The 70,000-nt window shown below is 39.5% G+C and overlaps 9 protein-coding genes and 2 pseudogenes across 9 annotated transcripts; 4 read left to right on the forward strand and 7 right to left on the reverse strand.

The window, feature by feature from the left end:
• The first annotated feature begins 6,699 nt into the window (after positions 1–6,699).
• On the forward strand, positions 6,700–12,974 carry LOC110047642 (uncharacterized). Its single transcript, XM_089298112.1, has 2 exons — positions 6,700–6,858; positions 11,458–12,974. Exon 2 carries the CDS (start codon positions 11,534–11,536, stop codon positions 11,978–11,980), a length of 447 nt encoding a protein of 148 aa, XP_089154238.1. The 5' UTR covers positions 6,700–6,858; positions 11,458–11,533; the 3' UTR covers positions 11,981–12,974.
• Positions 12,975–23,145: 10,171 nt separating this feature from the next.
• On the reverse strand, positions 23,146–27,912 carry LOC110047643 (uncharacterized; annotated as a pseudogene).
• On the forward strand, positions 24,124–25,438 carry LOC110047640 (uncharacterized). Its single transcript, XM_020753395.2, has one exon. The coding sequence runs from the start codon at positions 24,124–24,126 to the stop codon at positions 24,643–24,645; it is 522 nt and encodes a 173-aa protein (XP_020609054.1). The 3' UTR covers positions 24,646–25,438.
• A 517-nt stretch (positions 27,913–28,429) lies between the features above and the next one.
• Positions 28,430–33,098, forward strand: LOC149106503 (uncharacterized). Its single transcript, XM_089298001.1, has 2 exons — positions 28,430–28,635; positions 31,877–33,098. The coding sequence occupies exon 2, from the start codon at positions 31,950–31,952 to the stop codon at positions 32,466–32,468; it is 519 nt and encodes a 172-aa protein (XP_089154127.1). The 5' UTR covers positions 28,430–28,635; positions 31,877–31,949; the 3' UTR covers positions 32,469–33,098.
• Positions 33,099–35,412: 2,314 nt separating this feature from the next.
• On the reverse strand, positions 35,413–39,384 carry LOC149106504 (uncharacterized). Its single transcript, XM_089298096.1, has one exon. The coding sequence runs from the start codon at positions 38,907–38,909 to the stop codon at positions 38,397–38,399; it is 513 nt and encodes a 170-aa protein (XP_089154222.1). The 5' UTR covers positions 38,910–39,384; the 3' UTR covers positions 35,413–38,396.
• Positions 39,385–41,850: 2,466 nt separating this feature from the next.
• On the reverse strand, positions 41,851–44,689 carry LOC149106505 (uncharacterized). Its single transcript, XM_089298094.1, has one exon. The coding sequence runs from the start codon at positions 43,352–43,354 to the stop codon at positions 42,833–42,835; it is 522 nt and encodes a 173-aa protein (XP_089154220.1). The 5' UTR covers positions 43,355–44,689; the 3' UTR covers positions 41,851–42,832.
• An 879-nt stretch (positions 44,690–45,568) lies between these two features.
• LOC149106506 (uncharacterized) lies at positions 45,569–48,144 on the reverse strand. The gene has a single exon (XM_089298095.1). The coding sequence runs from the start codon at positions 47,893–47,895 to the stop codon at positions 47,380–47,382; it is 516 nt and encodes a 171-aa protein (XP_089154221.1). The 5' UTR covers positions 47,896–48,144; the 3' UTR covers positions 45,569–47,379.
• Positions 48,145–50,649: 2,505 nt separating this feature from the next.
• Positions 50,650–52,091, reverse strand: LOC149106507 (uncharacterized). The gene has a single exon (XM_089298320.1). It carries the CDS (start codon positions 51,661–51,663, stop codon positions 51,166–51,168), a length of 498 nt encoding a protein of 165 aa, XP_089154446.1. The 5' UTR covers positions 51,664–52,091; the 3' UTR covers positions 50,650–51,165.
• Positions 52,092–54,965: 2,874 nt separating this feature from the next.
• Positions 54,966–57,403, reverse strand: LOC149106508 (uncharacterized; annotated as a pseudogene).
• A 2,195-nt stretch (positions 57,404–59,598) lies between these two features.
• On the reverse strand, positions 59,599–62,290 carry LOC110047671 (uncharacterized). The gene is made up of 2 exons (XM_089298268.1): positions 62,107–62,290; positions 59,599–60,644 (listed from the first exon to the last, which is right to left on the reverse strand). Exon 2 carries the CDS (start codon positions 60,581–60,583, stop codon positions 60,068–60,070), a length of 516 nt encoding a protein of 171 aa, XP_089154394.1. The 5' UTR covers positions 60,584–60,644; positions 62,107–62,290; the 3' UTR covers positions 59,599–60,067.
• Positions 62,291–67,012: 4,722 nt separating this feature from the next.
• LOC149106509 (uncharacterized) lies at positions 67,013–68,646 on the forward strand. Its single transcript, XM_089298844.1, has one exon. It carries the CDS (start codon positions 67,253–67,255, stop codon positions 67,838–67,840), a length of 588 nt encoding a protein of 195 aa, XP_089154970.1. The 5' UTR covers positions 67,013–67,252; the 3' UTR covers positions 67,841–68,646.
• The last annotated feature ends 1,354 nt before the right edge of the window (positions 68,647–70,000 follow it).

The following is a 70,000-nucleotide window of genomic DNA, read 5'->3' on the forward strand; positions in this document are numbered from 1 at the left end:
GAATTGCTCTGTCTAAAAGCTTTGGTCGGGATAGAGATAATTATCACAATAAATGCAGCATAGCGACCTAGACGAACTCGATTTGGACTTAGCAAAATCCTGAACTTCGAAATTCTGCAGATTTTTCAGAGTTGAAAGTAGCCCAAGAAGGAATTTCGGCCGATGAATAAGCTATTTTGCAAAGACCTTTTACGACACCTTGCTATCGACGTGTTGCTAATTTGGTTAAACAACTGTTAATAATATGACGCAACATTCACTGACTTGTTTATAATAGATTTTATGAATACATAAAGGTTGTCACGTGAGCTTTTACCTCTCGTTGGACGGATTTTATTCAGAATACGCAAAATTTAAAACATGTTACAAGAAGATCGTCTTGCAAGAAATTTAAAAATTAATAGTTTTACCATCATTGTGTTTTCTTCTCAAACAGGGTACAAAGTTTTTAGTTAATAACTAGTCACGTGACCAAGCAATAGAACGAAAAATCTATTGGTGTTGCTCAACAATGTAAAACTATTACGGGTGGAACTTTTTAGGTTAAGTGATCATATATTTGTCACCTTATTTGTTACCATGTTCTGGCACCCAGCATCTTTGGCCTTTTTATCTTTTTTTCCTTCAAATATGTTGTTAAACTAATAAACCATCTTATAGTTGTCTGTTCAGTGACCTGGCCTTTGAAAGGCACCGAAGCTGCAGGTGACAACTGAATGTTTTGATAACGACCTCACTGTTTCTGTTGTTTAAATGAAGTTGTTCTTATTCTAACTAGTTTGCAATTACATGAGAAAAGCAGAGAGGTTTCTATCAAAGCAAGGTCACCTCCAGTCTTGCTTGCATTCATGGCCAGGTTACTAAGCACACAACTGTAAAATGGTCTATTGGTTTAATTTTATTTGTCGTTTTTTCTTTTTTCTTTTCGGGAGGGGGAGATTTGGAAGCTTTATACCCTGACCTCAGCTAACTAAAATCCTTATTTATCTGCTCTCCTTTTTTAAAGTGAGGGTAGAAGGCATGATTCAGGCATATGCTAGCTGATTCTGGTCTACTTCGCGATCTGGAGGAGCATTAGAACCAATGGCCTTGTACGGTGACCCCGCCTATCCCCCTACTTGTCCACCTCCAGGTCCCTTATATAGGTGCGGGAATAACACCGCAAATATATGGAGTTGTACAACAAAGCCATGAGCGTCGTTTGTATGTCTGTAGAGTGGCTTTTCGGGGATATCGTCAATTATTCTAAATTTCTCGATTTTAAAAACCCTTAGTGCAGTTGGAAAAATGTACATTGTGTGTTATTCTACCAGACCTGTCTGTGGACGTTCGCACCATTGAATTTTATTTTCCTTCAACATTTACTTCCATTCATCTGCAAAACTTAAACCTTTTCAAAAAAAAAATTTTTTTTAATTATTTGTATACCAAATTTTGGCAACTTGATAAAGTTGAAGTGTAGTTAAGGAGAGTTAAGGTCATTCCACTGAAATAGAACCTGCTCTGAGATTTTTGTGAATCTTTGCCTATTGATTGCTTATATCATAGGAACTTAAACTTTGAAATAAAAATGAGGGGTCCCCATGTTCGTCTAGGAGCAACAGCACCTTGTTTATACCCAATAAATCCTTATAATAGTACCATGATTGTAGTCACGATTGCTTGCTAAATTCACGTTTCCGACGATTGTTTTTTGTTCTACACTGAGAATTGGTCCATATTTATTTTACACAGAGACATTTGTTACTCAATTCAAAACAACAGAAAAAAATGATAGGTCACCATACTCGTTTGCGAGAAAATGACGATTTACCTCTATGGCGAGGTCCAGCCGTAAAGAAAAAGCGCCATTTTTTAATGCGCGCGCGCTAATCACGCGTGAAATTATGCGCAGTAGGGATGCGCAATGCAATACTGGGAAATGACCTTAAGTTGATAATAAAGTGATCAAAATATCTATAACCTATGTATCTAAGGCCCGGTTCAAACGTCGCGCTATCGTCTTGTCGAACTCAATTAAATAAAGTTCCACTTCAGCGCGATTGCTGCGCGACAGTTGATTCAAACGTTGTACTTAATAGCTGCTGACTCGTCCCAAGTCGTCTCTATGTAACACATGTTTCTGGCGCGGGTGTCTCTGAAGATAACATTGATCCTCAGATATTTACTGGAAGAAATCATGTCCACCATATCAGTTATGACTTTTTCCCCCCATACGGCCTTCCTTCCCACCTTTTGCGAAGAGCTAGAATTCGATTTTGCTGTCGATAGACTTGAACATTCCGATAAATCCGAGTCTAGACTGATTTTGAGTTTCTTCGGATGATAGGCTTTCATCTTCGTACTCTGAATCCACGCTTTTGTCGTCATTCACATTGACATCCCCGTGAGATACATATCTACGCATGCGTTTCATGTAATCCCGCTGTGAAAGAGTTCGGGGCGACATTATCAAAATGTATGCATTTAGGTTTCGCTTCAATTGTACTTGACGTTTGAATCAAACGTCGTGCCAACGTCAAACTTAATATTCTATTAGTTCGACAAATAGTGCGACTGTAGCTCGACGTTTGAATCAACGTCACGCCAGAGTCGGGTAGTGCGACTCAGCTTGTCGCGCTACCCGACGCTGGCGCCACGTTGGATTTAAACGTCGAGCTACAGTGAGTGAGAATGTGAGTGAGAACTTTATTAAAGTGTCAAAAACCTTATAGCCTGGAAATAATACACCATACTAATTAGGGGACACTGCTAAAAAACTATACTGATACTAATATTAATACAATAAAAAATAAATGACTTGAAGGGCATTATGTGCAGCATAGGATGCAGCCCTTACAGCCGGTGTCCAGTCGCGCTATTTGTCGAGCTTAATTGATTAATCGAGTTCGACACGACGATAGCCTGAAGTTTGAACCGGGCCTAAGAGCAGAATGTCAATTAAGATCACTGAGTAGTTTTACCTTTTGCTGATGTTTTGATCGTTAATGTTAACGTGTATCGTTGATTAGTTCCGTCTAGCAGTCAGACATAAGAGATGATCGTCGATATTGGGTAGGTAATTACACATGAACAGTTTTAAAACTTGAAACACAGTTATGGCTTTATGTTGCTTCAGGCACGAAATAAGATATAAACTATCAGACACCTTGTACTGTTTTGTCGTTGTCTAGAATGAATGGGGTCAGTATTTCACACTCTGTCTTCATCGCGTTCAACATAAAGACGCAAAACAATTCAAACTCGCTACGCTCGCCTATTGACGTCAATTAATAACTTAATTAGAAAGCTGCAAAATTGCTGGTCCTATGGCTGCAGCTGTGGATGGATTGTTATTACTTTTCATCTAAACCACCAAACAATACAACAGCAGTGTTTGGGATCAAGGCAACCTTAATTAATATTAATTAGCTGATAATTAACTTCATACAAAAATACCACTGAGAAACCTAATATATAAAATAGTAATAACAAACACTCCGTAACATAGTAAAGACAATATCAAGAAACACATACAAACACATACATTAATTAAGTGGCTGCCCACAAATAGAATACAAATAAAACTAAGCAAACAAAAGACACATTAAAAGGAGATATACCCCCAGGATAGGGAGGGAGGAGAAAAAAAACTGCTAACTGCCAACTACACGAACAGCGAGGTGCTAGTCCTAGAAAGCGATATTGCAGCTGATGGGAAGACAAGATATGTTATGCTTTATGTGTTGCCTAATGTATTTTTACTGGCAAGTAGAAAAGTACCTATATAGAAGGTTCAAACTGTGAACGTTATTTTACTGTACAGTGACGCAAGTTAGCGTGATACTAGTATGAAACAGTTTAAAGGTTACCTGGTACCCAGTGCCTATAATTTGTGGTTTGGAAACGCATCACTCAAAGACTGATGCTATTCCACAGTCTGGAGTTCACGCCAAGACAAGCTCGTTGAGAGCACAATTTGTGAAGAGGCTGTGATCGTAGCAGAACACTACGTATAGGCCAATAGAACTGCCTTGAGCGATGGCTCTAACGATCAGCTGGGACCGATTCATCAACTTCGAAGTTAAAACACCGTCGGAATCGTCTTGGAAAGAAATGGTACCTCCTTCATACGAAGAAGCTGTTGGCAATAATAGCGGTATAGGAAATTCGCAGCCTAACACTAATGCATCAGTCAATTCCAGCAGTGCCCATCCCCCCCCCCCGGGCAACCGCGGGGCATTTGCTCACGTTGTCAGTCCCGGGGGTGGGGCATCCGCAATTTTATCGCGGCCCGGGGGCTGGGCATTTGCGTACTCCGGGGCGACCCCCGGGCATTCGACACACGTGTCTTGGAAAGCGCCATGGATGAGTTCATCGGGAAAGACGAGGCGTTTGTCGAACAATGTTTTCTCAATTTTAGATATTTCTTCACTACTTGTAAGCATATAAATATAAGCGACAAGGTGAACTATATTTTGTTTATCACAAAACAATCACTGACACGAACATGACTATTTCGCATTTCGCATTCAAAACTAGCCTAGCATTTTTTAAATTCATGAAAGTGGAGTTAAAATACTTAAGGTTTGCGAATTCAAATGATGCGGTCTTCAAGACAGATCTTGCGAGCTTAAAATGCAATGCATCATCATTTAAAATGTCTTGATTCTTTACAGAAAAAGTAGCCTGCGAATACAGGCGCCTATCATTGCTCGCGGCTGGGGACACGTCCGCCGCAATCCCAGCTATCCTCTAGCAAACTGTTTATACAAACAAATATAAGGAAATAAATATAATCAGAATCAACTAACACGTACTGTTGTCCTTGAAGTCTTACCGTTGCATTAAAATACTGAACAGTTGACCGTTTTATTCACTGATTGATTAAAAAACTGTGGAGGTGTTAAAAGGCGACGATTCCGGGGGCGGGGCATTTGCCCTCTTTCTTCGTCCCCACCCCGGGGCATTTAGACAACTTATGTGTCCCCACCCCGGGGAATTTGCCAATTTTTTTTTAAAAAATGCTAATGCCCGGGTTTTAGCCCGGGGGGGGGGGGGGATGGGCACTGCTGGAGTTGACTGATGCATAAAGTTGTACCAAGTGATGCGAATGAATCGAATTTGGACAACACGTCGACTTCTGCACCACCGTCTTATGAAGAAAGTCATGAAAATACGAAGACTCTGAATTGCGGAAGTATTGCTGTTTAAATCATAAGAAAATGCGACGCACAAACCTGCAAGCCAGTGGTCATTAGAAGAGGGTTTTGATGAGGGTGCTGGAATTAGCAGTTAATTTTCGGCAATTTCTCAGATATCAGCTAACATTTCAGCCCATTTCAAAGCCATCAGAAACTTTCTCAAATCTCGGATTATAACTGACAGTTGAACTTTTGACCAATTCAAAAAGCCCCATGTAGATTAAATTTCCTCCCAAGCGTGGGATGCCCAGCCCGTGTAGTTAGGTGGAATTTAAAGAGAGGACAAATTGTACAAAAGAGTACAAATTAAACTTTATATAAACACTGTCGCGTGTTCTTTAGGTAGCATTTTACGCTTCACTTGTTTAACGTTCTTAGAGCAACACTTTCATACGATGGTGGAGAAGGATTCGTATCCGTCTCCTGTTCTTCATCTGTGTAACATGGAGGAGCTACACATTGCGTCTGCGTAGTTGCGTCATTATTGTCGTCATTCCTGGTTACTTCTTCGTAAGACGGTGGATGGCCAATCATTCTCGTCAAGAGAAAGTTGATTTCTCTTCTTGATGACGATAAGTTATCAGTCTGTGACTCATCGTTGTTGCTCTGTCGTTCTCGCAGTATTAATAGGGAGCTTAAGCTAACTACGACGACGACGGCAACGAGAACGTCACTAAACAATAGGTTTAATGAGCAGTACAATGGCTGTGTACGTGCGTTATAAATCTTTGTTCATTTCTTTGCCGTCCTCTGCAAAACAATTAACGTGAAATGACCAAGTTCTGCGTCGTCTACGGAACGTGGACGACGACGGCTAATTTTTCGTATTTCCATTAGGAATTGAACGCCGTCGTTGCATATTAAGCTTAAGCACGTTTGTAGAACCATTGACGCACCGAACAGATCTAGACAATCGCGAATTTCGCTTGTAAAATGTAAATTCATTTTTTACTAGGCGTCGTCCTCGGCGTCGTCGTCGTTGCTTAAGCTCCCTATTAACTCGATCACTGAATTCAACGCTATGAGTTGTAGAAATTTGAACTTCGCCGGTTCAAGTTATTCGCATTGCACCTTCTGACGCGTGTGCTGTCCTTTTGAAATAACGCCACCGGAAATAAACAGATTGCTGAGCCATCAATCAGAAAGTACACATTGTAAGAGCTGTGTGTAATAGGCCGTCTATACCAAACTTCGCTTAATTCGTCCATTTTAAGCCTATTGTAATGCCACAACTATTAGAGTTATTATAAGAATTTCGTTGAGAATTAAGAATTTTAGGTTTAGCTTTTCAAGTTGTAATTCAGTTATCTGCAAGGATACTAGTACTGTGACAAACGAAAAGAACACCTCATGTACTAAAAATAGTCCGCTAAAAAGCGTTTTGAAGACGTTGCTGTCGTTTGTTAATACGGATTGCTCGTAGATAAACTTTCTCTCTCTGACAACTGTGAAGCTTGCACTTGTCACACTGAATAAATGATGAATTTGTTTGTCAGAAAAATAGCCTTCGGCGGTCCGCTGATGCGTTTAAATAAGATAGATGTCTCTCAACATGCTGGGTAATAATCATTTTTTAACGTGGGTCACGCGATCTTGTTGTCGAGGGAAGAAAATAAGCGAGAACTACAAAAGACGTATTAACCTTTCCGAAGAACTCACATAGGCGACTCTTGAGGTATTGATTAGCTACAGAATTAGGATTAAGTGTTACAATTTACCGACAGAGGTAGTCTAGTTGTCGAGTACACTTCATAGATTCTAGGATTTAGAAATTCGGCAGCGTCTCTGCAGGTGCATGGCAGCTAAATTTCAAAATGTCAAAGGCATTTGGATACAACGGAGATCTATTAAGTGGTCCGTTGCAATTCCATTGTATCATGTAGTTCCATGTCGCCAGGGGTATAAAAACACTGTCGATGGTTGATAACAAGAAGATCTGTTAGATCTTATAACCGCGCTTTTAAAATTTAACTGTTTGCTTAGCACTACCGTCGGAACGCAGTGCACATTCCAAAGCAGTTATTGATGATTCTTTTCTTACTGTAGACATCACATCACTTGATCAACACAAATTGTATTATTGCACCATCAGTGGTAGCCGTTGACAAATCTCCGATGACGTAATGGTCTTAATCTTTGTAGAACTTTCTTCGGGATATGTATGGGCATGAACGATATAAATGACACGATAATAACACTATTAACAACAGCTTTCTTTCTTAAAAGTCATGAGTAAATTTAATTGGTGTTTTCCACGAGTAAAGGGCTAGCAAAGTAGTCACACAAGTCATATAATTTAATAATAAAACTCTATCCCGACCGATGTATCGATTTTGGTCACTCCAGTGACCACAGATTGAAAACGTGACAGAAAATTGGCGTTACTTTCGATGATCTCATCATTAGCCAATTATAGGCCATCTTTCAGCTCTTTTCGTCATATCCCCCCCACGGGAGAATTTTGTCAAGTTAGCTAATTTAGTATGCAAGCCACCGTAATGGCGGCCACCGTAATGGCGGTCACCGTCGACGAAATGTTTATTTGCTCAAAATTGGGGCAAAATCTTTCGGAGATGGAAATCAGGACATTTGTAAGGATACAGAAAGTAATTTGGGGCCGGTTGCTGGCTTCTAAGGCTGAATTTATCCAGAAGTAAGCTGTATTTTCGTTTTCGTGCCGAAAGCCGTGCGATGAAATGTTATCGGCTTGTTCTGCTGTCTTGTTCTGTTTTTCTCTTGGTCTTTGTTGTAGCCCGCCGAGGCCAGTCTTTCGTCTAAATCAGTTGAAAAAAGTTCGAAAAAGATGTTCCCATTCAAGTTTAAGCTCTCAGGCGATAATTCTGGAGATTTTTGGCCGAAACGTTCGGCTTTGTTATGTTGGTGTTTTTCGGTTGCTATGGGTGACCGTTGCTTCCTTTGTTAGGTCAAGTCCGGGGAGTGAGGTCACAAAAAAATTCTAAATAATTCTGGTTTTGTTCGATTTCGCTGAAATTTTAACACGATAAGGCTGGATTGTTAAGGAATAGATTTACCGCCTGCCGATGTGTGGTAGCTATTAACGCTGAAGTGTTATATCGCTTCGAAGTCAGGGTTTTGAAGAGATTTTTTTGCAACGTGTGGGTTCGGCGTGATTTTGTAATCTGAGGTTTCGGTTGACCCCGAAGGAAAAAATATCCGGAAAAGGTCATTTCATCGACGATTCAAAGGAATATAAATATGTATATGTTCCGAGCTAAATTTCTGGTGAAAAAATATAATTTTTGACGAACGCTGGGTTTTTAATTTTTTCCCGCGAAAGTCAGTATCGGAGATGAGATTTATTAATGTTTCAACAGCTTTTGGCGAGTAAACATCACAGGTTGCGTGACTAAAAATTTGGCCGAGTGGAAGCGTGGGTCTGGTCGCAGACAAAACTGCGAAAAAAAAAAAACCACGGGTAAACCATGAACCGCGCTCAGCCCATGGCCGCGCGGTTAAAAAACGCTGTAGACGGTTAATACCGACTTCAAACAGGATGAATATCAACCTATTGATCCTTCCTCTCCCATTTCCACAAGTACATCAATTTGTGAAAGGTGAATGAATAGAGTATAAAAGTAGAGCAAAAGTCAGATCAGGTTAATACCAACCAAGAAGAATGCATTTGTTGAAACCGCAAAATATTTTGTAAGTATTGAGCGTCTCGACGGATTGAAATTAGTGCGGTCGGTGGGCGGACATATTGGACCAGGCCACATGAATTGAATGAATGCATTACAGCTATCTCTGGGGGCGGTTATTGTCAGGTCTTATGTCAGAGCATAGTCTTTAGTGCCCCCATATACAGAAGACGTGACCTCCGCAGTACTATTGCCATTACTACTGTCACCGACACAACAGTAAAGATTGTTTTCACACTACACTTCACGGTAATTCAACATGCACAACTTCACGAGGCGCAAACGAAGTTTCAGTGCCATTACTACTTTCACCAACACAACACTTCACACTACACTTCACCGTAATTTGACATGCACCACGAGGTGCATTTTTGTGTACCACGTCAACAACCTTATGCGATTTCGGGGGCACCCATGCAATACAGTGCAACGGATATTGAATATACCGGCACCTTGTTGTTTTCGATCAGACCGATTTGAATAGACTGTAGAATAACTAACCGTGAAAACCGTTCAAGCTTTCCTGAGTGTTTCCTTCGAACGTCAAGTACATCAGTCGTACACCTTTTACTGTCGAATCAGTTTTTTATAGTGGAACCCCGCCTTACAGCCATGCCGTTAATGCCGCCATCTCCGTCGTTATTACGACCACTTTATTCTTGCCCGCGAGCAAAACTCAGTCAGTCAATATTAAAGAACCCTTTTAATATAGTCACCCCGTTAATACAGCTAGATTTGATAAAAAAAAAGGGTTGTGATTGTTCGAACTTTCTTTGTGAAACTTTTTTGACCAAACTTTTCCTCATTTTTCGGCTCGCAAATGAGGCGATACTTGAGGCTATAGTTCGTCAGTTAACTTATGCTTTCTAACGCACGGCACGCAAACCAATATTAACTGATGTGAGGCAAAACTGAAACTGAGAAGAGGGTGAGAAAGTCTGCCAAGGGTAGAGTAGTCTTTGACCTACATTCATGGCGAAAACAACTAAAAAGTACTGTCAAATCTACGACCTTGGACCTTTGAAGCTAGCGACAAGAGCGGAAGTCATTCAAACGAAAGCATGATTCCGGTAGCTCCTGTTAAGTTCCTGTGTCTCAGTCGTGTTATTGTTGTTGTTTCAATTCATTGCTTCGTCTGACGTAGCTCAGGTGCGGCTATTAAATATTAGATACGCGGAAAATAACATAGAAAATGAGACTACCAAAAGCTGAACACGGCTCGCAAATTATTTGTTTTTATTTCGAATATTTGACCCTGTAGCGAGCAAACACAGTCGCAGTAGTAAGTAAAACAGTCAGTTTAACATCGCGCCCAGGGTCTTCATGGCCCAGTTAGTAGCTACAGCATCGAACTCGTGTAACGGTTTTCACGGCTGAGTTATTTGGAGCAAAGATCATCAGGTGTGATTAGCGTTTTATGCGGTTTGCGCGGACTGACAAGACGAACATGGTGAAGAAGAAGGGAAGAATTAGCTTTTTGTGAATTGACTCAGCACGTTAGTATACGGCTCATGCATTCAGTTAGCTCCTGTAGGCACGCAGCGTATGCAATTGTAAAATTCGATCGCGAGTCTGACAGATTCTCCCACTGTTTTCTTGATTTAACCATTGGACGACGAGTTCGAGGTTGCTATCTTAGTTGGCGAGTAGTGAAGCCCCAGGCCTACTATATTAACTGAATAGACACCGAGAGCAAGCCTTCCAATTGTTCTAGCACAATCCACTTATCAATCGTTCAAATAGAACTCCATTAGTTTAGGAACTTCAAGAAAAACCGAAGTCGAACATGCTGCAGTCTATCGATCGTTGAACAGCGCCAGCGCAGCCAATTAGATAGCACGTTTAATTGATAGCTACAGTTAGTAGGTTATGCTGTCCATTGATAGAAGACCCATAAAACACGATTGCTTCGGCGTCTTTGTCAAAGGGAAATATGTTCTTGAATTTAAACTCAAAATGATCCACAAAATAATGGGTTTTGGACTGCGATCTCTGGTGTTCAAAGTTACCCATGAAATTTTTCAGCACCCCACCCCCACCAGGTTCGTTCCTTCCTCCCATGATCACCTCCTTTACTTGAACTTTCTCAGACAGTTATTTCAGTTCGCTCATTATCTAGTTACAAGTTTGGGAAGGGTGTATAGGAATTGTAGAAAACAATATGCTAAAATTTGACCTTGACAACTGATGCATGAGTAAATTTGTCCACAGGCTGAGATTTGACACTGCCTAATTAATTGACGTCAAAAACGACATCGTAACGAGTTTGAAGTTTGTTCTTCAGTACGTTGTGCCACCGGTGGGTACGTGATCAAAGCAAAGTGAATACGAAGTATGCGTTCCAGCCTTTCTAGACAACGACAAAACAGTCAAGGTGTTTATAGTCTCTTCCTCAATTTCTGCCGGAAACAACATAAAAACCATAACCGCGTTTCAAGTCTTTAAACTGTTTATGTATCTTATGTACCTATCAAATATATATGATGATCTCTTACTTACGCATCAAAACAAGATGGAACAACTCAACCATAGTCGTCAACAATAACGATAAAAACATCAATAAACGGAAAAGCTACCCTAAACTTAATTGTCATTCTGTTCTTATTCTCTCCAAGGAACACGACAAATAATCGATTCCTTCTCTACATCGAGTAACTTCATTTTAACCCGGCCATTACAAAGTAACCAGAGATGCACAGGTTAATCAGCAAAGACAATCTCAGCCGGCTGCTTCGCTTAACTCCTCTTATCTTAGTCATAGCTGGTTTTGTTTTAATACTAGTGGGTACCACTGCTTCGTCAAAAAGCTGCAAGATGACTGGTTCTGTGGTTGTAGCTGTCGGTGGATTGTTATTTCTTTTCTTGGCAGCCTGGAGTTCACGCCCAGACAAGTTTGTTGAAAACACAAAATGCGAAGAAGTTGGGATCGCATCAGAACTCTACGCCAATAGAACTGCCTTGAGCGCTGGCTCTAACGATCAGCTGGGACCGACTCATCACTTCGAAGTCAAAACACCGTCGGAATCTCAGTCTTGGAAAGGAATAATACCTCCTTCATACGAAGAAGCTGTTGACAATAATAGCGGTATAGGAAATTCGCAAACTAGCGCTGAAGTTGTACCAAGTGATGCGAAGTAATGGAGTGTGGACAACACGATTCCTGCACCGCCGTCTTACGAAGAAAGTCATGAAAATGCGAAGATATTTTCATAATTCTCCTTAATGGTTCTTATAAATTTACTGTAAATAAAGACGTCCTCCTTGGATATGAAAAACGTCTGGGAGTTCTACTAGGAGTTCAAAGAGATGACAATCTCAACTTTACTGAGCACATTAGCAAACTATGTACTAAGGCAACCAGAGTGTGGAGTACGCTCTCCTCTTCGAAACTTAATACCCTGCAAGGCTAAGCTACTACTGTATAAACCTTTTATACTGCCTTATTTAACTTACTGCCACCTAACCGGGCATTTTTGCAAGTCATCAGACAAAAGGAAGCTAGAACGAAGACAAGAACGAGCCCTAAGGGTGATATATAAATCCCACTCCGATACATATGAAGAACTTCTAAGACGTGCTGATATACCTTCTTTATATAATAGACGGCTTCAAGATATCACAGAACTTATGTACAAAGTCAAATGTGGTCTTGTACCTGATTGCATGCGTTTCCGATCTATTTGTTTGCAAAGGCTCTACACACTCGCTGCGGAATAGTGACTTCGTATTACCACATTTTAGAACTATACGCCATGGCAAACACTCCGTTAGATATTTCGGGCCATACTTACGGTCTAAACTTACCGAAAATCAAAGAGATTCGCCTAGTTTACCTGTTTTTATAAAAAATAGGAAACTGAACCTTGCCGACATTTTAACTAAGAACAGCAATTGCTGTAATCTTTGTAGCCAATAGAATTATTTTAATTTTTACAATTTTATCTTGTACATAAACTAACATAGGATCTCTCATACTCGTTCAGTTTTTATCACTTTCCTGTAAATATTGAAATTTTATAAGTACGGTATATATATATGTCAATTAGTGTTGCTATTTTACTAATGTCCACAATTAGTCTATCTGGGCCAAACACATGGACACTGTGAAATAAAGGTTTTACTTACTCACTTACTTACTTTACGTTTACTCTGGGCGAGGACCGAAAAGGAGAGAAAACGTTGTGTGTATTACGGAAGTATCGCTGTTTATATCACAAGAAATTGCAACAAACTTGCTGATAAAGTAAATTATCAGAAACTCCTTAGCAGAACATTGTCATGAAGTTGGCAGATTCGGAAACTGGTCATAAAAAAGATATTTTTAGAGGGATTTTGGCTTGTTGACGGCTAAATAAGTTTAACGCTAGTGTAGAGAATCTGGTCTAGATTAGAATGTAACTGATTCAAACGGAAAGAAATATTCACAGAAAAATAATAAGCCATGTCGTCTGGCTAAGCTAGTATCATTTTGTAGTAACACGTATGCCCTTTTATACTCTATTGGTGTATTAAAAGCGGTCTTCAATGTTATATGCTGAATCTTTATAAAACATACAGTATAGTTAATTGCAATAATTATTGACTTATGTTCAGCCGGTTGACTTCATCGCAAATAGTGTTTCAGGGTTAAAAAATGTGCAGAGAATTCAATTATGTCACAGAAAAACTGAAATTGCGTCGGTTAGCGCTTCATGCAAATTTTATTTGTGTTTTCAATTCTTCAGTCAAAAATAGCGTTTTAATTAAGACTATGTATATCGTAACCTAATAGCAGCCCGATTGTTCCCACTATAAAATTAGCTGAACAAGTTATTAGATGGAGTTTTTTTTAGAAGGGAATATATTTGTCCTTATTCATCACTATATTTAGGTGGCTGGGACCCTTATATGGGCTATATAGGTATGTACGGCCCCAAAGGGTATGGTTTTTCGGTCGTTTTGGTGGTAAATAGGGTGTGGTTTTTACACTGTAGTCTTGAATGGGGAATGTTTTTTAGAAGAATAATTTACGAAGCTACTTTTTTTTATCATTATCGATAAGACCGATCAACAATAGCCCTTCACGATGCTTTTGACATCGGTCTCAACCATGGAACAAAGTATATGGCAGTTCCAGGAGGGACTCCTGAGCAGTTCTGAAACGGGGCATTGATTTAGGGTCAGGTCATAAATAGGGTGTCAAAGTTTTGGTCAGGTCATTACTGATAGCGTAGGATAACTCGCAGATTTTGGTCGTAAATAAACTACTGACCACGGAAAAGTTCGTAGTTCAAAGAAGCCGAAGGGCGCCGCCAAGTATGATCTACACCACACGTGAGAACACACTTGACCTATGGGAATGGAAGCCAACTGAAAGCGATATGCAGCGTTGCTACAATTCTGATGAACGGGCCTATAAACAACTTGCTTGAATTTTATTTTCATAGACAGCCTAAACAACAGCTTTTCATATCATCCGACACCAAATGCTCTTCTGCAAATTACAAACCAGCTGCTGTTTCAAGTTTCAACCAGGTCATTTCTTTGCATCCGTAAACAAAAACCGATAATGTCATTCGTTTCTCAGAAACCCGTGATATCAGTGAAAGTTAAATTTATGTAGGAAGGATATCTTTTAGCAGTTTCTGCCCAAGTGACTTGAACATGTTTGACACGGGCTTGGTATAGTCAATTAGACGGTGCCTGGTTCATAAACCAATGGAGGAAAACTCTCGTAGTCTGACTATTCGTTAATAAGATCAGTTTTATCACATCGTGATCGTAATCGGCTCACCTCAAAATATGTCGGTTACCTCCCGCCCCCCCCCCCCGGGCCTCCCACCACGAGCACCACCACCACCAATATTTCAGCCCTGTCATTGTATTGCCATAGAGTTTGTTAAGATCGTATAGGCATTACAGAACAAATTTGCTAAATCCTTACCTTGCAGTTGATGAATGACTAGTCTTGTCTTCATGCCGAGCTTACACTGCTTAAGTTCTTCATTGACTTGAGCGAGTTTGAATTTTCTGTGTCACTATATGTTTGGGCACGCGCTGAAGACAGAGTGTCAAATACTGATCCCACTAATTCTAGACAACGACAAAACAGTGCAAGTGTCTATAGTTTGTAGCTTGTCTCTAGCCGCAAGCAACATAGAAACCATAACCGCGTTTCAAGTTTTAAAACTGTTTATGTATAATTCAGACCTATCCAAGAAACTATAATCATCTCTTATGCATGACAGCTAGACGCAACTAATCAACGATACACGTCACTATTACTCTTAATTTGATTGATATTATTTTGCTCTTATTCTCTCGAAGGAACAAGACAAATAGTCTCCTCTCTGCATCGAGCAATAACTTCATTTTAACCCGGCCATCACTGAGCAACCAAAGATGCACAGGTCAACCAGCAAAGACAAACTCAGCCGACTGCTCCTCTTAACTCCTCTTAACTCCTCTTATCTTAGTCATAGGTGGTTCTGTTTTAATATTAGTGGGTAACACTGTTTCCTTAAAAAGCTGCAAAATTGCTGGTCCTGTGGCTGTAGCTAACGGTGGATTGTTACTACTTTTCATCACAGTCTTAGAGAGTTTACGCCAAGACAAGCTCGTTATCACAGGTTTGAACACCTCGTCACCCGTTGAAAGGTCTCTGACCGCTGCCACGTCGCATATCTCGCCTGCGTCAGTAGTGCTCGAGTATTGACAAAATTTGTCAAAATTGACCAATCAAAGAAACAGACCATGACTGGGAGAAACTTTTGCACATCTCTGATCATAGCTGACAGTTGAAATTGAGTTTGACCAATTCTCCAAATCACATGTAGATTAAATTTCCTTGCGGGGGTGGGGCGCCCAGCCGTTGTTCTGAACTTCGTTGGGTAGAATTCAAAGAGAGGACAAATTGTACGAAGATTTAAAATTAAACTACATGTAAACACTGTCGCGTGTTCTTTAGGTAGGATTTTACGCTTCACTTGTTTAACGTTCCGAGAGCGACACTTTCATACGATGGAGGAGAAAGATTCGTATCCGTCTCTTGTTCTTCATTTATGTAACATGGAGGAGCTACCCATTGCGTCTGCGTAGTAATAATAATAATAAACGAATCTTTAGACAGGATTGACCCATCAGTACTATAAAGTATTGTTATCAAAGGGGTCCTGTAAGATTTAAAAATTTAAAAATTTAAAAAAGGTAAAAAGTTAAAAAGGCAAAACTAATACATTGGGAAACATATAAAAACTCACGATTAAAAATTACAAATAAAAATGTTCGTTGGCCTTTTGCCTAAATAAAAGCCTAGAGTTCAGAGTTCTTATGTCCGCCGGTAAACTGTTAAAAATTGAAGCCCCTAAAAACGAAAAACTCCGACAGCCAAACTCCAAGTTCATTTTCGGCCGTTCGATCGAGGAAAATCTATTTCTTGTGTTGACATTGTGACTTACCCTTGTAAAATAGTTCTTAAAAGGCGTGCAGACATTTCCAGTTAGACAATCAAAAACATACAGACAGACTTTTCTTTTCAAATAACTCTTAACTGATGGAATACGAATGTCAGTCTTGTGACTCGTCGTCGTTGTTCTGTCGTTCTCACAGTATTAACTCGATCAACTCAACACTTTGAGTCGTTGAACTTTGAAGTTAATTTATTCGCATTGCACCTTCCGACGCGTGTGCTGTCCTTTTAAAATAACGCCATCAAAATAAACAGATTGCAGCCATCAATCCGAAAGAACACATTGTCTATCCTCCTGTTTTCATTTGCAATCTGTCCGCATAGAATTAACACTGTGATAGCGATGGCCGCCTTCAGCTGACATGAGCTGTCTGTAATAGGCCGTCTGTGATAACCACTGTAGACGTTACTGCTTTTGTTGATAGAGATTGCTCTTAGATAACTTTCTCTCTGATAACTGTGAAGCTTAAGTGGTCTACACTTGTCACGCTGAATGGCATGAATTTTTTTGTCAGAAAAATAGCCTTCAGAGGTCCACTGATATGTTTAAATAAGATACATTTCTCTTAGCATGCAGGGTAATAATCATTATATTTTCTTTAACGAGGGTCAGGAGATTTTGTTTTCGAGGGAAGATAATAAGGGAGATCGTTGTGAAACTACCAAAGACTACAGTTCAAACTACACATCATGAAGGACACAGTGCCGAGCATATTAAGCTTTCTGAGGAGCTCACGCAGACGATTTCTGAGGTATTGATTAGCTAAGGAATTAGGATTCAATGTTAAAATTAACTGAGAGAACTCAGAGTCTATATGTCGAGTAGACTTCATAGATTTTAAGTTTTATAATTTTCCGGCGTCTCAAGTTAAGAATACTGACTAATAGCTGGTATAAGAGTATTCGTGTTAAACGCCTGTGAGGTGAAGGTAGCATTATTTCAAAATATGCATTGAGCCGTGCCAAAGTTCCCCGAACATTCTAGTTAATTCGCAAAACAACTACTGAAAAATGTATATTACGCATCAAAAATGGAGACGAAACGAGCTCAATTTCAAAGTATCAAATTAAGGAATTTAGTGTCTTTTTTTCATGCAAAATGAGGTTCTAACGGTATAACAGAGATCTATGAAGTGGTCCATTGCGAAACTATTGTGACATGTAGTTCCATGTCGGCAGGAGTTTAAAAACAGCTGTGGATGGTTGATACCGACCTTAAACAGGCGGAATATCAACCTATTGATCCTCTCCAATTTCCACAAGCACATTAATTTGTGAAAGGTGAATGAATAGACTATAAAGGTAGAGCAAAAGTCAAATGAGGGGAACACCAACCAAGAAGAACGGATTTGTTGAAACCTCAGAATATTTTTTATTCGTCCAGCGTCTTGGGGACTAAAAGTTAGTGGTCAGGGGACGGAAATGTTGGGCTGTTGATAGTAGCCAAGACCAGGTCACATGCTTTGGCTTTTAATCGTTATTTACCCCCAAAAAAGTAACAAGAAGATCTGTTAGATCTTATAACCGCGCTTTTAAAATTTAACTGTTCGCTTAGCACTACCGTCGGAACGCAGTGCACATTCCAAAGCAGTCATTGATGATTCTTTTCTTACTGTAGACATCACATCACTTGATCAACACAAACTGTATTATTGCACCATCAGTGGTAGCCGTTGACAAATCTCCGATGACTTAATGGTCTTAATCTAGAACTTTCTTCGGGATATGTATGGGCATGAACGATATCAACGACACAATAATAACACTATTAACAACAGCTTTCTTTCTTAAAAGTCATGAGTAAATTTAATTGGTGTTTTCCACGAGTAAAGGGCTAGCAAAGTAGTCACACAAGTCATAAAAAAACCCTATCCCGACCGATGTATCGATTTTGGTCACTCCAGTGACCACAGATTGAAAACGTGACAGAAAATTGGCGTTACTTTTGATTCTCACCAAATTTGTCGTATCCCCCCCCTCGGGAGAATTTTGTTAAGTTAGCTAATTTAGTATGCAAGCCATCGTAATGGCGGTCGCCGCCGGCGAAATGTTTATTTGCTCAAAATTGGGGCAAAATCTTTCGAAGATGGAAATCAGGACATTTGTAAGGATACAGAAAGTAATTTGGGACCGGTTGCTGGCTTCTAAGGCTGAATTTATCCAGAAGTAAGCTGTATTTTCGTTTTCGTGTCGAAAGCCACGCGATGAAATTATATCGTCTTGTTCTGCTGTCTTGTTCTGTTTTTTCTCTTTGTCGTTTTTGTAGCCCGCCGAGGCCAGTCTTTCGTCTAAATCAGTTGAAAAAGGTTCGAAAAAGATGTTCCCATTCACGTTTAAACTCTCAGGCGATAATTGTGGAGTTTTTTGGCCGAAACGTCGGCTTTGTTATGTTCGTGTCTTTCGGTTGCTATGGGCGACCGTTGCTTCCTTTGTTAGGACAAGTCTGGGAACTGAGGTCACAAAAAAATTCTAATTAATTCTGGTTTTGTTCGATTTCGCTGAAATTTTAACACGATAAAGCTGGATTGTTAAGGAATAGATTTACCGCCTGCCGATGTGTGGTAGCTATTAACGCTGAAGTGTTATATCGCTTCGAAGTCAGGGTTTTGAAGAGATTTTTTTGCAACATGTGGGTTCGGCGTGATTTTGTAATCTGAGGTTTCGGTTGACCCCGAAGGAAAAAATATCCGGAAAAGGTCATTTCATCGACGATTCAAACAAATATAAATATGTATATGTTCCGAGCTAAATTTCTGGTGAAAAAATATAATTTTTGACGAGCGCTGGGTTTTTAATTTATTCCCGCGAAAGATGAGATTTATTGTTTCAACAGCTTTTGGCGAGTAAACATCACAGGTTGCGTGACTCCAAATTTGGCCGAGTGGAAGCTTGGGTCTGCTCGCACCGAAGTCGAAAAAAACAAGAAGATCTGTTAGATCTTATAACCGCGCTTTTAAAATTTAACTGTTCGCTTAGCACTACCGTCGGAACGCAGTGCACATTCCAAAGCAGTCATTGATGATTCTTTTCTTACTGTAGACATCACATCACTTGATCAACACAAACTGTATTATTGCACCATCAGTGGTAGCCGTTGACAAATCTCCGATGACTTAATGGTCTTAATCTAGAACTTTCTTCGGGATATGTATGGGCATGAACGATATCAACGACACAATAATAACACTATTAACGACAGCTTTCTTTCTTAAAAGTCATGATTAAATTTAATTGGTGTTTTCCACGAGTAAAGGGCTAGCAAAGTAGTCACACAAGTCATAAAAAAACCCTATCCCGACCGATGTATCGATTTTGGTCACTCCAGTGACCACAGATTGAAAACGTGACAGAAAATTGGCGTTACTTTTGATTCTCACCAAATTTGTCGTATCCCCCCCCCCTCGGGAGAATTTTGTTAAGTTAGCTAATTTAGTATGCAAGCCACCGTAATGGCGGTCGCCGCCGGCGAAATGTTTATTTGCTCAAAATTGGGTCAAAATCTTTCGGAGATGGAAATCAGGACATTTGTAAGGATACAGAAAGTAATTTGGGACCGGTTGCTGGCTTCTAAGGCTGAATTTATTCAGAAGTAAGCTGTATTTTCGTTTTCGTGCCGAAAGCCACGCGATGAAATATTATCGGCTTGTTCTGCTGTCTTGTTCTGTTTTTTCTCTTTATCGTTTTTGTAGCCCGCCGAGGCCAGTCTTTCGTCTAAATCAGTTGAAAAAGGTTCGAAAAAGATGTTCCCATTCAAGTTTAAACTCTCAGGCGATAATTGTGGAGTTTTTTGGCCGAAACGTCGGCTTTGTTATGTTCGTGTCTTTCGGTTGCTATGGGCGACCGTTGCTTCCTTTGTTAGGACAAGTCTGGGAACTGAGGTCACAAAAAAATTCTAATTAATTCTGGTTTTGTTCGATTTCGCTGAAATTTTAACACGATAAAGCTGGATTGTTAAGGAATAGATTTACCGCCTGCCGATGTGTGGTAGCTATTAACGCTGAAGTGTTATATCGCTTCGAAGTCAGGGTTTTGAAGAGATTTTTTTGCAACATGTGGGTTCGGCGTGATTTTGTAATCTGAGGTTTCGGTTGACCCCGAAGGAAAAAATATCCGGAAAAGGTCATTTCATCGACGATTCAAACAAATATAAATATGTATATGTTCCGAGCTAAATTTCTGGTGAAAAAATATAATTTTTGACGAGCGCTGGGTTTTTAATTTATTCCCGCGAAAGATGAGATTTATTGTTTCAACAGCTCTTGGCGAGTAAACATCACAGGTTGCGTGACTCAAAATTTGGCCGAGTGGAAGCTTGGGTCTGCTCGCACCGAAGTCGAAAAAAACAAGAAGATCTGTTAGATCTTATAACCGCGCTTTTAAAATTTAACTGTTTGCTTAGCACTACCGTCGGAACGCAGTGCACATTCCAAAGCAGTCATTGATGATTCTTTTCTTACTGTAGACATCACATCACTTGATCAACACAAACTGTATTATTGCACCATCAGTGGTAGCCGTTGACAAATCTCCGATGACTTAATGGTCTTAATCTAGAACTTTCTTCGGGATATGTATGGGCATGAACGATATCAACGACACAATAATAACACTATTAACAACAGCTTTCTTTCTTAAAAGTCATGATTAAATTTAATTGGTGTTTTCCACGAGTAAAGGGCTAACAAAGTAGTCACACAAGTCATAAAAAAACCCTATCCCGACCGATGTATCGATTTTGGTCACTCCAGTGACCGCAGATTGAAAACGTGACAGAAAATTGGCGTTACTTTTGATTCTCACTAAATTTGTCGTGACCCCCCCCCCCCCCTCGGGAGAATTTTGTTAAGTTAGCTAATTTAGTATGCAAGCCACCGTAATGGCGGTCGCCGCCGGCGAAATGTTTATTTGCTCAAAATTGGGGCAAAATCTTTCGGAGATGGAAATCAGGACATTTGTAAGGATACAGAAAGTAATTTGGGACCGGTTGCTGGCTTCTAAGGCTGAATTTATCCAGAAGTAAGCTGTATTTTCGTTTTCGTGTCGAAAGCCACGCGATGAAATATTATCGGCTTGTTCTGCTGTCTTGTTCTGTTTTTTCTCTTTGTCGTTTTTGTAGCCCGCCGAGGCCAGTCTTTCGTCTAAATCAGTTGAAAAAGGTTCAAAAAAGATGTTCCCATTCAAGTTTAAACTCTCAGGCGATAATTGTGGAGTTTTTTGGCCGAAACGTCGGCTTTGTTATGTTGGTGTTTTTCGGTTGCTATGGGCGACCGTTGCTTCCTTTGTTAGGACAAGTCTGGGAAGTGAGGTCACAAAACAATTCGAATTAATTCTGGTTTTGTTCGATTTCGCTGAAATTTTAACACGATAAAGCTGGATTTTTAAGGAATAGATTTACCGCCTGCCGATGTGTGGTAGCTATTAACGCTGAAGTGTTATATCGCTTCGAAGTCAGGGTTTTGAAGAGATTTTTTTGCAACATGTGGGTTCGGCGTGATTTTGTAATCTGAGGTTTCGGTTGACCCCGAAGGAAAAAATATCCGGAAAAGGTCATTTCATCGACGATTCAAACAAATATAAATATGTATATGTTCCGAGCTAAATTTCTGGTGAAAAAATATAATTTTTGACGAGCGCTGGGTTTTTAATTTATTCCCGCGAAAGATGAGATTTATTGTTTCAACAGCTCTTGGCGAGTAAACATCACAGGTTGCGTGACTCAAAATTTGGCCGAGTGGAAGCTTGGGTCTGCTCGCACCGAAGTCGAAAAAAAAAAAACCACGGGTAAACCATGAACCGCGCTCGGCCCATGGCCGCGCGGTTAAAAAAACCACGGGTAAACCATGAACCGCGCTCGGCCCATGGCTGCGCGGTTAAAAAAACCACGGGTAAACCATGAACCGCGCTCGGCCCATGGCCGCGCGGTTAAATAGAGATATATAACTGCAAGGCGCCGAGTAAATAAACAAATGGTTTACAGAATGAATTACAGCTATCTCTGGGGGAGGTCATTTTCAGGTTTTACGTCAGAGCATAGCTTTTAATGCCCCCACATACAGAAGACGTGACCTCCGTTTTACAAATATTCATATCAGCCAAGTAACGTTGTGTCAAAGCAGTTCCAGTGCCCTTGCTACTCTCACCGACACAACAGTCAAGATTGTTTTCACACTGCACTTCACAGTAATTCAACATACACCCGGTGCACCAGGTGCATTTGTGTGTACCACGTGAACAACCTTACGAAATCAGGGGCGCCCATGCAATATGCAACGGATATTGAACTTTCGTCATGTGAAAATTTACTGCCGTGTTGCTTTCGTTCAGATCGACTTGAATAGACCGTAGAATAACTAACCGTGAAAACCACTCGAACTTTCCTGATTGTTTCCTACAAACGTCAAGCACACTGATTCGTACACTTTTTTTACCGTCGAATTCTTTGCAGTGGAACCCCGTCTTACAACCATCACGTAAATACCGCACGGAGCGGGAACCAATCAACTGACGTGAGAAAAACTGAAACTGAAATGAACATGAGGTAGAGCCAAATTCAACGTGATAAATGTTCAATCACTGAGAAGAGGGAGAGAAAGTCTTGCATGGGTAGAGTAGTCTTTGATATACATTCATGGCTAAAACAGCTAAAAAGTACTGCCAAATCTACGACCTTGGAGGGCGGAAATTAGGGTTACATCATTCAAACGAAAGCATGCATTCCGGTGGCGTCTGTTAAGTTCCTTTGTCTCAATCGTGTTATTGTTATCGTTTCAATTCATTGCTTTGTTTGACGTAGCCACCCATTTGCGGCTTATAAATACGCGGAAAATAATGTGAAGAAAATGAAACTACCAGAAGCTGAACACGGCTTGCTACCTATTTGATTTTATTTCGAATATTTGAATCTTTAGCGAGCAAAGACAGTTGCAGTAGGTAAGTAAAACAGTCAGTTTAACATCGCGCCCAGCGCCTTTATGGCCCAGTTAATCGCTACAGCATCGAACTCGCGTAACGGTGAACATGGTGAAGAAGAAGGGAAGAATTAACTTTGTGTGAATTGACTCAGCACGTTAGTATAGGGCCCATGTAATAGCTCCTGTAGGCACACTCAGCGTATGCAATTGTAAAATTCTATCGCGAGTCTGACTGATTCTCCCATTGTTTTCTTGATTTAACCATTGGACGACGAGTTCGAGGTTTCTATGGACTGCGATCTCTGGAGTTCAAAGCTACTCATCAAATTTGCCAGTTCCCCATGCCACTTCCACCAAGTTCCTCCCTTCCTCCCATGATCACCTCTTATACTTGAACTTTCTCAGACATAGTTATTTCAGTTCTTTCATTATTCTACCTAATTAATTGACGTCAACAAACGAGAGCGTAACGGGGAGTTTGAATTTTGTGCTTCAGTACGTTGTGCCACCGGGGGGCGTGATCAAAGCAACTGAGGTGAAGTAGGAATTATGCGTCCCAGTCTTTCTAGACAACAACAAAACGGTCAAGGTGTCGATCTATAGTCTCTTCCTCAATTTCTGCCGGAAACAACCTAAAAACGATAACAACGTTTCAAGTCTTTAAACTGTTTATGTATCTTATGTACCTATCCAATATATGTGACCGTCTCTTAATTATGCATCAAAACAAGATGGAGCAACTCAACCATAGACGTCAACAATATATTAATAATGATGAAAACATCAATAAACGGAAAAGCTACCTTAAACTTAATTGTCATTCTGTTCTTATTCTCTCGAAGGAACAAGACAAATAGTCTCCTCTCTACCTCTCCTCTCTACTTGTACTTCATTTTAACCCTGCCATCACAGAGCAACCAGAGATGCACAGGTTAATCAGCAAAGAGAAACTCAGCCGGCTGCTTCGCTTAACTCCTCTTATCTTAGTCATAGCTGGTTCTGTTTTAATACTACTGGGTAACACTGCTTCGGTAAAAAGCTGCAAGCTGGCTGGTCCCGTGGCTGTAGCTGTCGGTGGATTGTTACTACTTTTCATCGCAGTCTGGAGTTCACGCCAAGACAAGATCGTTGAAAACACAAATTGCGAAGAGGCTGTGATCGCGGCAGAACACAACGCCAATAGAACTGCCTTGAGCGCTGGCTCTAACGATCAGCTGGGACCGATTCATCACTTCGAAGTCAAAACATCATCGGAATCTCAGTCTTGGGAAGAAATGGTACCTCCTTCATACGAAGAAGCTGTTGACAATAATGACGGCGTGGGAACTTCGCAAACTAGCGCTGAAGTTGTACCAAGTGATGCGAAGGAATCGAATTTGGACAACACGACTTCTGCACTACCGTCTTACGAAGAAATTCAAGCAAATGCGAAGACAGCTTCATAATTCTCTCATTGGTTCTTATAAATTTACTGTAAATGAAGACCTCCTTCTTGGAAACGAAAAACGTGCGGACCAGGACTGTAAAGGAGAGAAAACGTTGTATTGATGAATTGCGGAAGTTAAGAAGTACTGCTTTTTATATCACAAGAAAATTGAGACTAACTTGCCGACAAAGTAAATTATCAGAACCTCCTTAGCAAAGCATTGTCATGAATTTGGCAGATTCGGGAATTGGTGAAAGAGATATTTTTAGAAGGATTTTTGATTGTTGACGGCTAAATAAGTTTAACGCTGGTGTAGAGGATCTGGTGTAGATTAGAATCTATCTTATTCCGAACGGAAAGAAATAGTCACTAGGAAAATAATAAACGATGTCGTCTGGCTAAGCCAATATCATTTTTTAGCAACACGTATGCCCTTTTATAGTGATTGGTGTATTCAAAGCGGTCTTCGATTTTATATGCAGAATCGTTATAAAACATACAATATAGTTAATCATTGCACTATAATTAATGACTTACTTTCAGCCGGCTTAGCATATTTCAAATAGTGGGTAAGGGTTAGAAAACGTGCAGGGAATTCAATTATGTCACAGAAAAACCAAGAGACATTCTCTTGAAAGAACTGAAATTTCGTCGGTTAACGCTTCAGGGAAATTTTATTTGTGTTTTCAATTCTTCAGTCAAAATTAGCGAATTAAGACTAGGTCGATATAATCGTAACATGATAGCAGCCCGATTGTTCCCACTATAAAACTAGCTGAACAAGGTATTAAATGGAGTTTTTTAGAAGGGAATATGTTTGTCCTTATTCATCACTATATTTAATCGGCTGAGAACCGGGGGTACTCTCTTATATAGGCTGTATAGGTGTGTGCGGCCCTAAAAGGTATGGTTTTTCAGCCGTTTTTTTCGTAAATAGGGTATTGATTTTAGCCCAGCGTAATTGGTCATGTTTGTTTTCAATTCTTGAGTCAAAATTAGCGAATTAAGACTATGTAATCGTAACATGATAGCAGCACGATTGTTCCCACTAGCTAAAAACTAGCTGAACAAGTTATTAGACGGGAATATATTTGTCCTTATTCATCACTATATTTAGATGGCTGGACCCGGGGGTACTTCCTTATAAGGGCTACATAGGAATGCGCGGCCCCAAAGGGTATGGTTTTTCAGCCGTTTTGGTCATAAACAGGGTATTTATTTTAGCCATTTTGCTCATAAATAGGGTATGGGTTTTACACTGTGTTCTCGAATGGGAAATGTTTTTGAGAAGAAGCTACTTTTTCATCATTATCAATAAGACCGATCAACAAAAGCCCTTCACGATGCCTTTAACATCGGTCTGAAACGGGGCATTGATTTAGGGTCAGGTCATAAATAGGGTATCAAATGTTTGGGCAGGTCATTACTGATAGGGTTGGGAAACTTGCAGATTTTGGTCATAAATAGGGTAACGGGAAGCGGGCCGCACAACCCCACCCAATTTTTCTCGGAGTACCATCCCCCGGGGAGGCTGAGTCATAGCTAAGAATTGCTGAGTTTTTTGAGCTGACAGTTCAACGAGATCTGAATTCGGCAGAAGTTACACTGGAAGCTGAGATGAGCTGAGAAATCACTGAAAAACTGATAACTCGGAAGATTCCGGCACAACAAATGCTCTATATAGATGAAGCCGTGAAATGTAGGAAAGGTCAAAACAAGTTCTGTATACACAGACACAGTTTAAGCACTTACTCGATGAACATTGAGGAAGTAAAGGACGAATTATCCATGGAGGAGTAGAAATACTCCTAGTCGCTTCATGCTACAGAAACGTACGCTGCGGCCTGATGGACCACTCGGCTCGTATGCAGACTTAACCCTTTTACCATATTTCATGGTAAAGAAACGCCAGTTTATATTGGTCTCTCCTTAAGCCTAATTATTGTTCTCCACACAGCTTAATACAAGAAGCTGTATTCTCACTCAATCTCATCTCAAATTAGGCTAAGCGATGCTTTACACTAGAGCTTGTAAATATAATCTAAGTGCGCTTGGAACCTACTTTGAGTGTGAAGGGGTGAAATGTCTTAGACTTACTCGAACTTTACTTAGTGACCATGGAAACGTTCGTGGATCAACGAAGCCGAAGGGCGCCGGCAAGTGTGGTCTACGCCACACGTGAGAACACATTTGACCGATAGGAGATGGAAGCCAACTGAAAGCGATGTGCAGCCGGTTGCTACAATTCTGACGAGGGGACCGATAAACAACTTGCTTGAATTTCAGGACAGCCTCACCACTGCTTTTCACATGCTCCGACACCAAATGCGTATAGGGTTATGGTTAGGGTTAGCCCCCCGCCCCGGCCTCCCACCACCGCCACCATCACCTCGGTGCTTCCTTCCTCCATATATCATGTCCTGTACCGAAACTGTTTTTCAGACAGTGTTTCAGCTCTGTCACGGTATTGCCATAGAGTTTGTTAAGTTCGCATAGGCATTACAGAACAAATTTGCTAAATCCTCACCTTGCAGTTGACTGTGCATGAGTTAAAATTAAACTACATGTAAACACTGTCGCGTGTTCTTTAGGTAGGATTTTACGCTTCACTCGTTTGACGTTCCGAGAGCAACACTTTCATACGATGGTGGAGAGGGATTCGTATCCGTCTCCTGTTCTCACCTGTATAACATGGAGGAGCTACACATTGCGTCTGCGTAGCTGTGTCAATAGTGTCGTCATTCGTGGTTACTTCTTCGTAAGACGGTGGATGGCCAATCATTCTCTTCAAGAGAAAGTTGATTTCTCTTCTTGATGACGATAAGTTACCATTGTGTGACTCGTCGTTGTTGCTCTGTTGTTCTCGCAGTATTAACTCGATCAATTGAACACTTTGAGTCGTAGAACTTTGAAGTTCGTTTATTCCCATTGCACCGGCTTCCGAGGCGTGTGCTGTCCTTTTAATATAACGCCACCAAAATAAACAGATTGCAGCCATCAATCCGAAAGAACACATTGTATACCCTCCCGTTTTCATTTGCAAACTGTCAGCTGTGACTCTAATAACCACCAAAGAAAGTCCGCATAGAATTAAGACCGTGATAGCGATGGCCGCCTTCAGCTGACATGAGCTGTGTGTAATAAGCCGTCTGTGATAACCACTGTACGAAACTTCGCTTAATTCGTCCATTTAAGGCTATTATACTAAATTACATATATACCACAACTATTACAGTTATTATAATAATTTTAGGTTTGATTTAGCTTTTAAAGTTGTAATTTACATATCTGCAAGGATACTAGTATCGTGCAAACGAAAAAAACATCTCATGTACTGAAAGTGTGGTACAAGGCGTTTAAAAGACGTTACTGTACACATTTTCGCGTTTAGTTCAAAACTCGATTTAACGGGTAGAAGATCTTCTTTTAACCGTTGAAGGAACAACATTGAATTATAATTGCAACATGGCTAAACAAACTGTTATGATATATCTATAGTTGAAAAAAAGAATTGGGACTTTTGAGCGAATATTATTTTTTTTAGAGCGCCGGCAATATGTGCTATTTTTCCAGTTTCGGCGGGCATGAAACTTGTGTCGAGCGGACCGAACTTCAATCAATCCTAGAAAACTTCAGTTGGAATTTTTAATGAAATAAAACTCATTTTAGTGATTGACTATTAAAATCAGTGGTCGGTTCTTACAGAGACAGCCTCTTAAATGGCTCCACACTTAATTGTCACACTGAATAAATCATGAATTTGTTTGTCAGAAAAATAGCCTTCGGCGGTCCGCTGATGCGTTTAAATAAGATAGATCAGTGTCTCTCAGCATGCAGGGTAATATAATCATTTTCTTTAACGAGGGCCAGGCGATCTTGTAGTCGAGGGAAGGACATCAGCGAGATCGCTGTGAAACTACCAAAGACAACAGTTCAAATTGCACATCACGAAGGACGCAGTGCTAGGCGTATTAAGATTTCTGAGGAGCTCACGCAGACGATTTCTGAGGTATTGATTAGCTACGGAATTAGGACTCAGCGTTTAGCTTGACTGAGAGATCTAGTCTAGTTGTCGAGTATACTTCGTAGATTTTAAGTTTTATAATTTGCCGGCGTCTCTGTAGGAACATACTGACAGCTTCGTATTAAACGCCTGTCGTGTGTAGGCAGTATTATTTAAAAATATGTACTGAGTCATCGAAAGTTCCGTGACCTTACTCTAGTTACTTCCCAAATGTTCTGCTCATGACCTTGCAAGTAAAGGTGTCAGTGCATTTTACGCATCAAAAAATGGAGACAAAACGGGCTAAATTTCAAAATGTGAAAGACATTTGATGTTCTTTTCATCATGCACAATGAGGGTTTTTTATCGATATAACAGAGATCTATGAAGCGGTTCATTGCAATCCCATTGTGACATGTAGTTCCATGTCGCCAGGAGTTTAAAAACACTGTGGATGGTTGATGCCGACCTGCAGAAACAGACGGAATAAAAACCTATTGATCCTCTCCTATTTCCACAAGCACATCAATTTGTGAAAGGTGAATTAATGAATAGACAATAAAGGTAGAACACCGACCAAACGCCGCATTTGTTGAAACCGCAAAATATTGGTCGGTGGGCGGAAATATTGGACCAGGCCACGAAGCTTTTAATCGTTGTTTACCAACGAGGCAGTACTTATAAGATGTATAACCGCAAGGTGCCTTGTAAATAAACAAACGGATTACAGCAGAATGAATTACAGCTAAATCAAGGGGCGGTCATTTTCAGACTTTACGTCAATGCATATAGCTTTCACCTCCGTTTCATAAATAATTATACAAGCCAAGTAAAGTTGTGTCAAAGAAGTTTCAGTGCCTTTACTACTTTCACTAACACAACACTTAAGATGGTCTTCACACTACACCTCACGGTAATTTAAAATGCAACACGAGGTGCATTTTTGTTTACCACTTGAACAACCTTACGATTTCAGAGGCACCCACGCAATATGCAACGGATATTGAACCTTCGTGTTATTTACCGCGATGAGACCGATTTTAACAGACCGTAGCATAACTAACCGTTAAAACCGGTCAGGCTTTCCAGAGTCTACTTCAAACGTCACGTAGATTCGTTCACTTTTTTGCCATCGAAGTGGAACCCCGTCTTACGGCCATCACGATAATACGGCCATCTCGTTATTTACGACCACTTTATTCAATTCTTGGCGTGTTCTTGCCCGCGAGCGAAAGTTCAATCAGTCATTTTCTTTACTTAAACAGTCCCTTTAATACGGCCCGTTATTACAGCCAGATTTAAAAGAAGGGTTGTGATCATTTGAACTTTCTTTGCCAAACTTTTTGACCGAACTTTCGCGCATTTTTCGGCTCGCAAATGCTATTGTTACCTGAGGCTATATTTCGCTAGTTGAATTCTTCTTACTACCGCCCGGCGCGTGAACCAATCAACTGACGCGAGGCAACTGAACTGAAACTGAGATAAGCACGAGGTACAGACAAATGCCAAGTGTTGAATGTTCAATCACTCTGACGAGGGTGTGAAAATCTTGGGTGGTAAGATTAGTGTTTGACATAGATATTTCACGAAGTAAAGCAGCTAAAAAGTACTGCCGAATCTATGATCTTACAAGTTTGAACTGCCAGCGACAACAGCGGAAGTCAGAGTTGCATCATTCAAGCGAAAGCACGATTCCGATGGCGTCTGTAGAGCTCATTTGTCTTAATCGTGTTATTGTTATTATTTCAATTCATTGCTTTGTTTGACGTAGCCGCTCGTTTGCGCGGCTACTGTTAATACGCGGAAAATAACGAAGAAAATGAAAATTCTAGAAGCTGAACAGGGCTTGCCACTTATTTGTTTTCATTTCGAATATTTGACTCTGTAGCGAGAAAACACAGTTACAGTTGGCAAGTAAAATAGTCAGTTTAACAATGCTCCCAGGGTCTTCATGGCCCAGTTAGTAGCTACGGTATGGAACTTGTGCCTGAGCGGGTTTTCATGGCTGAATTAGGTGATTCAAAGATCCCACACTAGCTTTAATTAGCGTTTTATCCGGTTCTGTTTGCGCGGACCGAGGAGACGAACATGGTGGGAAAATCGGTTTTCTATATACTACGGCTCGTGTATTAGCTCTTACGGATACGCAGCGTATGCAATTGTAAAATTCGCGAGTCTGACTGATTCTCCCGTGAACGTTCCTACTTAACAACTGGACGACGAATTCGAAGTTTCTATCGGCTGTTAGTTGGCGAGTGCTGAAGCCTTGAGCCTAATATTTCAACGTGGATAGACACCGAGAGCGAAACCGTCTGATAATTGTTCCAGCCGAACCCGCTAATCAATCTTTTAAATAAAACTTAGTTTTCGTTTAGAAACTTCACGAAAAAGCGAAGTTGATGTCAAGTCGGACTTGCTGCAGTCTATCGATCGTAGAACAGCGCCAGCGCAGCCAATCAGATAGCACGTTTACCTGATAGTTACAGTCAGTGGGTTATGCTGTCCGCTTAGTAGAAGACCCATAAAACACCATTGCTTCGACGTTTTGTCAAAAGGGAAAATTTTTCTTGATTTTAAACTTAAAATAATCCATAAAATGATGGATTTTGGACTGCGATCGCGATCTCCAATGTTCAAACTTACCCCTCAAATTTGTCAGTTCTCCACCCCACCAAGTTCCTTCCTTCCTTCCTCCATCACCTGCTTCACTTGAACTTTCTCAGACATAGTTATTTCAGTTCTGTCATTATCTAGTTATAAGTTTGTGAAGTGTGTATAGAATTGTAGAAAAATAATATGCTGAAATCTGACCTTGACAGTTGATGTATGAGTAAATTTGTCCTCAGGCTGAGATTCCATAGTGCCTAATTAAGTCCTTAGATAACGTCAACAAACGAGAGTGTATCGAGGTTAAACATTGTTCTTCAGTAGGTTGTGCCACCGGGGGGTACGTGATCAAAGCGAAGTGAAATACAGCCATTCTATTATAAACATCGACAAAACAGTACAAGCTGTCTATATAAGTCGCTGCTTCAATTTCTGCCGGAAGCAACATAAAAACCATAATCGCGTTTCAAGTTATAAGAATTCATGTATAATTACTTATGGAGTATCTACGATCATCTTTTTATGCATGAGAGCTAAACGGAACTAATCAACCATAGACGTCAGCATTAACAATCAAAACATTAACAAAAGGAAAAACTACTCTTAACCTTATTGACATTCTGCTCTTATTCTCTCGAAGGAACACGAGAAATAATCTCTTCTCTACATCGAGCTGACTTCATTTTCACCCGGCCATCACAGAGCAACCAAAGATGCACAGGCTAACTAGCAAAGACAAACTCAGCCGGCTGCTCCGCTTAACTCCTCTTATCTTAGTCATAGCTGGGTCTGTTTTAATACTAGTGGGTAACAAGGCTTCCTTAAAGAGCTGTAAAATTGCTGGTCCTGTGGTCGTAGCTGTCGGCGGATTGTCATTACTTTTCATTACAATCTGGAGTACACGCCAAGACAAGCTTGTTGAGAACGCAGTTTGTGAAGAGGCTGTGATCGCAGCAGAACACTTCAATAGAACTGCCTTGAACACTGGCTCTAACGATCCGCAGGGACCGATTCATCACTTCGAAGTAAAAGCACCGTCGGAATCGTCTTGGAAAGAAATGGTACCTCCTTCATACGAAGAAGCTGTTGACAATAATAACGGTATAGGAAATTCGCAAACTAGCGCTGAAGTTGTATCATGTGATGATGACAAAGAAGCGAGTTTGGAGAACACGACTTCTGCACCCCCGTCTTACGAAGAAAGACATGAAAATGCGACGACAGCTTCATAATCATCCTTACTGGTCCTCGTGAATTTAGTGCAAACAAATAACTCCTTCTTGGAAATAAAAAAAACCCTGTGGGCCGAGAATGAAAAGGAGGAAAACGTTGTACGACATGCGGAAGTTTAATATCACTGCAAGAAATTGCGACAAAATAAACTTGGTGACGAAGTAAATTGAAAGTAACTCATTGGTAGAACGTTTGCAAATTCGGGAATTTGTTATAAAGGAGATATCATAGCTCTCGAAAAATTTCTGTTTGTTGACGGCTAAACAGGTTTTAGGCCGGTGTAGCTGCATACTCTACATCCTAGATTTTAGAATCTAACTGATTCAAACGAAACAAGAAATATTCACAGGAAGATAGCAAACGATGCATGGCGTCTGGCTAAGCCAATATCATTTTTTAAGAACACGTTCGCCCGTTTACAGTGATTGGTGTACAAAAGAAGTATCCACATTTTGTATAAAACACAAAATAAAGTAAATTGTAATCAGTATTGACTTACTGATCTTCAACTGAATTCGCCGCAAAACTAGTTAAAAGAAGAGTCGTACATGGAATTCAGTCAATTATGACACGGATGAACAGAAATTTCGTCGGTAAACGCGTCAGGGAAATTATATTTGCTTTTTTAATTCTTGAGTCAAATTTAGTAAAGTTACGTATGTAACGATAGCAGCTCGATTGCTCCCACTAACTTGCTGAACACCGAGGTTATTACATGGGAATATTTTTGTCCTTATTCATCACTATATACAGAAGGCTGAGATCAGTAATAGCTAAGAATTTCTCAGTTGTTTTAACTGACAGCTCAGCGAGATCTGAATTCGGCCCGGAAAGTTACAGGAAGTTGAGAAATGAGCTAAAATGTTAAGTGAAAATGTAACTGGCAAAGCCAGAAACCAGCATCAGACGCTCCATGTAGCTGAAGCCGTGAAATGTGGAGAAAAGGTTAAAATACGTTCTGTATATACAACACAAGTTAAGCACAGACACTACAAAAATCGAGGAAGTAAAGAACTTCAAATTGCTTTTTTTTACGGTAAGGCAACGCCCGTTGATATTTGTTTTGTCTTAAGAACGGCGCCTACTTTTGTTAGTGCGCACACGTTCTGCGCATCACGCAAGGCATGGTTTAAGCGCCATGCGCGCGCTGGGTTGACATTGACGCAATCAACTACGCTACCAAGTGCACGACTAAAATGAAAGCGAAACTTTACTACTGTGACCAAATCAAGTTTATGAACCTGTACTTAAACCAGGAACACTAGAATAGCAGCATATCACTAACCACTAACTGTTAACGTCTTCCAGCTGAAAAACTAGCTGTTTTCTGTCGAAAACTATACTGAAATCCAACTGTAAACATACACCAGCAGATGGCGTAGTGCGCGCGCAAAACAAGTGCGAGATACGCAAATGTTTTACTTACTGGGGAGGTGACAGGAAAAAATGTTACGGGCACCGTAAAAGTTTTCAAAAAAAGATCAATAACTTTAAAAAACGCGTGATTACCCCCACATTTTATGTTATGAAAAAGAAGTGGTAAGCCTATTCAACACGTGATTAGTTTCTGGTTGTGAGCAAAAGGTATTTAGACTGTATTTAAGCTGAACCAGAGGAAGTCTGTCAGAGACGCCAAAAGCGCTTTTGCAACGATTTTGTTATTAAAAATATACCAAAAATGGTTTTTATGTTACTATTTACCATAAAGTTTTAAGATCTTTATAAATGTATTTGCTCTTCTGTATGTAAAGGCGAATTCTAAGGAAATCTACGAAGAAATATCCTCTCCTTCATTTTTTAAAAAATGCTGATATCAGCATTTTTGCTGAGATTCAAGGCTAATTATCCCGAAAATATGCGCGGCTACCCTCATTTTTCTTTGTGGATTCCAATAGCCCTTGCAGAGATCTACTTTTTCCACATGGTCCTAACCTGGCGCAAAAACCTTTGTATTTAGTAGGCACCGTCCTTAAGTCCAATCAATTGTTCTCCATTCAGCTCAATACAAGGTGCTGTATAATATATAGATTTAGGCCAGCCTAAAAGCGTAACTCCTGGGCCGGGTTGTTCAGAGCCCGATTAAGCTAACCCAAGAAAAGGTAGAATCTTGATTTGAGTTTTTGTAACTTTGCGGTGAGGTTTTCTGTATATTGTTTGGCCTTCTGTTCTGAGTTTTAATAATTACCATATACATAAAACAAAGCAGCAAAAAAAAAAAAAAAACATTTGTGTAGAAGAAAAAGTTATAATTCGGTAAACTTTTAATCCTGGGTTAGCGTTAACCGGCTTCCGAACAATCCTGCCCTGTTTTCAACAAGTTAACCTGACATGAGCCCAATCGAAAACCACCATTAGGTCAGCGGTCAATTCCCAAAAAACTCGTGACCTCGATGAGCTGTAAACTTGAACCCGTGATATGGTCACGTGATATTGGTCAGCGGATAGCCTTAATATTATCATTATGTGAGGGGGGGTTGAAATTAATTTTTGCTTAATGAGAGGGGGGTATGACTTAGTTTTGGGGCATATCTCACCCATTACCCAGCCCTCCCTCCAGGTAATTATTGCACAGTCCCTAAATTAGACTAAGCGATTCATAGCTAATATTCTGCCGTAAGCTATGTGAGATACAGTCTATGTAATAAAACAAAAAAAATTGCTTTATGAAAGTACAGACCTCAGAGTTAAACATTGCAAATACATTTTTAAATGTGTTTAAGGGGGTCTTCTACCCTCAGATATAAATTTTTCTCTAAACAAACATTTTTTCGGAACATGAAGATTCAACATCCCTGACCATTTGCAAATCGTGTTTTGAAACGATTTTGCTCTAATTACTCCTTGATTTCAGTTTAAATTAAGAAATCTGCAAACTGGTAGCTATATTTCAACATAGCAACACCCATAACAACCGTTGTTTACACTCTAAAAGTACTCACAAAATGGGTTCAATTCAGTACATTTCAATGACACTTTACAGAAAAGTTTAAGATATGTATGCTTATGAGAATTTTGCATCATGGCCCTGAACATTGTTTTCTCTACCATCTTGTACACTCTTTACACTTGGTTAACATTTCTATGTGTATGCGGGTATTCAATGGAATATTTATGTAAAACCTTTCGATACACCCTCTCCCCCTGCCTCTAACCCCCCTTCCGTTTACAGGGCTAATTTGGGCTCTCGAAGACCGAAGTAGAACTTTAAAGCCTTATTTCTCAAAATGACCAAATAGACGGATTACGAATATCTCGCACACGATATGTCCACTAAATTAGCGACATTCACGGAAACGGCTTTAAACGTTAAACTTTCCAGTTCAGTCTAGAAGGCACGTATGTATTGGGGAGTAGTAAACAAAACCGTCAATGTCATTTGTTTCTTAGAAACTCGTGATATCAGCGGAAGTTAATTAAATATGGGAGGGACATCTATTTTGGAGCTGTTTATGCCCACCGGGCGGCTTGAAATTGCTAGCAGTACATTGTATGTTATTGTTTCAATGCACATGCTTGACGCAGGTTACGTTTGTAGTAGAATTACGTAGTCTTTGAGGAATAATGAAGTCGTCTGTGCCTCGTTCAAAAACAAACGCGGGAAAACTCTCATAGTCCAATAGTCAAAATTTTAGAGAATATTTGTTCTACTCAGGGTTGCCCATCAAATTTGTCCTCCGCCTCTTCCTTCCCTGCGCCCCACCCCACTTAACTGATTCCTTTCTCTATCATATCCTGTACCGAAACTTTCTTAGAATCGACTGATCTGGAATATTAGATATTTCAGCTCTGCAGTCATTGTATTGTCATAAAATTTGTAAAGTTTGTATATTTAGGCATTACAGAAACAAAATATGCTAAATCCAGTTAAGTTTATTGTCCTTAGGTCGAGCAATTTTACAGCTTTTTCAGCAAACAGTGTTACCCACTATTATTAAAACGGAACCAGCTATGACTAAGATTAGACCAGAGGAGTTACGCGGGGCAGCCGGCTGAGTTTGTCTTTGCTGGTTAACCTGTGCATCTTTGGTCGCTCTGTGATGGCCGGGTGAAAATGAAGACAGCTCGATGCAGAGAAGAGATTATTTAACCGACAAAGTTGTTAAATTTTTTGTTGAACCGACTGCTTAGAACTGATCTGACTAACTATTATTCAGACTACGAGAGTTTTCCCGCGTTTGTTTGTGGACGAGACAAAGCCGACTTTTTAACCTGCGAGAAACATGTTCAAAGTCGCCAAGCAGAAACCGCTACAAAACAGATATTCCGCCTATATTAATTGAACTTCCGCTAGTATTACAGGTTTCTAAGAAACGAATGTCGTTGTCGCTTTTTGTTTACTTTGTCCGGATGCCCAAGTGCATTCTAGACTGACGTGAACGTCTCAGAGTTTGTAGCTTTACTTTACTGTTTCTGCGAACGTCGCTAATTCACACACAAAAAGTAATTTATAATAAGTTTCAAATTCTCTCTTTTTGCTGGTCGAAAATTTGCACATAGTTTTAATTACCTCGATCCATATGTTCGAAGAAACATTAATTCCTCATAGGAATTGCTGCCATGCCAACTGAAGTCCATTTGTCGCAGATTCAGTGAACTGTGATGATCCAAGAGACGATGTTTGTGCACTAAATCACTCCGTCGTCTAAAACTAGCTAGATGACAACGCAGTTTATACTTTCATGGGCTTCACGTGACTTCTCTATTTCATACTCAACTCTATTTACTTCAGCGAAGTCAGTTTCTTTGAGGCTTTTCACACACTTTCAACCGCAAAAGTTGATGCATAAAATACTGGTCGAATCGAAAACAGTTCAATTTTCTGGCTTGACCTAGTGTGAACTGAAAGTACACGGGCATTTCGAAAACTGATTTATTTTGTTGAATTAAAGTACGTACTACGTTCAAAGAAAATACGTAGACATCAGAACGGGCTTATATCGTCAAAAAAAGAGTTTAAATTGTCATCATTTACCAAAATCGAAACTGAGCTGCCTTAGGTCACTTATTTCATTTGAATTTAAACTAGTTTAATACTCAGAACTTTTATGAAAGGAAAAAAAAAACAACAACCCAGCGATATTAAACTCGGGACCGAATTAATAAACAAGCACAACAAAGGTAAATGAACATATCAAGTAACAATATTGAACATGTAGCTCTTAAAAAATCTCGGTTGAATATAGATTGACGTCATTTACGCACCGTTACCGTCACCACGTGTTTCCATGGTCTACACGTGTTTCCACCAGCGAGCTGCAGGCGAACTACAGTTTCTCTGTAAAATGTCGCGGACGAATTTATCATTTCCAGCTGCAGTGCTAATTTTGAGTTGATTTTAGTGAACTGAAAACAAACTTCACTCACATTGTGAAACAAGAGAAACAGTTTCACGTATGAAACTTTGGACATTTTACAAGCAGGGAAATTTTTCAAATTTAAATTAGACTGAGATAGAGCTCAAGGAAAAGAAAAACACTATTTTGAAGTTAATATAGTAAAACAATTTATAAAAGATGTTCCGTCATATTAAGATCGTATGCATCATTGCTTTTAAAGAGGGCAATGTTGGCTTTGGCTGATAATTACTATCTTTCCGTTTGAATCAGTTAGATCCTATAATCTAGGATGGAGAGCACGGCCTTAAACTTATTTAGCCGTGAACAAAGAGAAATTCTTAGAGTTCTGATCTATAATATCTCCATTATAACCATTTCCTAAGTCTGCCAATGTTCTGCCAAAGACTTTCTTATGATTTACTTTGTCAACGAATTTGTCGGAATTTCTTGGGATATAAACAGAGCTCAGTACTTCCTGACTTCCGTAACTAATAGAACGTTTTCTGTCCTTTTCAAGGCCTAGACGTTTTACTTTTCCAAGAAGGAGTTCTTTACTTACATTAAATTTATGAGAACCATTACGGAGAATTATTAAGCTGTCTTCGCATTTTCATGACTTTCTTCGTAAGACGGTGGTGCAGAAGTCGTGTTGTTTAAACTTGCTTCCTTGTCATCACTTGGTACAACTTCAGTACTAGTTTGCGAATTTCCCATACCGTTATTATTGTCAACAGCTTCTTCGTATGAAGGAGGTACCATTTCTTTGCAAGACGATTCCGACGGTGTTTTGACTTCGAAGTGATGAATCGGTCCTAGCTGGTCTTCAGAGCCAGTGTTCAAGGCATTTCTATTGGCGAAGTATTCCGCTGCGATCACAGCCTCTTCACAAATTGTGTTTTCAACGCGCTTGTCTTGGCGTGAACTCCATACTGTGATAAAAAGTAATAACAATCCGCCCACAGCTACAGCCACAGGACCAGCAATTTTACAGCTTAAGGAAGCAGTGTTACCAACTAGTATTAAAACAGAACCAGCTATGACTAAGATAAGAGGAGTTAAGCGGAACAGCCGGCTGAGTTTTTCTTTGCTGGTTAACCTGTGCATCTTTGGTTGCTTTGTGATGGCCGGGTTAAAATGAAGTCAGCTCGATGTAGAGAAGAGATTATTTGTCGTGTTCCTTCGAGAGAAGAAAAACAGAATGTCAATTAAGTTTATAGTAGTTCAATTAAGTTTAGAGGAGTTTTTCCTTTATTTGTTGATGCTTTGGTCGTTAATGTTGACGTCAGCCAATGGTTGATAAGTTCCGTCTAGCTTTCCTGCATAAGAGATGATCATAGATATTAGATAGCTTGGTGTGAATTATACATGAACAGTTTTAAACTGACTTGAAACGCCTTTATGGTTTCTATGTTGCTTCCGGCACGAAGTGAGCTATAAACTATGGACCCCCTGCACCGTTTTTTCGTTGGATGACTGGGATAGTATTTTAAACTCTGTCTTCATCACCGTACCTTAAAATGATGATACACAAAATTCAAACTCGTACCCTCTCGACTACTGACGTCAATGAAACAATTAAGAATTTGAACAGTGCAAGCTTGGCCTGAGGGCAAATCTTGTCATGTCGCATCAACTGCGGAAGTCATATTTCAGCATATTGTTTTTTCCGCGATGCTAATACGAACTTTGGAAACTTTGCAAGCTTTTGTAACAAGACAATGGCAGAACTGAAATATAACTGACGAATTTGGTGGCTATCTTTGAGTGGAAGAAATTCTCTATTAAATTCTGAAATGAGCCGACTACGATCATGATTTCTTGAAACGTAACCTCAGTATTAACTATTAGACTACGAAAGTTTTCCCTCGTTTGTTTGTGAACGAGGCACAGCCGACTCCACTATTCGGTTCTAAGACCGGCTACTTGTTCCACAGCGAGTACCTGCGTCAAACATGTGGATCGCGTTGAATTGAACGTACTGCACGCATTTTCAAGTCGACGGAGCAGAAACCGCTACAATAGAGATCTCTCTCCTATATTATAGGAATTTCACCTGGTATCACGGGTTTCTAAGAAACGAATGTCATTGTCCCTTTCTGTTTACTTTGTCCGGATACCTACGTACATTATAAACTGAACTGGACGACTCAGAGTGTGTTGCTTTACTTAGCTGTTTCAGCAAACGTCGTTAATTCGCAAAAATAAACCGTTTCAAATGCCCTGTGGCTGCTTGGCGACAATTTGCACAGCAGGTTTATTTGGTTCTATCCATGTGCTCGTCCTCATAGAAATTACTGGCATGCAAACTGAAGTCCATTTGTCGCAGATTTACTGAACTGTGATGATCCCAGCTGGAGACGCTAGCTGTTTGTGCGCTAAATTGCGCCATCGTCTGGAACTAGATGACAATGCAGTTTAATACCTTAAAAGACTCTTCGCGACTTCTCTAGTTCATACTCAACTCTACTTATGCTTGCATTTAGGCGTAATCCTTTTCTTTGAACCTTTTCAAGGCACTTTCAACCACAAAAACTCGATGCATAAAATACTGAAAGCAAATCATTTTTATGATTTATTTTGTTTTTGAAAGTACGTACATACGTAGAAAGAAAATACGTAGACATCAGGCTTATATCAAGTCAAAAATCACAACTGAATTGTCCGTATATAATTTGGTCGTTTCTTCTTTATACCGTTCGAAGATAATAAACTTGATTTTGAATTCAAACCAGATTAGAAGAACTTTTAGTATGAACATAGTAAAAAACAAAAAACAAAAACAACTCAGAGATATTTAACATGGGATGGAATTAATAAGCAAGTACAACAGAGGTAATTGAGCATATCGAGTGACAAAAACATCTCACCCGGGCTGAGCTCTTAAAAATCTCGGTTAAATATAGATTCAGGCCATTTACACACTCTCCGTTACGCCTCGACACGTGTTTCCTTTGTCCACACGTTTTTCGACAAGCGAGCCGCAGGCGAGCTGCGGTTTTTCTGTTAAGTGTCGCGGCTGAATTTATCATCGCTAGCTGAAATTCTTATTTTGAGTTGTTTTCAGTGCAGTGAAAATGAACTTTACTCACATTGTAAAACAAGAGAAACAAATACAGTGACGTCAACTGTGGGGTCAGAAAATAGTTTAATTTGCCATCAGTCCTTTATTTCATACTGAGGGCACGGAACATTTTCAAGCATCATAAGTCCCATTCAAAAAAAGTGAAAAAAGCTTCATAAATTTTTGTAGACGTCAAAAGAATAAGTAACGAACAATTTCACGAGACACTTACTTTAATACTTTAAACTTTGATAGAGTCATCTTCTCAAAGGTTTTTCAGAAACTATTTACAATAACAAAGAAAAATGTTCTCTTATATAAAAAACGCTGCCAACATGTCGGGATATGAAACAATAAGTCAACTAAAGCCTGTCAAGCCGTTAACTCTCGACTCTTAATTGTCTGCAAGGTCAATAGAAGAATGTTGTCAAAGTGTACGGTCTTTACGTAGTTACAGATAGTAATAAATTAATTGCTATGCAATGTCAGTAATTCGTTAGAAAACATAATTATAACATTCCAAAGTCTTAAATCTTATCGTCTCGCTCGGACTGAGTCAGGTTGCTTTTCGCAAAGGTAATTCTCGACTGAAACAAGAGGTTGAAAAGCGATGCGTGGCTTGACAGCAATGAAATCCAGTTGAGCTGGAGATGTCTAATCGTTTATAAATTCTACCATATTAGAAAACTGTTCTTCGTTTAAGAAAGTAACAGTTTTAAAAGAGGCTCCACAGAACGACAACTTGGGATGATATTATCGCTACATTCAGCTTTAGGCTCTGAAACCCAGGAGTCTGCACTTCCATGTGATCAACTGGCTCATTTCTTTTACATAGACTGTACTAAATAGAGTTTACGGCAGAACATTAGCAATCAATCGCTCAGCCTAATTTGAACAAAGATTGAGTTTGTATACAGCTCCTTGTATTGCGCTGGGTGGTGAACAATTGGACTTAAGGTGAAGCCGGTATCAACTGGCCTTGCCTTACCGTAAAATGTAGCAATTTTATTTGCGTTATTCTTGCCAAATTTAGCTAGCAAAACTACTGCGTATGCAGTGATAGCAGCCCGATTGTTAATTCCCACTAACTAGCTGAACACGTTATTACATAGAAAGTTAAGGACAGACACTATGAATATCGAGGAAGTAAAGAACTTTCAAATTTCCCTGAGGAGTTTGATGACCGACGATATTTCTGTTCACTATGAATATCGAGGAAGTAAAGATCTTTCAAATTCCCCTGAAGCGTTTGATGACCGAGGAATTCGAAATTTAAGTACGTAACTTTACCAAAATTTGACTCAAGAATCAAAAACGCAAATATTTTCTCCCTCAAGCGTTTTTGTTCTTCCGTATCGTATCTTCAATTTTTGTTTTTCCGTGTCGTATCTTCAATTTTTGTTCTTCCGTATCATAAATGAATTCCATGTACGCCTTTTTTTTTCTAACAATTTTTGCGACGAATTCAGTTGAAGATAAGTCAGTGCTGATTACAATTTACTATATTTTATGTTTTATACAGATTGTGGATATAAGATTAAATACTGCTTTTCTGACACCAATCAGAGTAAACGCGGGTCTACGTGATGTTAAAAAATGATATTGGCTTAGCCAGACGACATGCATCGTTTATTATCTTCCCGTAAAAATTTTTTCCGTTTGAATCAGTTAGATTCTAAAATCTAGGCTGTAGAGTATGTAGCTACCTATTTAATCGTCAACAAACAGAAATCCTAGAGTTCTATAATTTCTCCGTTACAACCAATTCCTGAGTCTGCCAATGTTCTGCCAAGGAGTTTACTTTGCCAGAAAGTTTGACGCAATTTCTTGTGATATAAACAGAGCTCAATACTTCCTGACTTTCGCAATTAATAGAACGTTTTCTCTCTATTTCAGTCCTGGCCCAGACATTTTTCATTTCCAAGAAAGAGTTCTTTATGTAAATTATAAAAACCATTAAGATGAATTATGAAACTGTCTTCGCATTTTCATGGCTTTCTTCGTAAGATGGTGGTGCAGAAGTCGTGTTGTCCAAACTCGATTCCTTTGCATCACATGGTACCCATTGAGTGCTAGTTTGCAAATTTCCCATGCCGCTATTATTGTCAACAGCTTCTTCGTATGAAGGAGGTACCATTTCTTTCCAAGACGATTCCGACGCTGTTTTCACTTCGAAGTGATGAATCGGTCCCAGCTGATCGTCAGAGCCAGCGCTCAAGGCAGGTCTATTGGCGAAGTGTTCTGCTGCGATCACAGCCTCTGCAAAAATCGTGTTCTCACCGAGCTTGTCTTGGCGTGAACTCCAGACTGTGATGAAAAGTAATAACAATCCGCTGACAGCTACGAACACAGAACCAGCAATTTTACAGGTCTTTAAGGAAGCCGTGTTACCAATTAGTATTAAAACAGAACCAGCTATGACTAAGATAAGAGGAGTTAAGCGAAGCAGCCGGCTGAGTAGTTTGTCTTTGCTGGTTAACCTGTGCATCTTTGGTCGCTCTGTGATGGCAGGGTTAAAATAGAGAGGAGATTATTTGTCGCTCTCTTTCGAGAGAATAAGAACACAATTGTTTCAGTTAAGTCAAGAGCAACTTCAGTTTCCTTGGTGTTTTTTTTCAGATATCGGTGATTAGATCCGTCTTCCTGTCATGCATAAGAGATGATCGTGGTTAGTTTTGGATAGGTCTGAATTATACATGAACAGTTGAAACGCGGTTATGGTTTTTACGTGGCACTATTTTGTCGTTATGTAGAATGACTGGTATCAATATTTCGCACTGTCTTCATGACAAACCCCAACATAGTGACGCACAAAATGCAAATTCGCTAAGCTCGTCCATTGACGTCAATTAAAAGTTTCAGCAGTGCAAGCTCGGCCTGAGGACATTTCGCTTTAATAATAATAATAGCTGAAGAAGCTGTTGACGGTACGAACTAATAATAGTAGTCATGCACCAACTGTCATGGTGAGTATTTAGCATATTTTTTTGCGTAATGCCTATACGAACTTTGCAAACTTCGTCAGACTGCGAGAGTTTTTCCGCGTTTGTTTGTGAATGAGGCACAGCCGACTTGACCATAACAAACCTGCGACAAAAATGTTGAAATTTGCCCGGGCAGAAACCGCTATAAAACAGATAACCCTCCTATATCAATTGAGCTTCCGCTGGTATCACAGGTTTTTGAGAAACGAATTTTATTGTCGCTTTTTGTTTACTTAGTCGGGATGGCTACGCGCATGTTAGACTGAACTGGCCGTTTCAGAGTTTATAGCTTTATTTCGCTGTTTCTGCGAACGTTGCTAATTCACACACAAAAAAATAATTACTAATAAGTTTCAAATTCTCTTTTTTTGCTGGTCGGCAATTTGCGCATAGTTTTAATTGGCTCGATCCATATGTTCGAAGTAACATTATAATTAATCCCTTATAGGAATTACTGGCACGCCAACTGAAGTCCATTTGTCGCAGATTCAGTGAACTGTGATGATACCAGAGGCGCTGTTTTTGTACTAAATTACGCCATTGTCTACAACTAGATGACAATGCAGTTTATACTTGAATGGGCTCCACATAACTCTATTCCTTTAGTGTAGTCAATTTCTTTGAGGCTTTTCACACACTTTCAACCGCAAAAGTTGATGCAAAAAATACTGATCGGATCGAAAGCAGTTCAATTTTCTGGCTTGAGCTAGTGTGAATTGAAAGAACACGGGATTTCTAAAACTGATTTTGCTGAATGAAAGTACGTACATACGTTGAAAGAAATTACGTAGACATCAGACTTATATCGTCAAAAAGTAGTTTAAATTGTCATCATTTACCAAAATCGAAACTGAGCTGTCGTTAGGTCATTTATTTCATTTGAATTTAAGCTAGTTTAATACTCAGAACTTTTGTGAACAAAGAATATAAAAAACAACCCAGAGATATTCAACTTAGGACCGAGTTAATAAACAAGTACAACCAAGCTAATTGAGCATATCAAGTAACAATATTGAACATGCAGCTCTTAAAAATCTCGGTTAAATATAGATTGAGGACATGTACGCAGTGTTACCGTCGCCACGTGTTTTCATGGTCTACACGCTTTTTCACCAGCGAGCTGGAGGCGAACTGCTGTTTGTCTGTAAAGTGTCGCGGACGAATTTATCATTGCTAGCTACAGTTCTAATTTTGGGTTGTTTTCGAGTAACAATATTGAACATCTGGCGCTTAAAAATCTCGGTTAAATGTAGATTGGGGCTTGTATTTACGGAACGTTACGACTCGCCACGTGTTTCCATTGTCTACACGTTTTTCCACAGGCGAGCCGCAGGCGAACTGTGGTTTCTTTGTAAGTGTCGCGGAAAAAATTGTCATTCCTAGTTACAGTTCTAATTTTGATTTGTTTTCAGTGAACGGAAAACAAACTTTGCTCACATTGTGAAACAAGAGAAACAGTTTCACGTATGAAACTTTAGACACTTAACAAGCTGGGAAATTGCGCAAATTTAAATTAGACTGCATGAGATAGAGCTCAAGGAAAAGAAAAACATTTCGAAGTCAATATAGTAAAATAATTTATAAAAGATGTTACGCGATATTAGGATTGTATGCATCATTGCTTCTAGAGAGGGTAAGGTTGACTGTGGCTTATAATTAGAAAATACTCATGGATATGTTTTAAGGTTAAAAGTTAAAAAAACTACAATGACGTCAACTGTGGGGTCAGAAAAGTGTTTAATTTGCCATCAGTCATTTATCATATACTGATGGCACAGAACGTTTCCAAGTATCACAGACCCCATTCTGAAAAAGTGAAAAAAGTTTCAGAATTTTTGTAGACGTCAAAAGAAAAAATAAAGCACAATTTTACGATACACTTAACTCTCGTCTCTAAATTGCCTGCAACGTCAATAGAAGAATTCACTGTTTTCAAAGTTTACGGTCTTTACGTAGTTACAGATAATATTATATTAATTGCTATGCAACGTCAGTAATTTATTAGAAAACATAATTGTTACATTCCAAAGTCTCAAATCTTATCGTCTCGCTCGGACTGAGTTGCTTTTCGCAAAGATAACTCGCGACTGTAACAACAGGTTGAAACGCGATGCGTGGCTTGACAGCAATGAAATCTGGCTGAGTTGGAGATGTCTAAGCGATAATATTAGAAAACTGCTGCACGTTTAAGAAAGTAATATTTTTAAAGTAGCTCCACAGAACGATAATCTGGGATGATAATATCGCTATTTTCAGCTTTAAGCTCTGACACCCAGGAGTCTGCACTTCGATGTGGTCAATTGCAAGCTCATATTTTCTTTTATATAGCCTGTGCTAAACAAAGCTTACGGCAGAACATTAGCTATGAATCACTCAGCCTAATTTGAGCAGAGATTGTGTATGTGTACAGCTCCTTGTATTGAGCTGGGTGGAGAACAATTGGACTTAACGTGAAGCCAGTATCAACTGGCGTTACCTTACCGTAAAATATAGCGGTTTGAAAGTCCTTTACTTCTTCGATATTCATAGTGTCTGTACTTAACTTTTGCTGTGTATAAAGAACGTATTTTGACCTTCTCTCCACACTTCAACGCTTCAGCTACATGGAGCGTCTGGTGCTGGTTTCTGTGTTTGCCAGTTACATTTTCACTTGACATTGCAGCTCATTTTTCGACTTCCAGTAACTTTCCGCGCCGAACTAAGATCTCACTGAGCTGTCAGTTAAAACTGATGAGCAATTCTGAGTTAAACTATATCTCTGCCTTCTATATGTAGTGATGAATGAGGACAAAAATATTCCCATGTAATAATGTATTCAGCTAATCAGTAGGAATTTACAATCCGGCTGCTATCGCTACATCGTAACTTTGCTAAATTTGTCTCAAGAATTAAAAACGCAAATAAAACCTCTCTGACTGAAGCGTAAATACCGGCGGAATATCTGTTCTTTCGTGTCATAATTGAATTCCATGTACGTCTTTGTTAAAAATATTAATTTTTGCGACGAATTCAGTTGAAGATAATCAATACTGATTACAATTTATTATATTTTATGTCTTATACAGAATGTGGATATAGAATTAAATACTGCTTTTATACACCAATTAGTGTGAACGAGCGCACGTGTTGTTAAAAGATGATATTGGCTTAGCCAGACGACATGCATCGTTTACTATCTTCCTGTGAATATTTCTTTCCGTTTGAATCAGTTAGATTCTATAATCTAGGATGTAGAGTACGGCCTTAAACTTATTTAGTCGTCAACAAAGAGAAAACCTAGAGTTCTATAATTTCTCCGTTATAACCAGTTCCTAAGTCTGCCAATGCTCTGCCAAAGAGTTTCTTATGATTTACTTTAACTGTCAACAAATTTGTCGGAATTTCTTGTGATATAAACAGAGCTCAATACTTCCTGACTTCCGTAATTAATAGAAGTTTTTCTTTCCTTTTCAAAGCGTAGACGTTTTACATCCCCAAGGAGGAGTTAATTCTTTACTTACAGTAAATTTATAAGAACCGTCAAGGAGAATTATGAAGCTGTCGCATTTTCATGACTTTCTTCGTAAGACGGTGGTGCAGAAGTCGTGTTGTTCAAACTCGCTTCCTCGTCATCACTTGATACAACTTCAGTGGTAGTTTGCGAATTTCCTATACCGTTATTATTGTCAACAGCTTCTTCGTATGAAGGAGGTACCATTTCTTTCCAAGACGATTGAGACGATGTTTTTACTTCGAAGTGATGAATCGGTCTCAGCTGATCTTTTGAGCCAGTGTTCAAGGCAGTTCTATTGGCGAAGTGTTCCGCTGCGATCACAGCCTCTTCACAAATTGTGTTCTCCTCGAGTTTGTCTCGGCGTGAACTCCATACTGTGATAAAAAGTAATAACAATCCACCCACAGCTACAGCCACAGGACCAGCGATCTTGCAGCTTTTTAAGGAAGCAGTGTTACCCACTAGTATTAAAACAGAACCAGCTATAACTAAGATAAGAGGGGTTAAGCGGAGCAGCCGGCTGAGTTTTTCTTTGCTGGTTAGCCGGTGCATCTTTGGTTGTTCTGTGATGGCAGATGTTCTTCTGTTCTGTTGTTGACAGTGAATTTCGTCATAAAATTGTCAAAGTAGTCTGCGGATACACTCGGTTCTCGCCTCTTGGATCCACAGCTACTTTGACAATGTTATGACGAAATTCATCATCGATAACAGGACAGAGGCTTGAAAAACTGAGATCAATTTGCTAAATAGATATTAGATAGCTTGCTCTGAATTATACATGAACAATTTTATACAGACTTGAAACGCCTTTATGGTTTCTATGTTGCTTCCGGCACGAAGTGTGCTATATTAAACTATGGACACCATATACCATGATGATACACAAAATTCAAACTCGTACCCTCTCGTCTATTGACGTCAATGAAACAATTAAGAACTTAAGCAGTGCAAGCTTGGCCTGAGGACAAATCTTGTCCAGTCGCATCATATGCCAAAGTCAACGGATTTTAGCATATTGTTTTTTCCGTAATGTCAATACCAACTTTGCGAACTTTGTACGCTTTTCTAAAAAGAATGGCAGAACCAAAATATAACTGACGAATTTGGTGGGTAACTTTGAGTGGAAGAAATTCTCTATCAAATTTTGAAATGTGCCGACTACGATCATGATTTCTTGAAACGTAACCTATTAACTATTAGACTACAAGAGTTTTCCCACGTTTGGTTTTGAACGAAGCACAGCCGACTTGACTATTCCTCCAAGACCGGCTATTTGTTCCACAGCATACTTGCGTCAAACATGTGGATCGCGTTTGAATTGAAAGTACTGCATCCACTTTCAAGTCGCCGGGACAGAAATCGCTACAATAGAGATCCCTCTCCTATATTGTAGGAATTTCCGCTGGTATCACGGGTTTCTAAGAAACGAATGTCATTGTCTCTGTTTATTTTGTTCGGATGCCTACGTGCATTATAGACTGAACTGGACGACTCAGTGTTTGTAACTTTACCTAGCGATTTCAGCAAATGTCGCTAATTCACAACAATGATCCGTTTAAAATGCCCTGTGGTTGCTTGGCGACAATTTGCACAGCAGGTTTATTTGGTTCTATCCATATGCTCGTCCTCATAGAAATTACTGGCATACAAACTAAAGTCCATTTGTCGCAGATTCACTCTGAACTGTGGTGATCCCAACTGGAGCCTTTTCAAAGCACTTTCAACCAGAAAAATTGATGCATAAAATACTGAAAGCAAATCATTTTTATGATTTATTTTGTTTTTGAAAGTACGTACATACGTTGAAAGAATGAATACGTAGACATCAGGCTTAAATCGCGTCAAAAAATAGTTTTATCAAAATCACAACTGAATAAATATTGTACGTATATAATTGGTCGTTTCTTCTTTATACGTTCGAAGATATTAAACTTGATTTTGAAGCCTGTCGAGCCGTGAGCTCTCGACTCTTAATTGCCTGTAAAGTCAATGGAAGAATGTTGTCAAAGTGTACGGTCTTTACGTAGTTACAGATAGTAATAAATTAATTGCTCTGCAATGTCAGTAATTCGTTAGAAAACATAATTATAACATTCCAAAGTCTTAAATCTTATCGTCTCGCTCGGACTGAGTCAGGCTGCTTTTCGCAAAGGTAATTCTCGACTGTTACACTTGAAAAGCGATGCGTGACTTCACAGCAATGAAATCCAGTTGAGCTGGAGATGTCTAATCGTTTATAAATTTTATAATATTAGAAAACTGTTCTTCGTTTAAGAAAGTAACAGTTTTAAAAGAAGCTCCACAGAACGATAACTTGGGATGATATTAACGCTACATTCGGCTTTAGGCTCTGACACCCAGGAGTCTGCACTTCCATGTGATCAACTGGCTCATTTCTTTTACATAGACTGTACTAAACAAAGCTTACGGCAGAACATTAGCAATCAATCGCTCAGCCTAATTTGAACATAGATTGAGTTTGTATACAGCTGCTTGTATTGCGCTGGGTGGTGAACAATTGGACTTAAGGCGAAGCCAGTATCAACGGGCCTTGCCTTACCGTAAAATGTAGCAATTTTATTTGCGTTTTCAATTCTTGCCAAATTTAGCAAAATTACGTATGCAGCGATAGCAGCCCGATTGTTACATGATTCCCACTACCTAGCTGAACACGTTATTACATAGAAAGTTAAGGACATACATTATGAATATCGAGGAAGTAAAGAACTTTCAAATTTCCCCGAAGCGTTTTATAACCGACGGAATTTTTGTTCTTCCGTGTCAGAATTGAATCCTATGTGCGACTTTTTAAATAAGTTTTCCGACGAATTCAGTTGAAGATAATACAATATTGATTACAATTTCTTATGTTTTGTGTCTTCAGTTACAAGGAGCGTCTGATGCTGGTTTCTGTGCTTGTCAGTTATATTTTTAGCGATTTATGAGTTCAGCCCATTTCTCAGCTTCCAGTAACTTTCCGCGCCGAATTCAGATCTCAGTGAGCTGTCGGTGAAAACTACTGAGCAATTCTTAGCTATTAGTTAAACCACATCCCAGCCTTCTATATCAGTAATGACGAACAAGGACAAAAATATTCCCATCTAATAACCACAGTGTTCAGCAATTTAGTGAGAACAATCAGGCTGCTTTCGTTACATATGTAACTTTACTAAATTTGACTCATAAATCAAAAAGGCAAATAAAATCTCCCTCAAGCGTTTTTGTTCTTCCGTATCGTATCTTCAATTTTTGTTCTTCCGTATCATAAATGAATTCCATGTACGACTTTTTCTTTTTTTTTAACAATTTTTGCGACGAATTCAGTTGAAGATAAGTCAGTGCTGATTACAATTTACTATATTTTATGTTTTATACAGATTGTGGATATAAGATTAAATACTGCTTTTATACACCAATCAGAGTAAACGCGGGTCTACGTGATGTTAAAAAATGATATTGGCTTAGCCAGACGACATGCATCGTTTATTATCTTCCCGTAAAAATGTTCTTTCCGTTTGAATAAGTTAGATTCTAAAATTTAGGCTGTAGAGTACGTAGCTACCTATTTAATCGTCAAGAAACAGAAATCCTAGAGTTCTATAATTTCTCCGTTACAACCAATTCCTGAGTCTGCTAATGTTCTGCCAAGGAGTTTACTTTGTCAGAAAGTTTGTAGCAATTTTTTAACAGAACTCAGTACAGTTCCTGACTTCCGCAATTCATACAACGTTTTCTATTCTTTTTAGTCCTGGCCCAGACGTTTTTCATTTCGAAGAAGGAGTTCTTTATTTACAGTAAATTATAAGAACCATATAAGCAGAATTATGAAACTGTCTTCGCATTTTCATGGCTTTCTTCGTAAGATGGTGGTGCAGAAGTCGTGTTGTCCAAACTCGATTCCTTTGCATCACATGGTACAACTTCAAGGCTGGTATTACTGTCAACAGCGTCTTCGTATGAAGGAGGTACCATTTCTTTCTGAGACGATTCCGACGTTGTTTTAACTTCGAAGTGATGAATCGGTCCCAGCTGATCGTCAGAGCCAGCGCTCAAGGCAGTTCTATTGGCGTAGTGTTCTGCTGCGATCACAGCCTCTTCAAAAATCGTGTTCTCACCGAGCTTGTCTTGGCGTGAACTCCCGACTGTAATGAAAAGTAACGGCAATCCGCCGACAGCTACGACCACGGAACCAGCAATTTTACAGGTCTTTAAGGAAGCAGTTTTACCCAATAGTATTAAAACAGAACCAGCTATGACTAAGATAAGAGGAGTTAAGCGAAACAGCCGGCTGAGATTGTCTTTGCTGGTTAACCTTTGCATCTTTGGTCGCTCTGTGATGGCCTTGTTAAAAGGAAGTCCGTCAGCTCGATGTAGAGAGGAGATTATTTGTCGCTCTCCTTCGAGAGAATAAGAACCAAAATTTTTTCAGTTAAGTTTAAGTAACTTCAGTTTCCTTGGTGTTTTTTTAGATATCGTTGATTAGTTCCGTCTTCCTGTCATGCATAAGAGATGATCGTGGTTAGTTTTGGATAGGTCTGAATTATACATGAACAGTTTTAAGACTTGAAACGCGGTTATGGTTTTTGCGTTGCACCATTATGTCGTTATGTAAAATGACTAGGATCAATATTTCACACTGTCTTCATCGCTTACCCCAACATAGTGACGCACAAAATGCAAACTTGCTAAGCCCGTCCATAGAGGTCAATTAAAAGCTTCAGCAGTGCAAGCTCGGCCTGAGGACATTTCGCTCTAATAATAATAGTAGTTGAGGCAGCTGTTGACTATACGAACTAATAATAGTAGTCATGCACCAACTGTCAAGCCAAAGATTTAGCATATTTTCTTTCTGTAATAGCTATACGAACTTAACAAACTTTATGACAATACAATGACAGAGCCGAAACCATGATTTTCTGTAAAAGTTTCGGCACGGGACATGTTGGAGGAAAGAATCAACAAGGTTCTGGTGATGGGTGGACCAGAGGGGGAAAGTGGGAGGGGTGGGGGGGGGGGGGGGGAACCGACAAAGTTGTTGTATGTTTAGGTGAACCGACTACGATCATCAGGGTTTTTTTTTTAAACTGATGTTAGTAACTATTAGTCAGACTACGAGAGTTTTTCCGCGTTTGTTTGTGAACGAGGCAAAGTCGACTTGACCATACCAAACCTGCGACAAACACGTTGAAATTTGCCCGGGCAGAAACCGCTACAAAACAGATAGCCCTCCTATATCAATCGAGCTTCCGCTGGTATCACGGGTTTCTGAGAAACGAATGTCATTGTCGCTTTTTGTTTTCTTTGACCGGATGCCTACGGGCATGCTAGACTGAACTGGACGGCTCAGAGTTTGTAGCTTTAATTCGCTGTTTCTGCGAACGTCGCTAATTCACACACACAAAAGAAAAATAATTAATAATAAGTTTCAAATTCTCCCTTTTTGCTGGTCGACAATTTACACATAGTTTTAATTGGCTCGATCCATATGCTCGAAGCAAGATTAATTCCTCATAGGAATTACTCGCATGCAAACTGAAGTTCATTTGTTGCAGATTCAGTGAACTATGATGACCCTAGAGACGCTGTTTGTGCACTAAATTATGCCATCGTCTAAAACTAGCTAGATGACAATGCAGTTTATACTTAAATGGGCTTCACGTGCACGTGACTACTCTATTTCATACTCAACTCTATTTACTTTAGCTTAGTAAGTTTCTTTCAGGCTTTTCACACACTTTCAACGGCAAAAGTTGATGCATAGAATACTGGTCGAATCGAAAACAGTTCAATTTTCTGGCTTGACCTAGTGTGAACTGAGAGTACACGGACATTTCGAAAACTGCATGATTTATTTTGTCGAATTAAAGTACGTACTACGTTCAAAGAAAATACGTAGACATCAGAACGGGCTTATGTCGTCAAAAAAGAGTTTAAATTGTCATCATTTACCAAAATCGAAACTGAGCTGTCCTTAGGTCATTTATTTCATTTGAATTTAAACTAGTTTAATACTCAGAACTTTTATGAAAGAAAAAAAAACAACAACCCAGCGATATATAACTTGGGACCGAATTCAGTTAATAAACAAGCACCACAAAGGTAATTGAACATGTCAAGTAACAATATTGAACATGTAGCTGTTAAAAATCTCGGTTAAATATATATTGAGGTCATTTACGCACCGTTACCGTCGCCACGTGTTTCCATGGTCTACACGTTTTTCCACCAGCGAGCTGCAGGCGAACTACGGTTTCTCTGTAAAATGCCGCGGACGAATTTATCATTTCCAGCTGCAGTTCTAATTTTGAGTTGTTTTCAGTGAACTGAAAACAAACTTTGCTCACATTGTGAAACAAGACAAACAGTTTCACGTATGAAACTTTGGACATTTTACAAGCTGGGAAATTTTGCAAATTTAAATTACATACCTCTTACTAACAGAGTTCGAGGTCCGTACTGTAAGTTACGGACCGAGTTTTTTCTCCTTCGATTTATGGCCCAAGCGCGAATCGGAAACGATTTAGAGTATAGGAAAGTTTTAAAATTTCACTTGCTATAATATACGAAACAGTTTGGCAACAAAACCAACTTTAAATTTTAGCGGACCGTACAGCAGAGTACGGCCCGCTAAATTGACCAATCACAGCGCGCGTACTAACTGAGAGATATAATAAACTGAGATAGAGCTCAAGGAAAAGTAACACATTATTTCGAAGTTAATATAGTAAAAGAATTTATATAAGATGTTCCGTCATATTAAGATCGTATGCATCATTGCCTCTAGAGAGGGCAATGTTGGCTGTGGCTGATTAGAAAATACTCATGGATATGTTTTAAGGTTAAAAGTTAAAAAAAGAAAAACAACTACAATGACGTCAACTGTAGGGTCAGAAAATAGTTTAATTTGCCATCAGTAATTTATCATATATTGATGGAACAGAATGCTTCAAAGTATATAGGTCCCATTCTGAAAAAGTGAAAAAGTTTCAGAAATTGTTGTAGACGTCAAAAGAAAAAGTGACGAACAATTTCACGATAAACTTACTTACCTTAGTACTTTAAACTTTAATAGATTCATCCTCTCAAAGGTTTTTCAGAAACTATTTATAATAATAAAGAAAAATGTTCTCTCATATAAAAAACGCTGCCAGCATGTCGGGATATAAAACAATAAGTCAATTAAAGCCTGCCGAACTCTCGACTCTTAATTGCTTGCAAGGTCAATGGAAGAATGTTGTCAAAGTGTACGGTCTTTACGTAGTTACAGATAATAATAAATTAATTGCTATGCAACGTCAGTAATTCGTTAGAAAACATAATTATAACATTCCAGAGTCTTAAATCTTATCGTCTCGCTCGGACTGAGTCAGGTTGCTATTCGCAAAGGTAATTCTCGACTGTAATCAGAGGTTGAAAAGCGATGCGTGGCTTGACAGCATTGAAATCCAGTTGAGCTGGAGATGTCTAATCGTTTATAAATTCTATAATACTAGAAAAATGTTCTTCGTTTAAGAGAGTAAAATTTTTAAAAGAAGCTCCCCCAAGTGTAGCACGATAACTTGGGATGATATTATCGCTACATTCAGCTTTAGGCTTTGACACCCAGGAGTCTGCACTTCCGGCATGTGGTCCAGCTCATTTCTTTTACATAGACTGTAATAAACAGAGTTTACGGCAGAACATTAGCAATCAATCGCTCAGCCTAATTTGAACATAGATTGAGTTTGTATACAGCTCCGGCCTTTTATTGCGCTGGATGGTGAACAATTGGACTTAAGGCGAAGCCGGTATCAACTGGCCTTGCCTTACCGTAAAATGTAGCAATTTTATTTGCGTTATTCTTGCCAAATTTAGCAAAACTACATATGCAGCGATAGCAGCCTGATTGTTAATTCCCACTAACTAGCTGAACACGTTATTACATAGAAAGTTGAGGACATACACTATGAATATCGAGGAAGTAAAGATCTTTCAAATTCCCCTGAAGCGTTTGATGACCGAGGAATTCGAAATTTCTGTTCTTCCGTGGCAGAATTGAATTCCATGTGCGACTTTTTAAATGATTTTTCCGACGAATTCAGTTGAAGGTATTACAATACTGATTACAATTTATTACATTTTGTGTCTTCAGCTACATGGAGCGTCTGATGCTGGTTTCTGGACTTGTCAATTACATTTTCATCAATTTCTGAGTTCAGCTCTTTTCTCAGCCTCCAGTAACTTTCGCCGAATTCAGATCTCACTGAGCTGTCAGTGAAAACTACTGAGCAATTCTTAGCTATTAGTTAAACCACATCCCAGCCTTCCATATCATTAATGATGAACAAGGACAAAAATATTCCCATCTAATAACCTCAATGTTCAGCAATTTAGTGGGAACAATCAGGCTGCTATCGTTACATACGTAACTTTACCAAATTTGACTCAAGAATTAAAAACGCAAATAAAATCTCCCTGAAACGTTTAATTACCGGCCATATTTCTGTTCTTCCGTATCATAAATGAATTCTATGTACGACTTTTTTTAACAATTTTTGCGACGAATTCAGTTGAAGATAAGTCAGTGCTGATTACAATTTACTATATTCTATGTTTTATACAGATTGTGGATATAAAACTAAATACTGCTTTTATACACCAATCAGTGTAAACGCGGACCTACTTGATGTTAAAAAATGATATTGGCTTAGCCAGACGACATACATCGTTTATTATCTCCGGCGTAAATATTTTTTTCCGTTCGAATCAGTTAGCTTCTAAAATCTAGGCTGTAGAGTATGTAGCTACCTATTCAATCGTCAACAAACAGAAATCCTAGAGTTCTATAAATTCCCCATTATAACCAATTCCTGAGTCCGCCAATGTTCTGCCAAGGAGTTTACTTTGTCAGAAAGTTTGTCGCAATTTCTTGTGATATAAACAGAGCTCAATACTTCCTGACTTTCGCAATTTATACAATTATGCAATTTTTTCTCTACATTTCAGTCCTGGCCCAGACGTTTTTCATTTCGAAGAGGGAGTTCTTTATTTAAAGTAAATTATGAGAACCATTAAGATGAATTATGAAACTGTCTTCGCATTTTCATGGCTTTCTTCGTAAGATGGTGGTGCAGAAGCCGTGTTTTCCAAACTTGCTTCCTTGTGATCACTTGGTACAACTTCAGAACTAGTTTGCGAATATCCTATGCCGCTATTATGGCCAACAGCTTCTTCGTATGAAGGAGGTGTTATTTCTTTGCAAGACGATTCCGACGGTGTTTTAATTTCGAAGTGATGAATCGGTCCCAGCTGATCGTTAGAGCCAGCGCTCAAGGCAGGTCTATTGGCGAAGTGTTCTGCTGCGATCACAGCCTCTTCAAAAATCGTCTTCTCAACGAGTTTGTCTTGGCGTGAACTCCAGACTGTAATGAAAGTAATAACAATCCGCTAACAGCTACAACCACAGAACCAGCAATTTTACAGGTCTTTAAGGAAGCCGTGTTACCAATTAGTATTAAAACAGAACCAGCCATGACTAAGATAAGAGGAGTTAAGCGAAGCAGCCGGCTGAGTTTATCTTTGCTGGTTAACCTTTGCATCTTTGGTCGCTCTGTGATAGCAGGGTTAAAATGAAGTCAGCTCGATGTAGAGAGGAGATTATTTGTCGCTCTCCTTCGAGACAATAAGAACACAATTGTTTCAGTTAAGTCAAGAGCAACTTCAGTTTCCTTGGTGTTTTTTTAGATATCGTTGATTAGTTCCGTCTTCCTGTCATGCATAAGAGATGATCGTGGTTAGTTTTGGATAGGTCTTAATTATACATGAACGGTTTTAAAAATTGAAACGCGGTTATGGTTTTTACGTGGCACTATTTTGTCGTTATGTAGAATGACTGGTATCAATATTTCACACTCTGTCTTCATCACTTACCCCAACATAGTGACGCACAAAATGCAAACTCGCTAAGCTCGTCCATTGACGTCAATTAAAAGTTTCAGCAGTGCAAGCTCGGCCTGAGGACATTTCGCTTTAATAATAATAATAGCTGAAGAAGCTGTTGACGGTACCAACTAATAATAGTAGTCATGCACCAACTGTCATGGTGAGTATTTAGCATATTTTTTTGTGTAATGCCTATACGAACTTTGCAAACTTCGTCAGACTGCGAGAGTTTTCCCGCGTTTGTTTGTGTACGAGGCACAGCCGACTGGACCATAACAGACCTGCGACAAAAATGTTGAAATTTGTCCGGGCAGAAACCGCTATAAAACAGATAACTCTCCTATATTAATTGAGCTTCCGCTGGTCTCACGGGTTTTCGAGAAACGAATTTCATTGTCGCTTTTTGTTTACTTTGTCGGGATGGCTACGTGCATGCCAGACTGAACTGGAGGGCCCAGAGTTTATAGCTTTACTTCGCTGTTTCTGCGAACGATGCTAATTCACACACACAAAATAATTACTAATAAATTTCAAATTCTCTGTTTTTGCTGGTCGACAATTTGCACATACTTTTAATTGGCTCGATCCATATGTTAGAAGTAACATTAATTCCTCATAGGAATTACTGGCACGCCAACTGAAGTCTCATGATCATGATTTGTCGCAGATTCACTGAACTATGATGATACCAGAGACGCTGTTTGTGCACTAAATTACGCCATCGTCTACAACTAGATGACAATGCACTTTAAACTTGAATGGGCTCCACGTAACTTCTGTAATGATTTCATACTCAACTCTTTTTCCTTTAGTGTAGTCTTTACTGTAGCGAAATTTTTGTAGTCGTTAGTGATCATGAAAAAAAAAGTAAGCGGAACAATTTTACGATACACTTACTTTAATACTTTAAACTTTGATAGAGTCATCCTCTCAAAGGTTTTTCAGAAACTATTTACAATAATAGAGAAAAAAATTTTCTCTGATATAAAAAACGCTATCATGGAGCAGTTAACTCTCGACTCTAAATTGCCTGCAAGGTCAATGGAAGAATGATGTCAAAATTTACGGTCTTGACTTAGTTACAGATAATAATATGTTAATTGCTATGCAACGTCAGTTAGAAAACATAATTATAACATTTCAAAGTCTTAAATCTTATCTTCTCGCTCGGACTGAGTTGCTTTTCGCAAAGATATTTCTCGACTGTAACAAGAGGTTGAAATGCGATGCGTGGCTTGACAGCAATGAAATCCGGCTGAGTTGGAGAGGTCTAATCGTATTTAAATTTTATAATATTAGAAAACTGCTCTTCGTTCAAGAAAGTAATATTTTTAAAAGTAGCTCCACAGAACGATATCTTGGGATGATAATATCGCTATTTTCAGCTTTAGGCTCTGACACTCAGGAGTCAGCATTTCCATGTGGTCAAGCTCATTTTTTTTTTACATAGACTGTACTAAACAGAGCTTGCAGCAGAATATTAGCCATGAATCGCTTAATATTATTTAAGCAGAGATTGAGTTTGTATACAGGTACTTGTATTGAGCAGGGTGCTGAACAATTGCACGGCTTAAGGCGAAACCAGTATCAACCGGCGTTGCCTAACCGTAAAATGTAGCAATTTTATTTGCGTTATTCTTGCCAAATTTAGCAAAGTTACGTATGCAGCGATAGCAGCCCGATTGTTAATTCCCACTAACTAGCTGAAAACGTTATTACATAGAGAGTTAAGCACAGACACTATGAATATCGAGGAAGTAAAGTACTTTCAAATTTCCCTGAAGAGTTTGATGACCGACGATATTTCTGTTCTTCTGTGTCATAAATGAATTCCATGTAAGTATTTTAAAATAATTTTTCCGACGAATTCAGTTGAAGATAATACAATATTGATTACAATTTCTTTTATTTTGTGTCTTAAGTTACATGGAGCGTCTGGTGCTGGTTTCTGCGCCTGTCAATTACATTTTTAACAATTTCTGAGTTCAGCTCATTTTTCAGCTTCCAGTAACTTTCGCCGAATTCAGATCTCACTGAGCTGCCAGTTAAAACTACTGAGCAATTCAATTCTTAGCTATTACATCCATCCCATCCATATGAAGTGATGAACAAGAACAAAAATATTGCCATCTAATAACCTCAGTGTTCAGCAAGTAAGTGGGAACAATCGAGCTGCTATCGCTACATCGTAACTTTACTAAATTTGTCTCAAAAATTAAAAACGCAAATAAATCTAAATTTCCCTGAAGGGTTTACGGACGCAATTTCTGTTCTTCCGTGCCATAACTGAATTCCATGAATGACCTTGTTAACAATATTTAATTTTGCGACGAATTCAGTTGAAGATAAGTCAATACTGATTACAGTTTATTATATTTTATGTTTAAATTAAATACATGTATTGCTTTTATACACCAATCAATGTGAACGGGCCTACGACATGCATCGTTAACTATCTTCCCGTGAATATTTTCTTTCCGTTTAAATCAGTTAGATGCTATAATCTTGGATGTAGAGTATGCAGCTACACCGGTCTTAAACCTATTTAGCCGTCAACAAACAGAAATCCTAGAGTGCTATAATTTCTCCATTATAACCAATTCCTGAGTCTGCCAATGTTCTGCCAAAGACTTAAAATTTACTTTGTCTGCAAGTTTGTCACATTTTCTTGTGATATAAACAGAGCCAAATAATTCCTTATACAATGTGCCCTCTCCTTTTCAGTCCTGGCCCACACGTTTTTCATTTCCAAGAAAGAGTAATTTATTCACAGTAAATTTATAAGAACCATTAAGTGGAATTATCAAGCGGTCTTCGCATTTTCTTGACTTTCTTCGCAAGACGGTGGTGCAGAAGTCGTGTTGTCCAAATTCGATTCCTTCGCGTCACGTGGTACAACTTCAATGCTTGCTTGCAAATTTCCTATAACGTTATTATTGTCAACCGCTTCTTCGTATGAAGGAGGTACCATTTCTTTGCAAGATGATTCCGACGGTGTTTTGACTTCGAAGTGATGAATCGGTCCCAGCTGATCGTTAGAGCCAGCGCTTAAGGCAGTTCTATTGGCGTAGCGTTCTGCTGCGATCACAGCCTCTTCGCAAATTGTGTTTTCAACGAGCTTGTCTTGGCGTGAACTCCAGATTGTAATGAAAAGTAGTAGCAATCCGCCGACAGCTACGATCACAGGACCAGCAATTTTACAGCTTTTTAAGGAAGCAGTGTTACCCACTATTATTAAAACAGAACCAGCTATGACAAAAATAAGAGGAGTTAAGCGGAGCAGCCGGCTGAGTTTGTCTCTACTGGTTAACCTGTGCATCTTTCGTTTCTCTGTGATGACCAGTCAGCTCGATGGAGAGAAGAGATTATTTGTCGTGTTCCTTCGAGAAAAGAAGAGCAGAATGTCAATTACGTTTAGAGGTGTTTTTCCTTTTGTTGATGTTTTGATCGTTATTGCTGACGTTTATGGTTAATTAGTCCCGTCTAGCTGTCATGCATAAGAGATGATCGTAGATATTGGATAGGTTTTATACATAAACAGTCTTAAAACTTGAAACGCGGTTATGGTTTTATGTTGCTTCTGGCACAATTTGAGGCAGAGAGTATAGATACTTTGCACTGTCTCGTCGTTTTCAGGAATGGCTGGGACGGATACTCCGTATTTTACTTTGCTTTGATCACGGTGGCACAACCTCCTGAAGCACAAAATTCAACTGCTCGTTAGGCGCTCGTTTGTTGACGTCACTCCATTAACAACTTAATTAGGCAGAGTGGAATCTCAGCCTGAGGACAAATTTACTCATTCATCAACTGTCAGGGTCAGATTTTAGCATATTGTTTTTCTACAATTCGTATGCGCAAAAACTTGTAACGTAGATAATGAGAGAACTGAAATAACTATGTTTGAGAAAGTTCAAGTAAAGGAGACGATGAAGGAAGGAAGGAACTTGGCGGGGTGGAGAAGTGACAAATTTGATCAGTAGCTTTGAACACTAGAGATCGCAAGAGATGATGAGTAGAATTTTTACGGATTAACAAGAATGTTCGGGAAAACTTTACACGACGGCTTAATGCATATTTTTAAATACTACTGTATGCATACACCCCACAAGCGTTTAATACGAAGACTCTTATACGAGGTGCCAGTATTTCCGTATTGCTGGTTTTCAGTGTCACGCAATTCAAAACAGAGCAAAATAAAAATCAAAACCGGTCAATAGATAAAGTCCAGAATCTGGGAAATGAAAGAAGGTAAATATGCAAAGAATCTCGCCAAAATTCTGGTCACAGCAATTTTTCTTATGCGAGATATGCGGAGAAATTTTTTACCCAAATTTATAGAGATTTGTATGGAGACGCCATGCTGGTGCCCATCCGTATGGGCACCAACATGGCGGCCGGAAACCAACAGAAACATCTGTCACTGAGTTTTGCTACAAAAGCGTGATTTTATCTCTCGAGGAACTCTAAAACATTAAAATAATATTTTTTCTAAGACATGAACTGTTCAGATAGCCAAGTTCCCCGAAATAAGTCATTTTTTTAACCACCATGACAGCTCTCTAGGCCGTCATGTAAATGCCGCGTCACGCAAAAGCTTAGAAATTCAAGGGTAGTGTATCACAAAACCAAGAACCCATTCGGAGCAAAAATTTGTATGAATATTAGTTTTCAGCTGCTCTTATACATCATTTAAGTAAAATCTCAGGAAGATCAATAGTTTTGTACTGAGACGCCGGCAAATTGTAAAACCTAAAATCTATGAAGTCTAATCGGTTAGGCTAGTTCTCTCGATCTCGGTCAAACTAAACACTGGATCCTAATTCCGTAGCTAATCAATACCTGCACGAGCTCCTCAGAAAGCTTAATATGCCCCGCACTGTGTCCTCCGTGATGTCTTTGATAGTTTCACAGCGATCTGGCTTATTTTCTTCCCTCGACAACAAGATCACCTGACCCTCGTTAAAAAAATGACTATTACTCTGCATACTGAGAGACATCTATCTTTTTTTAATACATCAGCGGACCGCCGTAGGCTATTTTCCTGACAGACAAATTCATCATTTATTTAGTGCGCCAAGTGTAGACCAAACTCGATTCCTTGTCATCACATGGTAAAACTTCAGTGCTAGTTTGCAAATTTCCTACACCTCTATTATTGCCAACAGCTTCTTCGTATGAAGGAGGTACCATTTCTTTCCAAGACGATTCCGACGGTGTTTTGATTTCGAAGTCATGAATCGGTCCCAGCTGATCGTTAGAGCCAGCGCTTGAGGCAGTTCTATTGGCTTGTTGTTCTGCCGCGATCACAGCCTCTTCGCAAATTGTGGTTCCAGCGAGCTTCACTTGGTGTGGATTCCAGACCGTGATGCAAAGTAATAACAATCCACCGACAGCTACAACCACAGGACCAGCCATCTTGCAGCTTTTTAACGAAGCAGTATTACCCAATAGTATTAAAACAGAACCAGCTATGACAAAAATAAGAGGAGTTAAGCGGAGCAGTCGGCTGAGTTTATCTTTGCTGGTTAACCTGTGCATCTTTGGTTGCTCTGCGCTCTGTGATGGCCGGGTTAAAACGAAGTCAGCTCGATGTAGAGAAGAGATTATTTGTCTTGTTCCTTTAAGAGAATAAGAACAAAATATCAATTACGTTTAGAGTGACTTTTCCTTTTGTTGATGTTTTGATCGTTAATGTTGCTGTCTATGGTTGATTAGTTCCGTCTTGTTTTCTTGCATAAGAAATGATCGTAGATATTGGATAGGTAAATCATACATGAACAATCTTAAAAGGTGAAACGCGGTTATAGTTTTTATGTTGCTTCCAGCACGAAACGAGACATAGCCTATAGACAAGTTGCACTGTTTTGTCGTTGTTTAGAATGACTGGAACGCGTACTCAGTGTTTCACTTTGCTTTGATCACGTACCCCCAGTGGCTCAACGTACTGAAGGAGGGGGGCATGGGGGCGGCGAGGGGGGGGGGGTAGGAGGAGGAGGGCTCTAAACACCGCTACACCGCAAGCAAATTAACAAACACCGCAATCACCGCAAGAAAAGTCGACGAAACACCGCATTATCGCATAAGAAAAACAATCAACACCGCAAAACCGCAAAGCCCCATGCCTGAAGCACAATATTCAAACTCGTTCGGCGGCGCTCTTGTTTGTTGACATCGATTAAGACTGACTATAAAATTAGGCAGTAGAATCTCAGCGTGAGGACAAATTTACTGGCATGTATCAGCTGTCAAGGTTAGAGTTTAGCATCCTGTTTTTCTACAATGCCTATATCAACTTTGCAACCTTTCTACCTAGTAATGCCGACAGAACTGAAATAACTACTATGAGGGAGGAAGGAATTCGAACGAGGTGGGGGTGGGGAAGTTACGTACAAATTTGGTGGGTAACTTTAACCGCAAGTGACTCTATTAATTTGAAGTGAGTCAACTACGATTTCTTAAACCCTTTCTTTATTAACCGTTATACTCCGAGAGTCTCCCCGAGTTCTGTAAGAGCGAAGGATTGAAAAGTGAACTGAACCATCATGGCAGCCGACTTGATTGAATCGAAAAAAAAAGCCGAATAGACTAAGTGCTTTTAAAAGTCAGGAGAAATTTTGCCTTAAGAAGAGCGCAGAAGCAATCGTGTTCTTTGGGTCTCCTATCAGCGGACAGTATAACATAACCCTCTGACTGGTATCGACAAAACGAGCCATCGATCTGATTGGCTCGCTACACTGGAGCAGTTCAACGATCGTTAGACTGCACCAAATTCAACTTCACATCAACTTGGCGTTTTCGTGAAGTTTCCAAACAAAAAGTAGTATTTTATTTGATCGATTGGTTAGTGGATTTAGAAGGCTTGCTCTCAGCGTCAGCATTCACTTTGGTATAGTGGGCTCGGGGCTTCACTACTCGCCAACTCTAATAACAGCCGATAAAAACATCGAGCTCGTCATCCAGTGGCTAAATAGAAAACAACTGGAGAATCTAGTCTGTCAGACTCGCGAATCGCTGTGTGCCTACAGGATGTAATACACGAACCCTAGGAACGTGCTGAAGCAACTCACAGAAGACTGATTCTTCCCTTCTTCTTTAGCATTTTCGTCTTCTCAGTTCGGATAAAACGCTAATCAAAGCTAATGATCTTTACACCAAATAATTCAGCCATGAAAACCGCAACACAATTTCGATGCTTAAGCAACTGAGCCATGAAGACCCTGGGAGCATTGTTAAACTGACTGTTTTTAAATGTAGCAGCTCTCGTAAGCTTGTAATTTTCTTCATTATTAGCAGCTGTTATTGTTTTAGGGCTAGGTGCATTGTTTCTGTTGCTTGTTCATTGTTCTTGCAAAGGGTAGCAAGCCATTCATGTGAGACCTTACGAGAGCTGCTACATCACCCGTTTTACTTACCTACTGCAACTGTTTTTGCTCGCTACAGAGTCAAATATTCGAAATAAAAACAAATAAGTTGCAAGCCGTGTTCAACTTCTAGTAGTTTCATTTTCTATATTATCGCTTTCCGTGTACCAGTTAATAGCCGCAAATGGGTGACTACGTAAACAAAGCAATGAATTGAAACAATAACACGATTTAAACACAGGAATTTCACAGACACCACCGGAATGCATGCTTTCTCTTCAATGATATAACGCTTGCTTCAAAGATCCAAGATGATAGATTTGGCAGTGCAGTTCAGTTGGTTTACGCCGTGAATTTATGTCAAAGGCTGCTCTATCCATCCACGATTTTCACACCCTCTTCTCAGTGATTGAACATTCACCTCGTGGCATTTGGCTGTACCTCATGTTCATCTCAGTTTCAGTTTTGCCTCACGTCAGTTAATATTGGTTTGCACGCTGTGCGGTAGTAAGCATAAGTCAACTAACGAACTATCTCCTCAAGTAACGCAAGCATTTGGGAGCCGGAAAATGAGCAAAAGTTTGGTCAAAAAAGTTTAACAAAGAAAGTTTGAATAATCACAACCCTTTTTTTCACATCTGGCTGTATTAACTGGTGACTAGATTTAATTGAAGAAAATGACTGACTGAGCTTTAGTCCGCGGGCCAGAATTAAGTGGTCGTAATAACAAGATGGCGGTATTAACGTGGTGGCCGTGAGGCGGGGCTCAACTTTAAGAATTCGACAGTAAAAAAAGTGTTCGAATCAGTATACTTGACGTTTGAAGGAAACACTCAGGAAAGCTTGAGTGGTTTTCACGGTTAGTTATTCTACGGTCTAATCAAATCGGTCTGATCGAAAACAACACGGTGGAGTAAATTTTCACATCACGAAAGTTCAATATCCGTTGCATATTGCATGGGCGCCCCTGATTTCGTAAGGTTGTTCACGTGGTACACAGAAATGCACCTGGTACAGCGGGTGTATGTTGAATTACTGTGAAGTGCAGTGTGAAAACAAACTTGACTGTTGCGTCGGTGAGAGTAGCAATGGTACTGGAACTGCTTTGACACAACGTTACTTGGCTGGTATGAATATTTGGAAAACGGAGGTCACGTCTCTTGTATCTGGGAGAATTAAAAGCTATGCTCGGATGTAAACCCTGAAAATGACCTCCCCCAGAGATAGCTGTGATTCACTCTGTAATCCATCTGTTTATTTACACCGCACCTTGCAGTTATACATCTCTATTTACTGTCTCTTGAGTAAATAACGATCAAAAGCCAAAGCATGTGACCTGGTCTTGGCTATTATCAACAGCCCAACATTTCCGTCCCTTGACCAGTAATTTTCAGTCTCCGAGACGCTGGGCGAATGAAAAATATTCTGAGGTTTCAACAAATGCGTTCTTCTTGGTTGGTGTTTGCCTCACCTGACTTTTGCTCTACCTTTATCGCCTATTCATTCACCTTCCACAAATTGATGTACTTGTGGAAATAGGAGAGGATCAATAGGTTGATATTCCGGAAGTTTCAGGTCGGTATCAACCGTCCACAGCGTTTTTATCAACCATCTACAGTGTTTGTAAACTCCTAGCGACATGGAACAACATGTCACAGTGGGATTGCAATGGACCACCTAATAGATCTCTGTTATATCGTCAGAACTTCATTTTGCATGAAAAAAAAAAAAAAAAAGACACTACATGCCTAAATTTGACATTTTGAAATTGAGCCCGTTTCGTCTCCATTTTTGATGCGTAAAATTCATCGAAATCTTTAGTTGCAAGATCAGGAGCAGAACTTTTGCCTATTAACTAGAATGTTCGGGCAACTTTGGCATGAATCAGAGGATATTTTTAACTAACACTGCCTACACCTCACAGGTGTTTAATACGAAGACTCTTAAACCAGCTGTCAGTTAGTATTCTTAAAGAGACGCCGGCAAATTATAAAAATTAAAATCGATGAAGTCTACTCGACAGCTACACTAGTTCTCTCGGTAAATTTCAACACTAAGTCCTAATTCCGTAGCTAATCAATACCTCAGAAATCGTTTGCGTGAGTTCCTCAGAAAGCTTACTATACCCGGTGCTGTGTCCTCCGTGATGTGTATAAATATGAACTGTAGTCTGTGGTAGTCTCACCCCGATCTCGCTTATTTTCTTCCTTCGGAAACAAGATCGTCTGACCCTCGTTAAAGAAAATGATTGTTACTCTGCATGCTGAGAGACATCTATCTTAATATTTACAGTAAACGCATCAGCGGACCGCCGAAGGCTATTTTTCTGACAAACAAATTCATGATTTATTCAGTGTGACAAGTGTAGGCCCAGTTAAGCTTGACAGAGAGAGAGAGCGAGAGCTTATCTACGAGCAATCTCTATCGACAAGCAACAGTAACGTCTTTTAAACGCCTCGTACCAGACTTGTTTTAGTGCATGAGGTGTTTGCTAGGGGTCGGTTTGTTTCGTTTGCCACAGCACTTTTCATGTATCCTGGCAAATATGTAAATTAATACATTTTAAGCTGAGCCGAAAATTCTTTTAATAACTGTAATAGTTGTGACATTATCATAGCCTTAAAATGGACGAATTAAGCGAAGTTTGGTACAGTGGTTATCACAGACGGCTTATTACACACAGCTCATGTCAGCTGAAGGCGGCCATCGCTATCACAGTGTTAATTCTATGCGGACTTTCATTGGTGGTTATTGGAGTCACAGCTGACAGTTTGCAAATGAAAACAGGAGGTTATACAATGTGTACTTTCGGAGTGATGGCTGCAATCTGTTTATTTTGGTGGCGTTATTTTAAAAGGAGAGCACACGCGTCGGAAGGTGCAATGCGAATAAACGAACTTCAAAGTTCTACGACTCAAAGTGTTGAGTTGATCGAGTTAATACTGCGAGAACGACAGAGCAACAACGACGAGTCACAGACTGGTAACCTATCGTCATCAAGAAGAGAAATCAACTTTCTCTTGACGAGAATGATTGGCCATCCACCGTCTTACGAAGAAGTAACCACGACTGACGACACTATTGACGCAACTACGCAGACGCAATGTGTAGCTCCTCCATGTTATACAGATGAAGAACAGGAGACGGATGCGAATCCTTGTCCACCATCGTATGAAAGTGTTCTCTCGGAACGTGAAATAAGTGAAGCGTAAAATCATAAACAACAGAAGATATTCTTTATACGCACTCGTTTTTACTCTTCAGTACATTTTACCCTGCCAGTTAATTCTAGCCCTCTACTTTTAGTACACTGAATGGGCGTCCACCCGCGCCCGCGATGGCATTTACTCTGCATGGGGTTTACTGACTCTGATAGCCGAGAATTGGCTAAGTCTTTGGTGTGTAAAGTTAAGTGATGACTAAGAAATGGGCTTCAATTTTAGCTGACATAGCTGAAAATCGCCGAAAATTTACAGATAATTCCCGCAACCACATCAAAACCCTCCCCTGCCACTGACCTGCAGATCATGACTCGCGGAAGTTGAGTGACAGTCATAGACTTTTTTCGAAATGCGACAAACATCTTCAAGGATCTTGTCTCGCTGGCTAATCATGTTTTTCTCAGACTCTTTCTACAAACTTAACTTATCATCTTTTTTCTAGGCATAGGCAATTTCTTCATTGTTGTTGTGAGATTAGTCCAGATTACCAGGCTTTTACTTCATAAGAAATCTTCACCTCGAAAAGTAACATTCAAGTTCTCCGTGCTGACACATTCGTTGTTGTGGAACTGCTGAGAATTTGGTGGTGTATCACGAGAGTACAGGGTCCGGTCACAGGCCGTGCAAGTGCACGTGTAATTAGGTCGCCATGTCCCCGCTTCTTTAGCTGCCAGCCTTAGTTGCCTTTGCGTTTTGTCGTGAAAACTGTTGCAGGATTATATACAATTATTGGATGAGGTTTTTGTGGTATCGAGAATAATCAAGGTCGAGGTAGGGGTTATCCTTACCGATCACAGCAGGTGCAGCTACTCTGCTCTGTTTCAATTTATAACGTAGCCTTAGCGAAGCGCGCGTTCTGATTGGCCAATACGCTCGATCCATTTGCCCATGGGTTGCACGCTCACGTCAGTTTGTTTATTTGTACTTTTTCTCGGCAATTTTTTCATCGATGTTGACACTTTTTAAAACATAATTTCAATTTTTGTTTCTCTTAAAATACGGAAAGATTTAATCATTCTTCCGGATATGGAGAGGAATATTCCTGTGAGCTACAAAATTTCGAGCTCAAGTGTTTTTGACGGGCCTCCACCTAAGAGATTTGCTAATTTAAGCGAGAAGGAGTTGAATCGGCTGGTTGAACAAAGGCACTCAGCACTCGGAGACGGACCAAAAAAACAACAAACTGGTCTGTATCAACCTGTCGAAGTTAGTAATGCATAGCGGGCATTTTAGAGAGAATTTTTCAGCGATTTGGAGACAATAAAATTCAGCACAAGCTTTCACTGTAAAACTTTTCTGGCGTCGAAAGCCATTTAAATGCTTTCGGCGAGCAAAACTTGTACATGAGAGTTTCAACAAATTTCTGTTTCAAGTCTTACATACGAAATCCTTCTGTTCCAAAAGCTTTAAAGATAATAGTTTTTCTGATCCTTAATAAAGGAAGTTTTATCAAATATTGATAGCCTCTGATGAATTATTTAACTTTAGTTCCCTGGTTTCAGTTTTGCTCGATCGCTCCACTCGCTCGATCGTGAATTAAACTCTAGGAATTGAAGAAACAGCTAGCCCCTCGAAGGAGCGACTGCATTGTGTATAAAATATACGCTTACATTTCTGACAATTTCCTTTAAGCCTCAGTCTTCCGTTCATTTAAGCTTATTTTACCAAATAATGAAAGAAATAAACCATTTATGTGTTCAAGTTCAGCCTTAGACGCGCAACTCATCAATTTAAAACGAAATGGAAAGGAAAACGAAACTCACAAACCTGCTATTGAATAAGAGCATCTTAAACAGCTCAAAGCCAGGGGTGTTTGTTCGCTTTCTTCTCCACTCTCGCTTTAAGAAATGTCTGGCGCCATGTTGTTCTTTTCTTTTGTCGAAGAGGTCGTGAAGGACAGAGAGCTCAGCAACCAAAAGCCATCATGGCTTCAACCATGTGCAGTTGGTTTTCAATTCTTCGGAAAACTGATCCAAATTTAAGCTTGACCGCTAACTTTTGAGAAACACTTTTACCGAATGTAATTTTCGTTTGTTGTCAGCTTTACATTTAGGTTAACGAGCAGTTTGAAGTTGTTTGTTTGCCCGAGATCGAGAAAATGCGAACTATAAACTCGCCGCGATCCAAGAAAAATTTTGATGTGTCGCTTTG

The sequence above is a fragment of the Orbicella faveolata genome, unplaced genomic scaffold, assembly GCF_042242905.1.
Source record: "Orbicella faveolata isolate gen_17 unplaced genomic scaffold, um_ofav_v1 contig_3, whole genome shotgun sequence".
Classification (NCBI taxonomy): domain Eukaryota; kingdom Metazoa; phylum Cnidaria; class Anthozoa; order Scleractinia; family Merulinidae; genus Orbicella; species Orbicella faveolata.

What these genes read in the sequence shown, in the direction of transcription:
- LOC149106505 (XM_089298094.1), bottom strand. Translation starts at nt 43,354, where the DNA reads ATGCACAGGTTAACCAGCAAAGACAAACTACTCAGCCGGCTGCTTCGC.
- LOC149106509 (XM_089298844.1), top strand. Translation starts at nt 67,253, where the DNA reads ATGGACGAATTAAGCGAAGTTTGGTACAGTGGTTATCACAGACGGCTT.
- LOC149106503 (XM_089298001.1), top strand. Translation starts at nt 31,950, where the DNA reads ATGCACAGGCTAACTAGCAAAGACAAACTCAGCCGGCTGCTCCGCTTA.
- LOC110047642 (XM_089298112.1), top strand. Translation starts at nt 11,534, where the DNA reads ATGCACAGGTTAATCAGCAAAGACAATCTCAGCCGGCTGCTTCGCTTA.
- LOC149106504 (XM_089298096.1), bottom strand. Translation starts at nt 38,909, where the DNA reads ATGCACAGGTTAACCAGCAAAGAAAAACTCAGCCGGCTGTTCCGCTTA.
- LOC149106507 (XM_089298320.1), bottom strand. Translation starts at nt 51,663, where the DNA reads ATGCAAAGGTTAACCAGCAAAGACAATCTCAGCCGGCTGTTTCGCTTA.
- LOC110047640 (XM_020753395.2), top strand. Translation starts at nt 24,124, where the DNA reads ATGCACAGGTTAATCAGCAAAGAGAAACTCAGCCGGCTGCTTCGCTTA.
- LOC110047671 (XM_089298268.1), bottom strand. Translation starts at nt 60,583, where the DNA reads ATGCACAGGTTAACCAGTAGAGACAAACTCAGCCGGCTGCTCCGCTTA.
- LOC149106506 (XM_089298095.1), bottom strand. Translation starts at nt 47,895, where the DNA reads ATGCACCGGCTAACCAGCAAAGAAAAACTCAGCCGGCTGCTCCGCTTA.